At 32.5% G+C, this 72,089-nt stretch overlaps 2 protein-coding genes and 1 long non-coding RNA gene across 9 annotated transcripts; all 3 read right to left on the minus strand.

Annotated features, from left to right (window-relative positions):
• Positions 1 to 5,315: 5,315 nt before the first annotated feature.
• On the minus strand, positions 5,316 to 12,255 carry LOC148598882 (uncharacterized). The gene is made up of 3 exons (XR_015918579.1): positions 11,229 to 12,255; positions 8,821 to 10,773; positions 5,316 to 5,885 (listed from the first exon to the last, which is right to left on the minus strand). It is a non-coding gene; the product is annotated as an uncharacterized LOC148598882 (long non-coding RNA).
• A 4,503-nt stretch (positions 12,256 to 16,758) lies between these two features.
• LOC148598883 (uncharacterized) lies at positions 16,759 to 53,384 on the minus strand. 6 transcript variants are annotated; one of them, XM_088560951.1, is made up of 15 exons: positions 53,227 to 53,384; positions 40,713 to 40,947; positions 38,460 to 38,582; positions 37,873 to 37,992; positions 35,596 to 35,718; positions 33,970 to 34,092; positions 33,495 to 33,703; positions 33,078 to 33,123; positions 28,935 to 29,035; positions 28,774 to 28,812; positions 27,103 to 27,228; positions 25,401 to 25,515; positions 23,538 to 23,672; positions 22,205 to 22,330; positions 16,759 to 21,682 (listed from the first exon to the last, which is right to left on the minus strand). In XM_088560951.1, the coding sequence occupies exons 1-15, from the start codon at positions 53,257 to 53,259 to the stop codon at positions 21,525 to 21,527; spliced, it is 1,812 nt and encodes a 603-aa protein (XP_088417077.1). In that variant the 5' UTR covers positions 53,260 to 53,384; the 3' UTR covers positions 16,759 to 21,524. The 6 variants fall into 6 exon arrangements, with proteins under 6 accessions (XP_088417077.1, XP_088417079.1, XP_088417078.1 ...); XM_088560953.1 differs by lacking the exon at positions 28,774 to 28,812 and adding an exon at positions 46,669 to 46,688 and having other exon boundaries at positions 28,896 to 29,035; positions 53,227 to 53,373; XM_088560952.1 differs by lacking the exon at positions 28,774 to 28,812 and having other exon boundaries at positions 28,896 to 29,035; positions 35,596 to 35,715.
• A 4,460-nt stretch (positions 53,385 to 57,844) lies between these two features.
• On the minus strand, positions 57,845 to 64,175 carry LOC148598884 (cholecystokinin receptor type A-like). Of its 2 annotated transcripts, none has more exons than XM_088561475.1 (2): positions 64,154 to 64,175; positions 57,845 to 59,710 (listed from the first exon to the last, which is right to left on the minus strand). In XM_088561475.1, exon 2 carries the CDS (start codon positions 59,687 to 59,689, stop codon positions 58,436 to 58,438), a length of 1,254 nt encoding a protein of 417 aa, XP_088417601.1. In that variant the 5' UTR covers positions 59,690 to 59,710; positions 64,154 to 64,175; the 3' UTR covers positions 57,845 to 58,435. The 2 variants fall into 2 exon arrangements, with proteins under 2 accessions (XP_088417601.1, XP_088417599.1); XM_088561473.1 differs by lacking the exon at positions 64,154 to 64,175 and adding an exon at positions 62,751 to 63,001.
• Positions 64,176 to 72,089: the final 7,914 nt, after the last annotated feature.

The raw sequence follows: 72,089 nt of genomic DNA on the forward strand, positions 1-72,089 counted from the left end.
ATCGTTATTCTCTATATTGTCTAATAAATCTTCAATATTGTCTTCCTCTGCGTCATCGCTCTTATTTAGCGATTAAAATATTCATACAACTGTTCAACTGTGATATTTACATCATTCTGAGACCCCCCTTTATCTAATCGTTTCAGAATTTTCCAAAATTTCTTAGAATCTTTTTTCGACAAATCCCGTAAATCAGATTCTAGTTTAAGTTGAAAATCTCTGAAACTTTTATTTAGTTCAGCCTTATATGCCTTCCCTGAAAACTTCATATCATCCCGGTTTTCTTTATTTTTTATAAAGCTATACCTATTCTTTGCCCCGTGAAATACTTTTCGTTTTTCATTACATGCTGCATTGAACCAAACTTGACCCGAAGATTTTCTTTTTATAGCTGAACTTCTACGGAATGTAAATACTTTCTCAGCGGTACTTTTAAAAAGATCGCAAATTTTGTCAACAGCACTATTTATGCGTATTTTTGCGTCATCACCTTCACCTGGATTAATTTCCCCAGACAGCAATGACGATATTTGATCTAATTGTGTGACGTCACTGAATATTGACTCGATAAACTGGTCTGCCCTGTCTGGACACCACTGCACATGCGTGGGTGGATTACTACAATTATCATTGGAATGTGTAGTAAAAATGTTCGCCGAAGCATGAACACAAAAATACAAACCACAATGAACGTCTGAAAACAAGGGATTAAAATCAAGTATATTGAATTCTTTTTTCAAAGGGAATATTTTAGACGACAAAAGTAAATAATCAACTAAGGACACATTATTACATGTAGTTAAACCTTTCATATAATCATTTCCAGGTGATCTACTATTACCTATGTATAAATTGTTGCGTTTACAAAAATCTGTAAGTTTATACCCATAATTATTGGGCGCTGAGTTATCCCTTGAAGACCGCTTTAAAGGTACACTGTTTTCTAATACTTTCTGAAAATCATAGAGTTACAACATCAAGTTTTCGTCATCAAAATCTTCTAAATTTTCAAAAAGACTGTCATCAGGAATAACAACATCGTCCAATAATTTCGTTCTTGCATTCATATCACCAACAATTGTAGGTAAACAATTAAATCTATTACACATATCTATCATTTCTGTTTCAACCTCGTTAAATGCTTCATTACTTGTATATCTTGTATTTTCTGGTGGTAAATAAATACACCCAATAAGCAGACTTTTATCAAAATCAAATAATTTTTGGTCAATAATAAGCCACTGTACAAATTCAGAACTAGAATTTGGAAATTTGAAAAAATGTTCAAAATTTTTCTTGTAGCAAATAATTATACCACCAGATTTCTTATCACATTTCGATCTGTGTTTTGCGAAATAACTATACCCTTCAGGCATTTCAAGTACATCAAAATTATCAGTCTTAGATTCCAAAAATATCAGTACGTCATTCTTGATAATGAGTTCCTGAAATTCAGGTAACAGCAATTTAGACCTCAATCCACAAACATTTAAGCATACAAAGTTCAGGTTTTCAGTTAAATTTTTACTGCTTGACAAATCACTCCTGTTACGGAGTTTGGCCTAGCTATGCTTTTGCTGTTTACCTTGCTTTTCAGCAGACGACGGAGTAGTGGTGGCGCTAAGATTGCGTTTAGTGCGCATGGCTGATGTGTGTACAATTGCTTCAGTCTGTGACTGAGAGTTTGACATAAAAGAAGTCATTTGATTAATAATTTTGCCTACACCTTTACCACTAATGTGTACACCACTGGAATCATTAACATCATATAAAGACCTAGGTGTATTACCATTGTCAATGAAAACACTATATATATCAATTAAAGATACAGATTTGTCTCTTTTACTAAGCTTAGTAAGAAAACTGTTAACAGCTTTGGTTGTGTCATTAAGTTTTATAATGTCTTGACCTTTGCCTTTACGGGGAAGTACTGTACACAGGCCTACTCGAGTTTCAGGAAATTTTGTCTTAATACAGCCAAGGGCACGTGTCACACTTAAATTCACCTCATCTGGATCATTCCTGTTTCGGGTGATATCATTGGTGCCAAGTCACACTATGACATTCTCAACACAACAGTTGGTTTCTTCAACCAAAGGGGTCACATGTTCAAGCAATTCATCAATTTTCCCAAACGATGCACCTGATACTGAAGCGTTTAAAACGTCAGGACTGAAATCACCTAGTCGTTTACAATTTGAGGCACCCAAAAGCACAGTTTTACCATTTGATGTTTCGAATCTAGAATTAAGTTCGGCAATTGACTCATCATCGTCCTGTAGCGTCTGGGCCATGCTTCGCCTACCTTCACAATAATTTCGGCAGCATATTCCCCCATTTCTCGTCTTGTTTGATCATCCTGAGACTTTTCACAATCACGTTTAATGTGATCAGGCAACTTGCAATAATTGCAGACAACATCTTCGAAACAGTCTTTCGCTATATGACCTAGCTGATGACAATTATAGCACTCACGCTGTCTAATGGGTTTGTCTTTACACTTAAAAGAAGGGTGGTCAGTACCATTACAGAATTTACAAGCGGTTCTGTTATTGTCAGCAAAAAGCCTGACTTCATGCTTACCAAATAGCACTTTGTTAGGCAGAACAGGTACACAATTGAGGAGTTGTAAATATCTCGTACTATTTTCAATGTTAGTGTCTTTGATATAGCCTCGCTTAACAGAACCTTCAACAACCTGCCCATATCTAGTCATGTTAGTTGTAACGAATATGTCACTAAGTTCGTAGGGAATGTCTTTAATTGTAACATTCGTTAACTGGCTATCTACATTAACAAAACTGACTGACCTGTCTCGAATTTTAAGTCCGACGGACATTAGTATATCCTTTTGACTTTTCTCATTTAAATAAACAACACAATTTTTCTCTGTTAGCTGTATAGCCAACAAATCAGTTCTATGCAGATGTGACCCCTTATAACTCAAACCCGAAAGAGGTATCTGAAATCTGATTTAAGAAACAGAGGCAAGGATTTTCATCAGGAGTCCTATAAAAAAATATAACTTATCCAGAAAAAAAATCGATTTTTTTTTTTAGTGTGGCCCAATATCTTATCCCTTTCATTCAAGTGTTTCAAGATAAGCCTACCTTGAAAAAAAAAACCTTTTTTGAATAGAATGTTGAAGGAACACATTGACATATGAATCATCCAAATAAGATATTCAATAAATCTTTCTATCAATTCTAATGATGTAATAATAATAAACACTCAAAGCCCTTATTCAAAAAAATAAAAAATAAAAAATAAAAAAACAAAAACTATAGGACTCCCCAAAATATCCTTAGGAACAATGTGCTAATTTTTTTTGAGAAATGATATTCAACGGGTCGTAGTTTTCCTTTTCTCGTTTGTCTACCCCGGACTTGACTTTTTATGAGCAACTCGGCGGGTATTTCTAGAAAAGCAGAGGACGCTTACCCTACCGGTGCATCTGGTCCATGCTCCCAGTTTTTAGTGGAGTCCGAGTTGCTCATTTACTTTTGTTACTTTGTATGTATGATTTTAGTTACTTTATGTTCTTTGTTGTGAATGTCTGTTTTCCATGTCTGGTCTTTGTCCCTGGATTACATTCTTTTGATTACCCTAGAATCTTGGTTCCCTTGATTACTCTTTACTCAAACTATCATAAATAAACAAAACATAACGAACACCAACATATACAGGATGGTCCAAAGACCAAAAAAATATTTAGTTGCATAAAAATAGGGAATCGAATGGGACATTCAATGTTACCCTGTCATGTTGTATTTGCTATTCAATGATACATGCTAAACAACACCTACAAATCAACACATAGTAATGAGATATCTAGATGCCATAAATTAAAAAAAAGAGCTATAATTGTCTTCTATGGCATGTTATTGGTTGCAAAAATTTGATATTTTTTATTTAAATGCTATATTTTTTCATATAAATGCAATATTTTGTTATTCAAATGGTATAATTGGTCATTTGGTATATTCTTGCATTTTTTTTTGTTTAAATGGTATATTTTTCATTTAAATTCAATATTAATTATTCAATAGGTATAATTTGTCATTTAAATGCAATGTTTTTCATTCAATTGGTATATTGGCAGTTTTTTTATTTAAATGCAATAACTGCATTATGGGAAATCTTTTGATGACACAAGGTCAAGTTTGCAACAACGTTTGTTATTGGTCGATAGCATCCATAATCGTATATTAATTGTACAACCATGTGCCAGTGGAGGCTGCCATTATAGACGCTATCGACCAATCACAAACATTGTTGCAAATTTGTCCTTGTGACGTCAAAGGGTTTCCCATAATGCAATTATTGCATATAAATGAAAAAAATGCAAGTATACTATATGAATGAAAAATATTGCATTTGAATGACCAATTTTACCAACTGAATAAAACGTATTGCATTTGATTGACAAATTATACCATTTGAATAAAAAATATTGTATTTAAATAAAAATGTTAGCATTTAAATGAAAAATATCAAATTTTTGCAACCAAACCATGCCAGTCTTCTTTATTTCAGCATTGCAAGAAAGATTATGCCAATGAAATGAGAAAAAAGAAATAACTTCACCAATTCATATTATAATCCGAAACTTATTCACCAGAAAAAATAGCAGCATCTTGACTCTATATATAACAAAAAAAATTGAACTTTCACAAGTCACGCGGGAGACCGGGGTATGATTCCCCGCCGGGGAGGACATATTTTTACTCTACACTTTGACATACTCCCAAACAGAGTGGTGAAACTCTCTCGGACCCACGCGGGGTCTGGGAGTAGGCCAGAGCGTCAACACAGCAGCCCAGCCGCTAGTTGGTCATACTCTGAGTGAGTTCTTTGGTCATGTACCCAAAAGGCTGGGCTCCGCTACCTTCTACTACTAACCGGCATTACTAATAGAATCCCCGTAAGGAGCGGTCGTGCGAGATCCGTAAGGACAGTCAAGACTGTAAAAACTCCTTATCATCATCAACTTTCACAATTATTTAATACTGAAAGAGAGATAACTTCAATTCATTTAAAAAATGGGGATAAATCAACATAAAATGGCAGTAACCTTTTGTTTATTAAAACTCATCAAACTGAAATTCAAACTTGATCTGTACTGAATGATACTCAATATCCAAGCAATGTTTGAAAACAATCCTTTGACATCTTCATAAGGGGTCATCATCAGGAAACTATTGGGGGGAAGGCAGACAGACAAGCAACTCTTCGAAGAGCATAACATAATACCTGGCCACATCGTGTGGCAAGTTATAAAAAAAATAAATAAATACTTAAGGATCAACTGGAAATTAAATTCGATATTATTTGTGTTTTATTATTGTAAATGTAACATTTATGCATTTGTCCCTTTGACCTGTTCTAGAGTTATTATCAGGAAACCACTGTAGGTGGGCAGAAGGACACACATTTGTCATGAAAACAGAAGGTGTCACTTTTACACCACTTGTATGAGAGTATAAAAACTTTTTCTATAACTTTCTATTTATTCTCTTAAATATAGCTCTAGCCACAAGTAAGACTATAGTTATTTTCACTCCTGAAGCCATCAACGAAGCATATTGTCCTGTTTGAGAATACTGATCAGAGGGGGAGTGAAGCCCCATCCTGTCCATTGTTTTCTTGTCATTGATGTCCATGGCAACCAAATTTCTCCTGAAGTACGTCAATTAAATCTATAGTAATGGAACATGTACAGCCTTTCCTTCAGAACAATATCACAGTTGTTTAGATGGATTTTTTAATGCAAACAGTAACTGACAAAAATTCTCATAGTCCTCTGTTATTCAAATTTGACACAGTAATTAGTGACAATGGCATAAATCCATTACCTTTGAAATGGTTGAGTGCCAGCAGTATGCCTACAAAAAAAAAAGAAAATTTATAACATGAAATGAAGCCTGTTCTGACCATATCTGGTTCAGACTATAATAGTGTTTTCAGCTGACAGGATTTTTATCAACTGACCTAAAAAAAAAATGGAAGTTTTGAATACATTCTAAAAATAAACAACTGCTCCATAAGTGCATGATACACCTCGTCCAGTGATAAAAATAAATGGAGTCATGTATGTTATGTTACTTACAATACAGAGATTTTGTAACCTGTTAGACTTCTCATAAGTGAGATGTTTGATTAGCAATTCCGAGATTTTTGTTCTCAAATTAGTGTGATATATGAAGAAAATCCTGTATATAATATGTAAAAGTCCCATACATGTAAGTTGTAACTCTGAAACTAAAAATTAAATTTTCTCCAAGCAGTGTACAGACAATTAGACCAATTTAATTAATAATTTTATTATGTAATTTTGGTTTGAAGTTAATAAAACTATAGGTTCTGAGGTTACAGTGTGACATCTGAAAAAAAAATCCTATAAAAAAAATGAAAAAACTATGAAATTAAACCTTTTCCAAAAAAATATACATATGGTTAGACCATAATATAAAAAATTGCATAATTTATGGAACAAGAGTTTCTCAAATCATGGCACATGTTAATGGAGAAGGGGGATAGACAGATATTTTTATACAATAATATGACCAGTCTTTGACAGGCGTAAACATGTAATAAGACCTGAAACCATAAAATCCTGAATGAAAAAGGTGGAAATCTGTTTTAAAACAATAAAAAAATCAAGTCAAGTTGGGGGTTCTGTTAACTATATGTATTGCTTAAATGTCAACATATATTGTGTAAAACCTAGCAAAAGTACACTCTTACAAATGACAATATTTTAATTGTATGATAGGCCTTTAAATTTATCAATTCTTGTGACCTAAAGACAATCAATAAATTTACAGATAGGCCAAACCTGTCACAATACCTTCTCCAGAAACTTGGGATCAAACTTGCTGAAATCTACAAGACTACATATCAGTAACCTCTTTTAGTAGTATTTGATTATTATCCAGTTCAAGTCAATAACACACAGAATCATGACCGAAATGCTTCACTTGTGTTAGTCATGTGGAAATTGGGAGAAATTCATTATATGCAAATGAATACAAAATGATACAAATACAAAAAAAGCTATTAAATCCAGTACTCGCCTTTAGCCACTAGCCCAAAGCCCAGGGCTAGTAAAAATTGGTTTGGGCTAGTGAAATGATGTGTACATTTCTGTTTTTTGGGCTAATTGAATCCTATACAGTTCTCTATTTTTCGGGCTAGTCATTGAGAATTTGAAGGAAAGGACTGCAAATCATATCTGATGTAACAAATATCGATTAAAAATCATTAAGAATTAAGACAAAATACACATTTAACAAACTTGAAAGACAGTTTTAAACAAATATAACAATAATTCCATGGGTCAGCACTGAAGTACTTTTTTTCAACATGGGATATTTTACATTTTCGTCCAGGATTTTATTACAAATTTTTGAAACATCTGGTAAAGATGATGCACCAACTTTGACACCAGACATCATAACTTCTGTGACTTGTTCTGTCTGACCAACATAAAATTCATCCATTTTCAAGCACAGGGACTTGCTTCCACCATCAAATATGCAGCCTGACTAGTATATAACACAAATAGAAAACTGTCAAATTTATTTAATGCCATCACAGTTCACAAACCCATTAATTATTGTACATTTGTGGTTAATTTGGACAATATTTCATCACAATTCTATATGTTATTGATGCAAACCAGACGTGTGGAGGATTTGCCTGAAGAGGCTCCTTATCCACACATTTGTGGATGAGGACCATAGCCTACAACATGAATTATCAGGTGAGTTTTATATTCATTACAGACTATCTCTAGCCTGCTTCAAATATTAAATTTTCAACTTTATGTTATAGTGTTAATAGTCAACTATTAACAAGTGTGGACACAGTACCAATCAAAGGTAAGTTTTATATGAATAATTTCTTCAATGTGAAATACCACTGGTGCCCAAATATCATTACTGATGCAAACAGCCTATATTTCATCTTTGTAAATATGGTAACTTTTTTCTATAAATAGTTTTTAAAATTTGATAGTGAGAAATTTTTTTAAAAAGTTAACAAAACTGATAGCTGGCAGAAAATAAATAACATTGCTGAACAAAGGGAGATAATTTAGTTACCATACATGTGACAGTCTTAAGTTGAGTTAGACAACAATGCCAGAATTTATAATTACCAGTGACAGTACTAGTGTATACCTTAAAATCTGTACTACTTTAAATTCATGAAAGAAATGCCATATCATGTGTTTCGGTTGTTTGTAAAAGAAGCTCTTTAATGATGAAGTATAAATTATTTATTGAAAAGATATCAAACTACTATGATAAAATCCAAGCCCAAGGCCTCTAAAAATTGCAGGGTTGGCTATTCCCTTTTGGGGTTCAGTGGCAGAAGCAATATTCTGATTCAGTCCCCTCAGTGGCCACGTCATATCAGACACAGAATCCTAAAACTTAAACTAGTTAAACTTAAAGGGATTATGTTCTTGATCAATGCGTGTACAACAAGTTGCTAGACAATGGCAATATACTTTTTCGGTAACTTGTCCTCTCTAGCGACTTCATTTTGACCCATAATCCTATAACGTTCAGACCCGAAAATCAAGGAACAATTATTTTGTTTCCGAGACTGTCATACTGTGACACATTTTTATCAACAACATAAACTTTTTTTTTACAGATACACTTATAGTTATATTAAATGACTACATCACACTATTTGTGTTAAGCACATATATATATATATATATATATATATATATATATATATATATATATATATATATATATATATATATATATATATATATTCTTGTAGACCTGAACTACAACTTACCGAATGCAAACTTTTTCAGGAAGAACAACTTCACAATGCAGACGACTTTGAAAAAATATTTTTTTGAGAAAATATGAACCGGAAGTAAATTCGTCAGAATAAATTTAGACTCAAAAACCTATCTTTCCCGGAATAACCTTGTGTTAAGGCTAAAAACCACTAATTCCACTTTCCATAGGCTTCTATGCTAATTTCACAATATTCAATGGCTTCTCTGGACTTTACCTTAACTTTAACCTGCAGAGGACTATATATCAGCATGATTCTACATATGTCAGCTCACAATCCTCAGAATGGCATGTGGGGTTAGCAGACTTGCAGTGCAGTACTGGTCACCGGAAGTGAAGGGTCTATAAATAGCATGGGAAATCCCAGTGTTTTCACAAGATAGGGGTATATTTAAAAATCATTATGGAGATTAGGCTTCACATCACAAGAAGCAAAATGCACCTATAAAATGTACAGAAATGTTTTTCCTTTCAGAAACTGTTTCAATTTTTTAAATAAGATGAGAACTTTTTTCACAGCACTATGAGGAACAGGGGTAATTTCTGCGTAGGACTATTTTTGCGTACGTTCCAAATGCTCATTGGTTGAATTGGTGGTCTGTAACCTAAACAGTCACTTTTTGTCTTAGAAAAAATAAATAACTATACAGGTATCTTCCTACACACATACTGAATGCATTTGCAAAGTTTCAGTGAAATGTGACAAGCACTTTTTTAAATATTTGATTTTTAAATATAGGGTAACCAAGTTGTGCGAGCAAAAAAGTGACAATATTCTACCATACTTAAATGCATTAAATATTTGCAAAGAACTTTTTCTGACTTTTCAAATAAAAAATATCAATCACAACTTGTTTTTTAACAATATTAATGAAGAAATAGTTTTAAAAGTAATCATTTTCTGAGAAATTGGTCTATTTTTAAAAAATTATTTCTGACATGCCTCCCCCTTTTTCTTGATCACATGTCAAAAATCCTAAATCTTTAAATTTTCACAAAAGGTGATATATTTGGCTTTAAATTTGTAAATACAGTGTTTTCACATTAAAACATGACCAGTAAAGGGCACCTAAAGCAAAAAAAGTACTCAATAATGGATTTTCCATGTTGCCATAGGGGAATGCTGATATGGCCTTAACCGCAGTAATGAAAGTGAGTTTTTCCTCATTTCTAACCTAATTTTTGCTCAAATCTACACAAAACTTGATTTCAAGTGCTTATTACCACCATATTTAGGTAAATATAGCCCTCAAAGTTTAATATTTGATATTTTTACTAAATTTTCTACACTTTTTACAAGATAGGACATAAAAATCAGCCAAAAAGACCAATTTTCCATAATTTGGACCTATAACTTAAAAAAATGCATATTTTGAAGGATTTTTGTAGTGTATTCCTCTCATGGCAAAGTTAACAAGATCTTCAAGTAGTTTAAAGCTATTTCAAGAAACTTTTCATTTTGCCATGGCTTCAGCTTAAGGCTAAAAACCACTAATTCCACTTTCCATAGGCTTCTATGCTAATTTCACAATATTCAATGGCTTCTCTGGACTTTACCTTAACTTTAACCTGCAGAGGACTATATATCAGCATGATTCTACATATGTCAGCTCACAATCCTCAGAATGGCATGTGGGGTTAGCAGACTTGCAGTGCAGTACTGGTCACCGGAAGTGAAGGGTCTATAAATAGCATGGGAAATCCCAGTGTTTTCACAAGATAGGGGTATATTTAAAAATCATTATGGAGATTAGGCTTCACATCACAAGAAGCAAAATGCACCTATAAAATGTACAGAAATGTTTTTCCTTTCAGAAACTGTTTAAATTTTTTAAATAAGATGAGAACTTTTTTCACAGCACTATGAGGAACAGGGGTAATTTCTGCGTAGGACTATTTTTGCGTACGTTCCAAATGCTCATTGGTTGAATTGGTGGTCTGTAACCTTGAGGCTAAAAACCACTAATTCCACTTCCCATAGGCTTCTATGCTAATTTCACAATATTCAATGGCTTCTCTGGACTTTACCTTAACTTTAACCTGCAGATGACTATATATCAGCATGATTCTACATATGTCAGCTCACAATCCTCAGAATGGCATGTGGGGTTAGCAGACTTGCAGTGCAGTACTGGTCACCGGAAGTGTAGGGTCTATAAATAGCATGGGAAATCCCAGTGTTTTCACAAGATAGGGGTATATTTAAAAATCATTATGGAGATTAGGCTTCACATCACAAGAAGCAAAATGCACCTATAAAATGTACAGAAATGTTTTTCCTTTCAGAAACTGTTTCAATTTTTAAAATAAGATGAGAACTTTTTTCACAGCACTATGAGGAACAGGGGTAATTTCTGCGTACGTTCCAAATGCTCATTGGTTGAATTGGTGGTCTGTAACCTAAAGAGTCACTTTTTGTCTTAGAAAAAATAAATAACTATACAGGTATCTTCCTACACACATACTGAATGCATTTGCAAAGTTTCAGTGAAATGTGACAAGTACTTTTTTAAATATTTGATTTTTAAATATAGGGTAACCAAGTTGTGCGAGCAAAAAAGTGAAAATATTCTACCATACTGAAATGCATTAAATATTTGCAAAGAACTTTTTCTGACTTTTCAAATAAAAAATATCAATCACAACTTGTTTTTTAACAATATTAATGAAGAAATAGTTTTAAAAGTAATCATTTTCTGAGAAATTGGTCTATTTTTAAAAATTTATTTCTGACATGCCTCCCCCTTTTTCTTGATCACATGTCAAAAATCCTAAATCTTTAAATTTTCACAAAAGGTGATATATTTGGCTTTAAATTTGTAAATACAGTGTTTTCACATTAAAACATGACCAGTAAAGGGCACCTAAAGCAAAAAAAGTGCTCAATAATGGATTTTCCATGTTGCCATAGGGGAATGCTTATATGGCCTTAACCGCAGTAATGAAAGTGAGTTTTTCCTCATTTCTAACCTAATTTTTGCTCAAATCTACACAAAACTTGATTTCAAGTGCTTATTACTACCATATTTAGGTAAATATAGCCCTCAAAGTTTAATATTTGATATTTTTACTAAATTTTCTACACTTTTTACAAGATAGGACATAAAAATCAGCCAAAAAGACCAATTTTCCATAATTTGGACCTATAACTTAAAAAAATGCATATTTTGAAGGATTTTTGTAGTGTATTCCTCTCATGGCAAAGTTAACAAGATCTTCAAGTAGTTTAAAGCTATTTCAAGAAACTTTTCATTTTGCCATGGCTTCAGCTTAAGGCTAAAAACCACTAATTCCACTTCCCATAGGCTTCTATGCTAATTTCACAATATTCAATGGCTTCTCTGGACTTTACCTTAACTTTAACCTGCAGATGACTATATATCAGCATGATTCTACATATGTCAGCTCACAATCCTCAGAATGGCATGTGGGGTTAGCAGACTTGCAGTGCAGTACTGGTCACCGGAAGTGTAGGGTCTATAAATAGCATGGGAAATCCCAGTGTTTTCACAAGATAGGGGTATATTTAAAAATCATTATGGAGATTAGGCTTCACATCACAAGAAGCAAAATGCACCTATAAAATGTACAGAAATGTTTTTCCTTTCAGAAACTGTTTAAATTTTTAAAATAAGATGAGAACTTTTTTCACAGCACTATGAGGAACAGGGGTAATTTCTGCGTAGGACTATTTTTGCGTACGTTCCAAATGCTCATTGGTTGAATTGGTGGTCTGTAACCTTGAGGCTAAAAACCACTAATTCCACTTCCCATAGGACTTTACCTTAACTTTAACCTGCAGAGGACTATATATCAGCATGATTCTACATATGTCAGCTCACAATCCTCAGAATGGCATGTGGGGTTAGCAGACTTGCTGTGCAGTACTGGTCACCGGAAGTGAAGTGTCTATAAATAGCATGGGAAATCCCAGTGTTTTCACAAGATAGGGGTATATTTAAAAATCATTATGGAGATTAGGCTTCACATCACAAGAAGCAAAACGCACCTATAAAATGTACAGAAATGTTTTTCCTTTCAGAAACTGTTTAAAAATTTTTAAATAAGATGAGAACTTTTTTCACAGCACTATGAGGAACAGGGGTAATTTCTGCGTAGGACTATTTCTGCGTACGTTCCAAATGCTCATTGGTTGAATTGGTGGTCTGTAACCTAAAGAGTCACTTTTTGTCTTAGAAAAAATAAATAACTATACAGGTATCTTCCTACACACATACTGAATGCATTTGCAGTTTCAGTGAAATGTGACAAGCACTTTTTTAAATATTTGATTTTTAAATATAGGGTAACCAAGTTGCGCGAGCAAAAAAGTGACAATATTCTACCATACTTAAATGCAATAAATATTTGCAAAGAACTTTTTCTGACTTTTCAAATAAAAAAAATCAATCACAACTTGTTTTTTAACAATATTAATAAAGAGATAGTTTTAAAAGTAATCATTTTCTGAGAAATTGGTCTATTTTTAAAAATTTATTTCTGACATGCCTCCCCCTTTTTCTTGATCACATGTCAAAAATCCTAAATCTTTAAATTTTCACAAAAGGTGATATATTTGGCTTTAAATTTGTAAATACAGTGTTTTCACATTAAAACATGACCAGTAAAGGGCACCTAAAGCAAAAAAAGTACTCAATAATGGATTTTCCATGTTGCCATAGGGGAATGCTTATATGGCCTTAACCGCAGTAATGAAAGTGAGTGTTTCCTCATTTCTAACCTAATTTTTGCTCAAATCTACACAAAACTTGATTTCAAGTGCTTATTACCACCATATTTAGGTAAATATAGCCCTCAAAGTTTAATATTTGATATTTTTACTAAATTTTCTACATGTTTTACAATATAGGACATAAAAATCAGCCAAAAAGACCAATATTCCATAATTTGGACCTATAACTTAAAAAAATGCATATTTTGAAGGATTTTTGTAGTGTATTCCTCTCATGGCAAAGTTAACAAGATCTTCAAGTAGTTTAAAGCTATTTCAAGAAACTTTTCATTTTGCCATGGCTTCAGCTTAAGGCTAAAAACCACTAATTCCACTTCCCATAGGCGTCTATGCTAATTTCACTACATTCAATGGCTTCTCTGGACTTTACCTTAACTTTAACCTGCAGAGGACTATATATCAGCATGATTCTACATATGTCAGCTCACAATCCTCAGAATGGCATGTGGGGTTAGCAGATTTGCAGTGCAGTACTGGTCACCGGAAGTGAAGGGTCTATAAATAGCATGGGAAATCCCAGTGTTTTCACAAGATAGGGGTATATTTAAAAATCATTATGGAGATTAGGCTTCACATCACAAGAAGCAAAATGCACCTATAAAATGTACAGAAATGTTTTTCCTTTCAGAAACTGTTTAAATTTTTTAAATAAGATGAGAACTTTTTTCACAGCACTATGAGGAACAGGGGTAATTTCTGCGTAGGACTATTTTTGCGTACGTTCCAAATGCTCATTGGTTGAATTGGTGGTCTGTAACCTAAAGAGTCACTTTTTGTCTTAGAAAAAATAAATAACTATACAGGTATCTTCCTACACACATACTGAATGCATTTGCAAAGTTTCAGTGAAATGTGACAAGCACTTTTTTAAATATTTGATTATTAAATTAAGGGTAACCAAGTTGTGCGAGCAAAAAAGTGACAATATTCTACCATACTTAAATGCATTAAATATTTGCAAAGAACTTTTTGCCAAATTATGGAAAATTGGTCTTTTTGGCTGAATTTTATGTCCTATCTTGTGAAAAGTGTAGAAATTTAGTAAAAATATCAAATATTTAACTTTGAGGGCTATATTTACCTAAATATGGTGGTAATCAGCACTTGAAATCAAGTTTTGTGTAAATTTGAGCAAAAATTTGATTAGAAATGAGGAAAAACTCACCTTCATTACTGCGGTTAAGGACATATAAGCATTTCCCTATGGCAAAATGGAAAATCCATATTTGAGTACTTTTTTTGCTTTAGGTGCCCTTTGAGCATTATAGAAGACAGGGCTTATTTTTTTATAAAATTTTTGCTTAAAATAGCCTTCTGCTAGACTCTCCATTTGATAATTTTTTGCCAAATCCTTTATTTGGTAGCAGCATTTTCTGATCCGTCCTTTTTGATAGAGTGGATTTGAATGAAACTAATATTTAATTTTACTGAACTTTTGATTGCACTTTTTTAAAGCATGGTCAATAGGCATTCAGGCCGCTGCTATAGGACATAATGATTCTATCATTTACCCCTTTTATTCTCGACAAGCCTTATTTCAGTGATTTTTTAATTTATTTAATTATCTTATTTTGTCAGCTTTCCATATTAGAAAAAAAAGAATTGTATACAATCACCACCTAATAGACTCAAATCACACAAAACACTAAAAATTAATGCTGCGATTAAAACAGAATTAATATACATACATTTACATGTTTACTTGCATTATTTTAGTTTAGGGTTGAATGGTAATAGTCACAGACCCAAAATCCATATCATGGTAAAACTTTTTTTATAGATATTTACACACTTTTACTAAAAGTTATTGTTTGATCATCTGGGAAGTGCATTATGCCTCTGATTTGGCCGATTCCTTACATCTTAAATAAAGAATTTGATTTGAATGGTATATATGTATATATGACTTGTGATGAAGAGGTAAAATTACTTATTGCAACTTTGGATTTTCAATTAAACTTCAATTTATATACAATGTATATCAGATATTTGTAAGAAGACAGCAAGCCAATTAAACGTTTTAAAAAGAACTGAACTGAAAAAAAAATTGAATAAGCTTGGGAAGGTACAATATGTAACTTGTATAAGTGTTTGCATGCATGTCTTTCTATTGTGCTGTTTTATTTACGTAATAGTCAGTTAAAATTTCGGTTATCAGAGCTCATGTTTTTAATGATGATTACATATATATTCCGACTGTAAATAAAGATTAATTAAATCAAGATCTCTAGGTAAATCCATCTCCAACAAAATTAAATAAGAAATGGTCCTCATTGACTGATTTATCATATCACAAAAGTTTGAAGGAAATCGTCAAAACAAAATGGAGAATGATTCCATCCAGGCAACAATACACATGAGAACATGAAAGACTAGCATGCCCATAACTTAATAATCCCTTAACTCGTTACAATTTATCGAAATTCTGCGTGTATATCTTAAAAGTCGGCAATGGTTGCCTTAGTATCATGGGTTTCTCTTAGACGGCCTTTTAGCATACCACATAAGGTCCTTCATATTTAAGAGCTATTCTCTGTAAGAATCAAGGTGGGAAAAAACACAAGTCTTTCCATCAAATATTCCAGATGTTATTTGGATGCAGAAATGACGAAATAATCAGACAGCGTGAGAATTGTGTCTGGATATGACACACAAGTCTTTCCATGAAATCTTATTCAAAATGTTATCTGGAATGCAGAAATAACATTAATTTTTTTTAAATGAATTGTTTGAGGTTAAAATTTAATGAAATACATTGCAATTTCATCATTATGGGTTGATAACTGCCTTTTAACCTATCATTTTATTTAACTTTGAACCCCTTTTCTGCATCCTATAACACTTCCTTTCTGCATCCTATAACACTTCCAAGACAAACTGTTAATTCAACTTCAATGGACCATAAACTATTTGACCTCATTGTCAAAATCATGTATTTTATGGGCATGATTAATTTTTTTTTTTTATCAATTTTGCCTGATTCTTACAGATTCCAGCAAATAAATAAATAATAGTGAATTCATGATGTTTAAGAACTGATATGGAGAGGTGGCACTCTATTATCTGCACTCACCTTTCATGGATTTTTTTCATATGAGGAGAATCATAGTTGTTCACCTCCTCTTAGGTTGGACAAGCAATCTGTCCCTGCTTACTTAAAAAAAAAAAGAACAGAACAATATTTCTTAGGTTTATTTCAATAAATTACATGGTCCACAATATAAATTTCAGTTTAAAAGTTAAATGAAGGAATGTAGTGTAAATCTAAAACCAATAACATGTAAAAACAAGACAAATGATAGACATCTGATACAAGTATAAAATAAACATGTAAAAGTCACACCTAGATCACAACTAAATGATAGCCATCTGATACAAGTATAAAATAAACAAGTCACATCACAACTAAATATAACTAAATCAGGGGCATAGCTAGGCCTGTTTTAGTTGTACGCAAAATTGTGGCGAGGGGTCTGGGGGGGGGGGGGGTCGCTCAAGGCCCCCAGTGAGTCCAGCAAGGCAAAGTCCTGAGGGAAACTCCTGAATTTTAACGATTTTGGAGCCAGTTTTTCAGAGCCTATACTATGTTCATGGTATGCATATGTGATAAATAACCTTTATTTCATCTTTAAAATGTGTTTTTATTTTTGTTACTTTTTCCGAAATTATGCAACTGCGTATTTGCGTATAGGCAGATACGCCCCTGTAAATTATGGTGCTACCAATTGATTTTTTATGGAAAGCTAGTAGACATATCAAAATTGGGAACCTTTGTTTTGTTGTAGTTATAACTGACCTTGCTTATACAAAAAGATTGATGTATCTTTTTTTTTTTTTTTTCAATCATAAACTACAGCTTACCTAAATTTAAATTTGAGACTTGCTATCAGTTACATCATTAAAAGTACCAACTTGATTACAATATACATGTACTTCTAAATTATTGCAATTTTGACACCCTTTTGGGAGTCAACAGTGTCAATGAGTGTTACCCCCCATTTCTGGTCAAGTTTGACGATTTAATCTAAAATGAAATTTTAATTTTTGTAATGTAAAAAATGTCTCGCATCAGAAAGTTGGTTGTATGAAAAATTGAAAAAAAAATTCAATAATGGAAGTTCGGCTGTAATTTTGAGTTTGTCCCATTTTTTGCGATGATTTCTTTCTACAGGACATGTTTACAATTCACAACCAGAATAAGGTTATACTGCCGTAATAGTATATACAGAAAAACAGCAGTTTTAAAGTCCAGACTGAAAGCATCACAGTAAGTCTGATAGAGCCAGATGTTTGTTCTGTGGAGACATTTTAGTATCTCAACACTATCCCAAGATAAAAAAATGTCAGGCAGTGAAGAATAATGGAAAAACAATTCAGTTACCAATAAACCTCTAGTAAATAAACTTTTTGGTTTTTTTTTACCAAAAAAATACATCTAACCTTGAAACACTATTTCATACAAAACAATTGAGACACTGTCAAAAATGAAATTTTTGCGACATCCAGTCATAAAAATTAATTATTCCTTTCGACTGTTGCTTAGAGTTTTTCAGTTTGGTAATTGTGTTATAAACCTTCATCAAAGTGAAATGTTTGACCCAAGAAATTGGAAAAAATAACCCAACAAAACAGTCCACATTTATTGTATGAGAAATTTGTTCATATAATCATCAAAATCCCTTCAAAAATTAAATGCATCAAATTATAAAAATCAATGGTATTTAATAGATGTAATTCACAAGCAAATGAACCTATTATACATTTAGGCTTTTTAAAGGGAATCTCTTGTTAAAATACAATGGGCCCAATTTGATTTGATCTGTAATAACATATCCTAATTTCAAAACTTGAGTAAATTGCAAAGGAATTTTGAATGAAGAGATTACAGAAAATAAAGGGGTTCCATATTTTACAGGTTATTTGTATCCAAATAATGTAAAAACTTTTTAAAAAATAAAAAAAAACAATGCCTAGAACAATCTCCACTGCATGGGTCCACCGAAATTAGTAGTGACCATTTCAGATAACATGACACTAGTACATGTTTGTGAAAATATGTCAATATCTAACGCCCATTATTACAAGGCAAAGGGAGACAATTTGTGAACTGAGTCGCCCCCCTTATTGTAACAAGTGGTCCTCTAGTTTGTGACTATACTATTTGTGATACTTACTTAATAAAATTCTATAATTCTAGATAGATGTGACATTACACCTTTGTGAGCCATTTGTTAATTTTAAAAGTTATGAATTTTTAATGGTAATACTTGGTGTTTGAAAACTTTGTAACATTACCTTATCTTATATCTTAAAAATTGCACTTGTTATGTGCACATTAATGGAAAATAAAATGAAAAAGAAGTGTTTCATGAAGTTGGCAGAAAAGACATATCTTAGACATCATATAATGTTAAAAGACAGTTCAGACATTAATTTTATAATCATTTCATAAATTTATGACTACATTCTTTTTTGGTGGTACCTCATTCCATATGGCAAACATGTAGACAGAACACATAAAACGAGAATAACCATTCCTTATATGGGAGGGGGGAACAGTATATATCATCTTAACACCTCTTTAAAATAAAATAATTGTTCCTTAACATTTCAACACAAAAAAAAAATTGATAAATACTTAATTCCAAGAATATTTAGGTAATTTTGTATTAAAAATACTTTGCAATGCAAGTAAATAAGAACTTATACAAATCATCATACAAATTTACAAACATTTCTGTATGTTTTATTGCATTACTGCTTTGGACTATGAAAATTTTAACAATTTAAACCATGGCAAGCTCATTTTCATACTTTATCAGAGACAAATCTTTGGTAGAACATCGAGTCATGATAGCAATTGTAACAAAATAAGTATCAAAATAGTAAGTGGAAGTAAACATATTATCATCGATAAAAATATTGCCAAATATGTTAAGCACAACTAAAACACAAAATGCTACAGCTTAATTTAGTCACAAAGAAATTACTGTACACCAGGAAAGCTTTCCTTTTTTACCCTGTGGTTTTACTTTTGTTAATCTATATACTTTCTCACATCTTGAAATTCATTCTTGTCAGTAAATGACGAAATTATTTTAAAGACATAATTCTCAATGAGGTCACTGTCATATTTATGCTTCTTTGTATAAAGCAAAAGGTATTTATAGCACAAAATAGAATGCTTTGCAAGTTGCAGCTTCACACGACCACAGAGGTTCAACCTTGATCAGTTTGGGCAGGTATGGACAAGTTGAGATATTTGACACAGGATAAGAATTTAACCAGAATCAAAGTCTACAATTTTTTAGCCATTTTCATAATATTTTTGTGGTCATATAAAATATACTGGCTGCACTAGTAAGTAAAATAGACTCAAGATAAACATGAGATGTTAAAAAATAGAAAATGAGTATAGAAATACACATCATATAATAAAGTTTGAAAAAATGTGGTCTGATGTAATGATATGCTAAGGGGGACAACCATTTGACTCTGAGAGAGGGTGTCGGGCAGTTTTTGTTATTAAAATTTGTTGTAAATATCTTTGTGAGAACAAATTTGGAAATAAATATTCAAGCCTCCACAACCAAAGAAATAAAAAAATAATTTTCTAGCCATTAGATTCTAATGTAGAGTATAATAAAAATGAATAATCTAGCCATATAACATCTAAAAATGAATATCTCTATTCACAATTTATGAAAACAAATATTCTGTCCTGACCAATACTACAAGCCCCTTCTCAGATTCATAGTCTTTCCCTTACAAATGTATTCTTATAAACTGAAGTGCAATAAATATGTCATTGTTGCACATTGTTTTATAAACAAATTCACAATTAGCACTAAAACAAGTTTATGATTTCCAATTATTATAATTATGATTGTCGTCATTAAAAGAATATATTTCAAAATTAAAAAAAAAATATTGTTTTTTTTCTCTTATTTGTATATCTTATTTTGCAAAAATTAAACTAATATATTTTTGGATATTTTGCTCATGAATAAATGCTGGAGATGATAATTAAAATAAAATAAGAAGTTGAACACATGTGGAAATAGAAAATTTAAGCAGACTTAGAACACATTTATAAATAAAGATGAGTTGTGAAAAAGCTACAAAATTTGGAAATACATGTGTATCAGACCTAAGCCATCAGCCTAAAAAGCTGAGAAATGGAGAAATGTAAATCCATTGCCTCTACAACTGCTTACAATTGTTCTAGATCATAGTTAGATCTCAACTTAAAAAAAACATAGAATTGACAACTTTTAGAGGTGGATCAAGAAATTACAAAAAGGAGGATCAACTCGGTGTTTCCTTTTAACTTTATAATCAACTTTTCAAAACAAAAGATTGGGGTGCACTCATATTGGATCCACCTGTGATTTTGCTATATTGCTAAAGACATGAAATAACTTTTCATGAATTATTGCAAAAAACATTTAGTCACTAACATCCATTTTTGATAATGCAAAAATTAATACCTTCAAAACAAGTACATAAAAAACATGAAAGGCATCTTCAACACTCCAATATCATTAAGCAGATAAAAACTCATTTAAATTCTATAGCAGTTTGGCATTATAAAGTTGCAATCAACCACAGTAACTTGATATACTAAAACAAATGTGATGGAAAAGCTCATACATTTCAAATTCTAAAGGAACTTGTTGTTCCAAATGCCCATATAAAAACAATATTGCACATAAGGAGATTCCACATTTTGAACATAGGGAATTCACTTACAACGAATATTATCACAATACAATAGATGTACTTGTCACATCAAAGCTTTTACAATAACAATATATTGGTCTGACTCTCAGTACAGGGAATTTGATGTAAATCTCATCAGATATGAATTCTGACAGGAGTATCCTCAAAAGATCTGATTGGCCTTATGCCACAATCAATTTTCATCCTTGAGCTCTGATTGGTTACTCGTCACTGGAAGGTGGACTTCCTTCCCCTCTGAGCATACCCAGTGCTGTGTCAGCCAATTCATCTATGGTTGTTGGATAAGAAGACATATTCTGAACTTTGGCCAGAACTTGCTCAATATCATGCTCCCTGAAGGCTTTTAGGAAAAACTCATCTGCAATTATATGGCATATTTAATGAATCGATTGTGTTTTTTTTTTTTTTTTTTTTTTTCTCTATCATTTCAGGACAGGAACATTTGATCAATTAAGCATACAAAATACATCACCGTCTTAAAACATTCTAATAATACACCCTAGTGTAAGTTCTTATGGGCAGTAAAGTTCATTCTATTTAAAGGTGGCTTGTGCTAAGTGACAGATCCAGAGGGTTCTGTAGGGGGAGAAATTCCCTCTTTAAAAAAAAATGTTTGCCATTTTTGTAAAAATGAGCAAATAACAGCCTGGAAATATCCCTTCTCAAAATCGATTCACTTTGCTTTGAATTTACGATTATAAAAAAACTATTATGGAAGGACATCAATAAATAAAGAAATCTCATAGCAATGGAAGTGAATTTGAAACTTCTTTGATACATCATAAAAATTTGCAAATTACTTAAAATTAGAGAATAATGATTTACTTCTAGTTATCAATACACCGGAGGGAGTTAATGGTTTGGGGAATGAAACACCAACCTTTGAGTAACTGTACAAGTGTCCACAATGCCACATGTATGAAGTTAGGGTCTGGAGATTTTAGAAACATATCAATATACAGAAGAATGCCTTTTTTGTTCTCAGTCCTCAAATCCTCAGGAATTGCTAAAATTAGACAATTACTTATCTACATTTAACTTACCAATAATTGTATAATGTATCACATTTAAAACTGTGAAGATCTTATGTATCTCCTACCTCGTAATCAATTTACATGTATATACTGGGGAGTATCACTCAAGGCTGTATACTGTGAAAGTACTATTGTTCGTGGGGAATCAATTTTTGTGGTTTTCGTGGGTAGGTCAAACCACAAAATTTGATTCCCAATGAATAGCAGATACCCATTGGTGTGTATACTGGAAACTTTGCAACCATGAATTCTAGAATCCATGAACTTGTGTTTCTGCCCTGATCCATGAAAATTGGTATACAAGAATTAAAGTACTTTCACAGTATACTGTGGAGTATTAATTTTCCCATAGTTTTACTATGCTAGTGTTAAATGTTAAATAAAATTGTGATTATCAGTTGCATTTTAAATACTATTAAGAAGTGTCTTTTTTTAATATGTGTAAACTGAATGTCAGTCTATACTACTGATCCAAGTTCACACACATTTACAAATTTTGTTCCATTTCACCCTTTTCCCCAATTTTAAATCTATCCAAAAGTAAATGTGCATTTACATTCAAAAGCTATATTAACAGAGTATTTATCCTACATAACAATTATACTTAAATAAAACCAATATCAGCTTAAGAAAATATTTCCTTAACACAAGATCTTCATAAACCAGACACTTTTATCAATTTAAATTTTCCCACCAATTTTACTTGGTTAATATCACTGCCCTTCACTTCCTGTTTGTAAAACGGAAAAATTTCGATGACAGGATGGATAATTTGGCTTATAAGAGTTTTTAAATAAAAAAAATTTTCCAGACATATTACTGCAAGACATAAATTGCCTGAATGTAAATCTATTACTAAATATCTTTCAAAGCCAAAAAGGAGTCCCTCAAATCTTTAGTTGATATGAAGAAAAGATCTTAATTTTATTTGCATAAATAATAGAATATTATTGAGCTGATAAATTGCAAGAAACATATTTACTTGATACAAAAGAGTTATTGAATGATCTTTAAGGAACTACATTTGGACTATATTTTTGTGTAGTGTTCAAAAATAGTAGGGAAGTTCCAGTGATAGACTGGTGACATAAAGTATTTTGATCCTGAAGGATCAAAAACCCCCAAAAAATAAAATAAAATCTTCACTGACCATTACTGAAAATTTAAGTGATTACTTACAAACAAGAGAGAGTTGTCCCAGGATGCCAACACTGTTATATTGTACTTCAGAATGATTAGACAGCGAGGCCATTGTGACAAGCTTGGTAAAACATTTCCCATTGTGTAACTGTAATAACTTATACTTCACATCATCTACAACGGAAATCTCTAAAACTTAGGAATTCTAGGATTAACAGATTAAATGGGTCATAAACCATGCCATCAAGATGAAAAACATTGTTATGATGTGGTAACTTGCAAATAAATCATACCCCAGGTAAATAAAACAAAAAAGTCACAATTAAATAAAAAATAAATGTTTACCTAACAATTTAGTGCTTAGCAATAATTATAATTCAAGAGTGAGAAAGATGAATCGTATAATTCAACGGCAAGATTAGGTGTTATGGGCTAATTCCCTTATTGTAAAAAAAAATTTACATGTCTTTAATGTTATCTGCCTCAAGTAGTACGAAAATACAGATTTCACATACTTAAAATTTTTTATATATGTCAATGACTAACTTGTATCCAAGAAATAAAATCCCAAATTTAAATGACTGAATTGAAGATAGTATGTATTGCTTAAGAAATTTGATTCCTTGAGTTTTAAAATAATTTTTTTTTTTAATGTTCTGACAGAATTTAAGTCTTCCCAAATATTGAAAACTTAACTAAAAAACACATGTTGTTATAAATATATTATATAACTTTAAAAGTCATCAAATGTCAAAGAAGTTACATAGCTTTCTCACATGTAATTTTCAACATACATATATTTGGTACAAACATTTCGATGATACTCTAAGTACTTATAATTAAATTGTCCCTCTGACAACATTAAAATCATGTAAATATATGTACTATCATTGTAAAAGTTGTTCACTGAAAAGGTATTTGTATGTTTGCTATGTAGTTTCATTAACCATTGATCAACGTTTGATGCCCTATAGCAGATATTTTCTTGCATTTCAACATGAGAATGATTGACCAACCAAACAGACCCTGATTTATACTAGTCCGACATGCTATACTTTTTATTGTACTAGCTCGTCGAAACAACAGCCAACACACTTGGACATATCATTTTGAGCTAATAAGTCATCACTCTATCCCCTTACATACTTTTGTGGAGAAGCAGTTACTACCAAATTTAAAGCCTTTGATGTGACTCAGCCAAGGATTAACCCATGACCTCCAGCACCTGAGGCCAGTACATAACCCTGAGACCACCTATGTGATGTACCAAGAAATATTGTAGGTTATACATGTATATTGTACATTTTATAGAACAAACCTACAGAGATCCTTATTCCTATAATTCTTTTACCGTGGAAGCTCTTTTGTGGTAAGTAACCTTGTGATAAAATTTCAAAAAGATTGATGCACTTTTACTTAATTGTCTAGAAACCCTCTGTGGAGGACAATAATAACACCACCATTTAAGCACCAGTTTCATAAAATTCAGACACTATCTATGATAAAGGGTTTCATGGTGTACAAAAACCCACAGAACAAACATTTATGTATGCATTATTTTTATAAAAATAAATGTGAATAAATGTAATGATAGTCCTTCCTGTATTCAGACCTGTACTTTTTTACAAACCATACATTAAAATAAGTAAAATTAATCCTATTCAAGAATGATAACTTTGCAAAAGTGCAAACTTTATACAAAATCTATATAGTTTTTATTTCAAAAGTGCAACAACTGAATGACAAACTAAGACTGATTTGTGGTCTGAAACTGTTCCTGAAATAAAATAGATGATGAGTTTTACATATGTATAAATCGCCTCCTTTCTTGTTTGTATAAAAACTTATAGCTAAATATACGACTGTACATATTTTGGTGTTGACAGAATGTAAGAAACTTACCTTCATCAGTGAGAATAGCCAATGCAGCTGTGACCTCAGATAAGACAGGGATCTTGGTATCAATATCAAGCAAAACAAATGTTAATGCTTCTACACAGTCGTTGTCAATTATAACCTACAATACCAGATTGACATACAGATTCTCCATCAGTAATGAGTGGTTTCTTTTATTTCTACACTGGAGATGGTAAAAATAAGATTTTCAATATGTGGGCTTTGACAAGCTTGGTTAAGTCTTGGTTTTAGAATAGACAGTGAAGAAATAACTCAAACAAGAATAGGCTGATGGAGAATCTGTTTGTAGAAAAAAAGTTAAATAGCGGGAATTCTCTTGCAGAAATTTAATCACCGCCCAGTGGTTAATAAGTCATTTGCATTTTTAATTACTCCCTAAGAATGCAAGAAAATAGTTTTTTTCCATGTTTTTATTCATGTAACTGAGAAAACTCTTCCTCTATAACCAAGGTTCCAGTCTTTGTAATAATCTTGCCATGGATGAAACAACAGTTTAGCCATAACTTTACAAAATTTTATAACCTATCAAGAATATAGAAACAGAGAGACTCATGTTTATTAATCATTTTAGCACAGGCCATTAATGTTGATTTTTTACCTCCAGTGAAAGGAAGAAGTAAAATAACCCCATAAAAGTTCAAGTCATCATAAAATAATGATTAACTTGAGTATCAATGATTCTAATTCTGATAGTTATAGTATTTTTTCATATTATTCATACTCTAAGGTACCCTAAATTAGAATATTTTGACAGTTTTCAGTCAAATTGTGCATGTTTAATTTGGTGTATTCGGGTGTAATCTTCAGGGTGGAATCAAACTAGCCTTTATTATCATAAAAAGAATCTAACACTACCAGTATCATATTATGACAAAGGGTCAATTTAATTGCTCGACAGACATATATACAGAATATTGTTCTCGTTCACACCTACTAAAACAAAGATAAATATTGGCCGCCTATAAATTTCAAAATCATTATATTTTGGTGTGTTTAATTTTGGCACTTTTAAGAGAGGAGGAAAATAAACCAAAATAAAACTATGACCAAAATTCCCCTATTTACGTTAACCTATTTATGTAATGAACCAACATATGCAAACTGCAAGTGTCACTTAGTGCCATTCAAATTAATAGAGATTGTGATCAGTAGCCACATAAGTTAAATTTCCATGTTTATGTTGAAAAGGAAACAAAAAGTTGAAAGAGAAGAGACATCTTATTTTATTTTAAACATTTTTAAATCAATTGTTTTTTCTGTATCAGATTAAAATGCAATATTAATTCAGCAGAATAGTACATTGGAGCAATGTGACCTTTGACTATACATGTAACTGAATCAATAAATTTGATAAAAGTAAATTTAGACAAATCTCTAACACATAATACAGCCTTAGACATGTTAGAAATGTCATAGCACATTTCATTTTCTTTTTTTCAGAAGCAAGGCCAGGGGTGCAACAGGTGCAATTGCATCCCCCTTTTGAAAAAAAACACCTTGATTTACATCTTAGTCTGTAATTAAAGAGAAATCATACCAGACAACCAAGTAAAATTGCTTTTCAGTGATCAGTTTGCACCCCTCATCCCTGCCATTCAGAAAACCTGGCTACAAAGTCTTCAACCTAATGACCTCTGCTGCATAAAAAAGGGACATACTATACCATATAGTTATTTTAAATGTATACCCTGTGGTGATCCCCAACAGCTAAGTTCCTGATTGTTCCTGCAGCATGCCTCTGGGATTCTGAATTTGAGCTATCACATAACACTGGCCTCAAGTCAGGGACAATTCTCTCCTGTATCAGTGGTACCTACCAAAAACATAGAATATAAAAAAAATGTACACAAATTTTCATCCTGGTGGGGTTGTTGCTGGTTTTTTTTTTAGGATTTTGAGGGCTTCAGTCACTTTTGCGGTCGACGTGAATTGGCACTGAAATGCATTACATATCAAATGTATGATTTGGGATGTATAATGAATAACTTTGTTGTCTCTTTGGCATATACACCATACCTATTCTTGTTATAATAAAAACTAATATAAAGTGAAGGATCTAATGCATTGTGGGTGAAAAAAGATTCTCAGAAATAAACATGAAAATGATAACAAAGTGCCACAGGAGTTGATCCCATGTATTATACAGCCTGACTAGTATGTAACATGGATAAGATTTGTGTTATAGACTAGTCTGGCTGCATAATTGATATTCAAAGCAAGGCCCTGTGACAGGTCTAAGAATTATAAATATAAACACCTGTGCTAGCACATGATAGGCCTGACTCATCATTTATTATATGTTTTAAGAACTCTGAAACAAAAAATATATAACAAATGTTACATGAAAAGAAGCTATCTTTTGTAATGACATTGTAATCTGATGAACTGTTTACAGACAGGCGGATACCATCTGTTTAGGTATAGAAATGATAACTAATTTCACTATTTTCATGCAGGGTAACAGTGTCATGTAAATAGTTCTAAGACCTTTTTCCCTAAGGAAAATTGTCATTTATTCTTCAATTTCTATTGTTTTATGTTAGATTTGAAACACACGATTTATTGTCCGGAGTATAATATAAGTGCATGAGAAATCCACATACTTTGTTTGTCAGATAATAATGCAGGATATTAAAAGGGGTCAATTTATGTCTCTTAAATACTTGCATTGGTAGGATAATGACGGATTCATATTTGCATATTAACCTCCAGAATGCCATACTTATTCTTTTGGTATACATTAATTACAAATTGGACACTTATAAAATGTCTTTTCAAAGAATCATTCACATTCTTTTTTTGATATCAGTCCTTGGTTTCTAAAGTAATGAGTAATGATTGTTTTTTTGTAAATCATTCTTTATGCTGATGTGACCACTGATTTACCATTTATGACGCAATAGCATGCCCATGCTATTTAATCACCACTGATATTTTCACATGACAATGGAAGAGGGAGGTTAGAGAGCTGTAAAACCTAGATTTGACCCATCAATTGAAATACCTGTACCAAGTCAAGACCATTGTGGTACCAGCTACACCAGTAATGTAATATCTATTTTGCAAGATTTATTTTAGACTTGACTTGATTATGGATCAGATTAGTGTCTGGTAATTTTGTTGTTATCCTTCAATGTCTTAAAATTACCCCCTTTTCAAGAAGTACATTGGTCCATTGGTTACCAGTTGTCTATGTCTCAAGGTACATTATATGCCTGTGATCATAGGTGTTTAAATGTTGCTTGACTCCACTTTAAGACAAATGCACTCATGTTAAAATACAAATACATTACTGTAATGTATTACCACTAATATATGAGTAACTCTCTTTTGTGGCATCATGTTAATAAATTCCTACCTCATTTGACATGTGTATAGAGAGATTCCTGAGACAAGCCTGAACAGATCCTGGAGACTTACCGTGTTAGACTTGTGTATAGAGATTCCTGAGACAAGCCAGAACAGATCCTGGGGACTTACCTCGTTTGACCTGTGTATAGAGAGATTCCTGAGACAAGCCACAGCAGCTCCCAGAGTATTTCTATGTGAGGCTTTAGACTTGATTATGTTGTGTAGAAGAGGCAGGGCACCATACTGTACAATTAAAACCTGATTCTCATCTGAAAATAGAAGATTTATGATTTACATGTAAATGAACACAAATGAACAACTGGTGAATTACTGTCAATTTAGTATTTTTCATGGTGAACTAATTTACTTTTTATACAATTGACAAATAATCCAAAAAAATAGAACCTTAATTTTTTTTATACACTATGAATAACTATTAATGATTTTTTAAAACAATTCCCAAACTAATACCTGTAAATATGTTCAGTACATAAGCAACAGTGAAAAATACATTTTCAGCATTTTAATGAATCAAGGGAACCAGGCTTGAAATAGTAATCAAAAGATTATAAGTTCATTGATGATGATGACAGGGTAAACAGACAAACAAAAAAACAAAAGAACATGAAATACCCAAAAAACACATACAAGAAAACAAAAGTAAATAACAAGGACTCAGTTAAAAACTGGGAGCTTGAACCAAGTGTGCAGGTGGGGTAACATACTCTGCTTTTCTAGAAGTACCCACCAAGTTGCTCATAAAATGTCACATCCGCGATAGACCAATAAATTAAACAAATCTAATTTACTTAATTTGGTTTAGTTATGACTATAATTATCAGGGTTTTGTCCTATGTTCAACCTCCCATACACATACTTCCTTTTCCAGAGTTAAAGATTGAGAATCAGATACTAGTACATTATGTACATGTAGTTGCCTGATCTAAGATCTGTACAAGCCTGTTACCACATGTGATCACAAGTTATCATGAAAATACTATGGCATTTAAATTTTGCTGAAGTCAACCATAAAAACTTAGAGTTTTTATACAAGAATGACGAATTTAGGTCATGTCAAGTCATAACTTTCTTAATTGACATTCTATCAGCCCATTGATTTTAATATCAGTTTTTAATTTGATATTAATTGACTTATTATATGTATACCGGCACTTCAATTTATAACTGATAAAAACTTCAGGAGTAATCATAGTACATTTATTATAACTATTTACTGCATTCTAAGGAAATATCAGGTGCATTGATACATATCTAATGCTTATATGAATGATTAAAAAATAGTCAATTATTTCAAAATACATTAATACACTCCATTAAGCAATAAAGGTTCTTAGCAGCTTATTTTCCATCCATCAACCAAGACAAAATTATCACCTATATAGACCATTAAGATTATATAAGCAGATAATACAACAATCATTTATATAAGATTTGCACCTTTAGATAACGATATAAAACAGCTGTTCCAGGTAAAACTTTACAGCTGATTAGACAGAACTACTATAATCCTTTATAGACAGTTTGTATAACTGATGAGTAAGACTCCACTGTATGTACTTTATAGGCAATGCTTTATAGTGAGAGAAATGTCACTGATAACAGTGACCAGGTGTTAATCATAACAAAGCCAAACAGAATGGATCATGTCATGTAACAGGGGCTGATTATGAGTCAGGATTACTAAGATTTATATAAAATCAAAGGCTGGTCAAGGATTTCAGGCTGTGAAACAGAAATAAAAACCAAATGTATAATGAGCCAAGATCATTTTGTGGTTAAATTTGTGCAATATGTGTGTGCAAAATCAAGATTCCATGCAAAAAAAAAATAAAACTACATGTAACTTTTAGATTCCAGGGGTCAAAATGCTGTTTCTAACCCACCCAAAAATGAATCAATGCCTGAACATGCAGATATATATTTTTAATCGGATGACCATATATATACGTATCAATTCTCAAATTAACAGATTCTGTCAATTCTTAAGTTATTTATTTTCAGATTGTTTCATTTAAATCTTAAAAATATTGGATACTTGCTTCTTTAAGATAAGGTTTTTATTTGACATTTTTTCTTGCAATTATTCTTCAAATAGAAAATGGCAGAGATTAATACATAACATTGAATTACTTTTGTTTTTTAGTTTTTAATTCATAAATATTACACACATTTAAATTTCTTTTCCTGATAGACCCTCAGAATACCTTTTACCAAAACTATCATACAGTATTAACGTGACCAAATCACTGCGTAGAATGAAACATATTTCAATTGACCTTGGAATATTGATTTGTTTAAATAATTTCCTACATGTAAATGCTACTTTTAAAAACAGTCTCAATATTGCACAAATAAATGAGTCACCAATTATATATCTATAAATCTGGACCACATCTGTGTTACAGTCAATAGTGTTTCCTTCCTCTCAAACAAAGCCTGTCTTAAGATTTGGATTGTTTTTGTCTTTTTTGTCAAGTGTATCCCATTAATGTTAAAGATAAATGAATCACAAACATTGATTTCCTAGAAATTAAATATAATGACATTTCCTTTCAGTAATAGACAAGCACAAATGTAAAAATAGACTTGGTAACTGTAGCCCTGTTAAAGGTCAATTATACAATGCATCAGCCAGAAATACAAGTCACAGAAGCAATGCATCGGCCAGAGATATAAACCACACAAGCAGTGCATCAGCCAGAAATATAAGTCACAGAAGCAATGCATGAGCCAGAAATATAGGCCAAAGAAGCAATGCATCAGCCAGAAATATAGGTCAGAGAAGCAATGCATCAGACAGAAATATAGGCCAGAGAAGAAATGCATCAACTAGAACTATAAATCACAGATGCAATGCATCAGGCAGATATAGAAGTCACTAAGAAGTAATGCATTAGCTAGAAACATGAAGTTGCACACATTGCCATGCCATGCATAGCCCCATTCATAGAAGTTAATATTGGAGAGCAACCAAAATTGCTTACAACATATGATTGTTGTGACAAAATTTTGGAAGGACGGACATACGGACAAGATTAATCCAAACTACCAAACATTTGTTAAATGTAGAAATAACATAAACCATACAAAAACATTTAATGATTTGGATCAATATAAGAGAAAACACAAAAAAACTTTTCTTTTTATACTAAATGATAATTGTACATAAAATATAGAAGTTGACTTGTTAGGCTTTATCTTAAAGAACATTTACAATTTGAATCTGGTCTATCTTTATTTGAAGAAACTTATTACAAGAAATTATTTTAGGTAAGAAAAGTTGGAATTGACAGGTTGAAAACAAGCTAAGTTCATTGCAAGAATTATAGGTCATGGAGTACTATTTTTTATGGTTTTCTTGATTCAGTTCAACCACAAAATCACCACTGAAATGTAAAATCTCAAATGATAACCATAATGGTCGAATGGTATCCAAGGACTTAAAAATTTCACAAAACAACTAATTTGACAAACCATGAAAATTTATACTTGAATATTGACAAATAAAAAATTGACAATTTGCGGAAATTCTCATAATCTTTTTTTTTTTAAACTGCCTCTTCAGTTCATTAGACTTCATCAAAATACCTATGTAGTTTTTGAGAACTTGGGCTTACACAATTTTAATATGCCAACACATTTAAATGACATTATCTCACCTTACAGGCTGCCTCTTTAATGTAACTTATAGCTATCAAATTAAGTCTAATCAAAATCAACAGAGAAAGTCAGAACAAGATGTGTTTACCAAAAGTAAACATGTGAACCTTTTAAGGATTGTTTTACCTATAGGCATCAAAAAATTATTATTTTCCATCATGCATGTCTACATGTAATGCCTAACCTCCTTATAAAGTTTCGTATAATCAATCAAGCTGTTTAGAAGTGTGCTAACATTATGTGGGTAAGAGAATCAGAATAACAGATGATCAGACAAACAGAATGACCCCAATCCACCTCAACCACGTGTAATACTGTGAATGTACTATTTTTCATGGGGTACCAATTTTTGTGGTTTTCATGGGTAGGTCAAACCACGAAATTTGGTTCCCATTGAATAGCAGATTCCCACTGATGGGTATACTGAAAACTTAAAAACCATGAATTCAAAAATCCACAAACTTGTGCTTCTTCCCTGATCCAAGAAAATTGGTATCCATTAATTAAAGTACTTTCACAGTAGATTGCGTACAATGGTAATTACAAGGTGACCTTTGGGGTCTTCAAGCATTTTATACAGGTACTTCATATTGCATATAAACATTAAGTCACATAAGTAGACAAACTTACCATCAGAAGCTAAATTCCTGAGTGCATAACATGCTTGACACTTTACCTACAAATGAAATAGAATTACTTAAACTCTGTAAAATCAAAAAAGGCTTCCGCCTCTTCAAAAGATCTGAATGTAGATTAAATCTTCAATGCACAATTATTTTACTTTTACTGAGCATTTTTTTAAATCTAAATTTAATAATAGTTAGTGGTGAAATACTAATTCACAAATAGGCCAAAGGAGAATCTGTTTCTCCCATGTATCTATACAACTTGAAAAATGTTAAAATGGTGAGAATCTTCTCGAAATATTTAATAACTCACTCAGAATTTTAAGCACATTAAGAATATGACAAAAATATTTCTGGATTCAGGAATAAAAAAGAGTGGATAAGACAATCATTACAGCACTTTAAACCTATATAATCCTACCCTTTCTTTCTTTGTATTGAGAAGTTTAACAAGTTGTTTTATCACATCAAAGTGTCCAATGGCTGTCATCATAGCCCTATGTTTATCATTCACTGCTAGATTACTGAGTGATGCTGCTATGTAATACTGAATGTCGGTATCTCCTGAGTGTAGGATATCAACTAAAACTGGAATAGCACCTTTAGTTACCAATTCATTTCTGTTTGATTCTGAAAATAAAAACAAATTCTTCATTTCATTCCTGTATATATAACTTCCATCAAATATTGAGGGTTTTATGAGATTCCTTTTGTTTCAAAACTGTAATTTCAATGTTACTTTGAAATCGAATAAAGTGGGTATTAATTTTTGAATTTGAAGGATATTGAATTATTGTACTCAATGTTCAAATAATAAAATGTAGGTAATTCAAGTTTTCAGGCCCATTTTTCTATCCAGGTAGTTTCCATCAAAACATATCACATATAAGACCTACGTTGATGGGTAAGGTTAAGTACAGCGCCAGCGGCATTTCGTTGGACTCTGAGATCGGAAGATTTCATCAGGTTCAGCAATGGTCTGATTCCATGGTTAGAAACAATCAATTGCTTGTTTGAATCTACAAAGAAGGTATTGTAGTTTAAACAAATGAAAATCTGTCAATGTAACACATTCCTGTTTTTGTTTCAGTCCTTACATGAAGGTATTTTACCCTGTATATATCTACTGCACCAAACAAAACAATGTGAAAAACCATAATGGAACAGGTTATCCTTTCAAAAATCACATTTATTGTGCACATGAGAAAATAAATGTTTTACTGTCAGTTTCAAAACAAAAAATTTATTAGTACCATATGTCTTTTTTTTCACGTGCGGAAAATTTTGCATTTTATTCAAAAATTGGTAGAGGATTTTTTGTGTTATAATAATTGTGACAACAAGATAAGACAAACATTAATAACCATTTTTTATCTTCATAAATATTTCACAATATAATTTTCACATTCCAACTTTGACTGGGAATTTAGAGAAAATTAAATCACTGCAAAAATAACCACTGATACATTAAGTTTTTGCATTGTGATCCAGCTGACTGGCATTTGTCCATCATTCTCCATGTCTACTCCATTGACCTCAACATTGTTTTAAATACATGCATATATTGTGTAGTAACTGTTTAGAAATAACAGGAAAATTTCTGATGAACTGATAACATAAGGTAATCTTGATCCTGGAGGATCATAAAAGAATCTGCATTTACGGCCCAAAATATGAAGAAAAGGTTGCTTGGGTCAAACAGCCATTCAAATGATTACCATTTGTTTTGTTAGTTATTTTGACACTTTGTTTTCACACCTGAAACAACCATTCACTGATAATCAAAAAACATACCCTATTCAAATACCTAATTCAGTTGTAACTAACTCAGAGCTGTGTATAATTATGTGTAAACAACACTTGTATATTTTTGTAATTTTTGAAAATTATAAAGATCTGTAATTTCCAAGTTTTTACATGTATGAATAAATAGTGCTATCACAGGAACGTTATGCATGGTTATGCAATATGTAATGAACCTATGGTAAGTACACAGAAGAAAAAATTGTTTCAATGCAAGATTTCATTAACATACTGCCTTGATTCAAATTTTCAGTTATTTTTGTCGCTTTGCACAGCAATTACATGTTTACTGGTGTATAACTGGCAAGTGTACAATATATGTAAAGGTATACACATATCATGATTGTTTTTTGTTTTGGAAAATGACAATGGTGGATACTCCAAGAATTCTTATTTTATTACAGCAAATCATAATGATCCATTAGATTGTTATACCAACCTGTAGTAGCCAAGGCAGTAATACCAACCTGTAGTAGCCAAAGCAGTAATACCAACCTGTAGTAGCCAAGGCAGTAATACCAACCTGTAGTAGCCAAGGCAGTAATACCAACCTGTAGTAGCCAAAGCAGTAATACCAACCTGTAGTAGCCAAGGCAGTAATACCAACCTGTAGTAGCCAAGGCAGTAATACCAACCTGTAGTAGCCAAGGCAGTAATACCAACCTGTAGTAGCCAAGGCAGTAATACCAACCTGTAGTAGCCAAAGCAGTAATACCAACCTGTAGTAGCCAAGGCAGTAATACAACCACATGTGTTACACTGCACTTCAATATTCTTAGAATGTAACAGTTGAACCAGAGGGGGGATAACTCCACAGGTCACCAACACTTCTTTATTTTCTGCTAAAATTATAGAAGCAGTAAAAATTGTTTACTTAAGTACGAGTCCACATAAAATTTTCCATATTAAAGTGATTCATGGTGAAGAAAAACCCACCAAACAAACAATGCTTTTTCAATCTGCATATGCTATATTTTTTACAAAACAGTTGTCCTTTCCTTATTTAGATCTGTACTTTTGAGAAAATCATACATTTATCTCCCACCAAAACCAACCAATTCATACAAAATCAAGATTGAGAACTGTTGCAAAGTGCTAATTTCATGTAAAATCTATATAAATTTTATCTTAAAAACGCAACACACATATGAAGAACTATGACTTGTTATGTGGTCTGTAACTGATTCTGAATAAGAAATAAAAGTGAATTCGGTGGGTTTTTGACATGCATGAATCACCTCCTGTCTGATTTTTATAAAGACTGCTACTTAATACATGTACTTACAATGCAATAGCAGCTAATGGTTTTTTTAAAAGAAGACGCATGATTATTAAGACAAGGACAAGTAAAAACTTCATCTGATATTTCACTTCCATGACATATATACTGTGAAAGTACTTATATTCATGAAGTATCAATTTTCTTGTATTTCATTGTCGCTTTAAACTACAGAATTAAAATCCCAACAAAATACGAATTTCTGCTTATTTGTATTGTGGGAAATGTCAAAACACAAATTAAAAATCCACAAACCAATGATTTGTCTACAATCCACAAAAACTGACTTCCTCCAATAAAAGTACTTTTACAGTTATATTTTTTTATATACCAAGACCTGTAGCTTTGTCAGTCAGTGGAGCAAAACAAAATATTGACTTGAACTGTAACCCATCAAGCTACCATAAAATACAAAAGATAAGATTTATATCGTTATATGTTTGGAATAAATACAAAAAAAAAAAAGCTTAATATCAATGAAAAATATTCAAAGTTTGTGGTAGTGGACAATTTTTTTTATCTTGAAACCAAGAATAGTACATCTTCTGTTATGCCTTTCCCATTGGTGTTAACAAAAATTAAAGGAAGGAAATTCATATGATCTATATGAAACTAGCCTTGAATATTAAAAAAAAGCAACCAAGCTTTTGTTTATAAGTAGAACAGCAACTTCATGGAAATATAAATTCATCCCCTTCTTGTTATGCAGAACAGAGGATGTCTCACTTAGCCTTGTATCAAGGAAGTTCAATACTTGATCAAGAATTGCCATTTCCTGAATTTAAAGTCAGATGGTTTTTAACAAAACTTTCCTTAATAAGAAGTTTTGATTGATTTTTTATATCCCTGCTCAATGAATCGAGTATAAACTGTCTGTCTATCTGTAAAATTTAGACTTCCATATAATAAACTATTTTCTATTTATGAGTAAATCAATATTGACTTCATTCATTTGCTAATCACTTGTAAAAAAATCTAAAACGGGGTTTTCCACAAACAAATAAGGAATTTATATAAGTGGGTTTTAATATTTTTGGTTTGTCAATTTTTTTAATTTCTTTTTATCTGCAAGATGATTTTATCACAGCATTAAGGTTTTCAATAAAAAATTTTAATTTTTGTCTAAAGTTAATTTGCAGTTGGACTAAACTTTAAAAACAATGCACATCAGTACATGAGAAAACAACAGTTTTTTGTAGTATCCACCTAAATTGGTCAAGATTAATAAGACATTCTAAGTCATTATATATCTTTTACACCTTTTTAAATAAAATCTCCAGAAAAAAAAAATACTATAAATTCCTATTGAAATGGGCAAAAGGAAAACCATTTAAAACAAAAAGTCTGAACTTTAGCTAAAAAAGCAAAGCTCTACGAAATAATTATTACTTATTTAAATATGAGATAAATGATCACTGTTATTATTTAAAGTGAATTATTTCAGGGGGAGAGTGGCACAAAATACAAACAATAGATGGCATAATATTAACGTTTTCAAGGATAAGAAAAAAAAATTTGGAATTGTATGCAATTTGAATCTTGTTTTATAAACTTCATTTCCTAAATTTCTCCATGAACACAAAAATAATTAATTTAACAATATCAAATGACAGAAAATAAGATGGATTAGTGCTGGAGGTTTCAAAATTTCTTGTTTAAGGATTCTTGGTTTTCCTGTAAGTAAAACATCTAAACTTCATTTAAAATTGGTTCTTACCTGGACCTAACATTGAGAAATTACTGACAGCCAAAGTGGCTGCTTTCTGTACATGTAGATCACGTGATCTGAGTAGTTCCACTAGGGGACGTGCAATAGGAATTGTGAGTGGGGAAGACACTGAAAGAAATGAAAAAAAAAATGTTATTTTATACATATAAAATTAGAATATTCCTTGACTATAATATTTTGCTTAATTGCGCCAAAATGAATTATCCAGTTCATTTTTTTCACGAAGATACTCTGAAAGTTTGATGAAAGTGCATTGATAATGATTTTTGGTCTGAAATACATTTCATGGAATTTCAACAAACCTAGCATACTGTTTGTGTATTCTTCTAATATTGCAGATTTCTTAATAACTTGCATGTAAGTCTTGAAAAGTATGGATAAACAGTGTAATTGTAATATGTGAACTCCAATAACTCTACAACTCAAGTGTATCATTCTTTTACCATGTTCTGGTCATTTATATCAGTATATAATCCTTTTATCTAACTTGGGTAAAATAATAACACGTGTCCTATTTGTAGTAAAACACAAACATGAGTCTCCATGAAATAGTTCTAAGTTAATCAATGCCTTACTTCTCTCACTGACTTCTGTAAAACAGAGGGCAGCGGATCTCTGTAACTCTTCATTGTCAGAGTAGGTCAGTATACACATAGCTCTAATGTGTTCCTCTGTCAGTACAGGGTCACCACTGGCTTCTGAAAAAAAGAATAAATCAATGTTAACATACAATTAACATTCACAATTCCTGTTTTCTAACTCAGGTCATGTTCTTGGATTTAGATGTATTTAATAAATTATCCCAATGGTGATGATTCTGTATTGTTTTGACTAATATTAAATGTTTGTACTAGAAAATATAAAGTAGAGGCCCACACCTTCTTTTTATCAAGTAACAGTTATCATAGACATCAACAAGAGGTGATTCATGTATGTACAAAACCCACAAAATTTACTTTGATTTCTGATTCAGAAACACTGTTACACACCACATAACCAGACTTTGTTTGTCTTATGGTTGTTGTAGTTTTTAGATAAAAATTATATCAGTTGTATATTAGAAATAGGCTTAAGAGTTAACCCTCTAGATTTGATTGATTTACAGCGTAAGTGAAAGGTGAATATATGGTTTTCTCTAAAATACAGTTCTGTACTACAGTTAATGCAAAATTATGGTGAATGTAGAAGACAAGATCACCTTTAGTTCGATGAAGTTTTTTGCACCTTGTGTCCTCTTATCATTGACAATGCCTGTATTTATATGTATTGGTACTAACAAACATCCAGGAAACATGTGTGATATGTGCAATTGCTTATCATGTATAACTCACATCAAATATTTTCAAAATATGTTACATAATCTCACAGCTACTTATATAAAAGTATACAAGAATATTGGTACTCAATAAAGTTCAGGTCTACTACATACATGTACCTGATGGAATATATTTTTATGGTTGATGCAGACAATGATTTCAAGATTACTAACAATTGTTTGATTTTTTAATTTCTTATAAGCAGTTACATCACATCAAACATAAATCTGATTTCCTGAACAGGGTCTCAAATTAAAGGTGGTCGCAACTACACTTTTGTATATGACCCCCATTTCTAACCTAGGACCCTTAAAATTTCAATTAATTGTGTCCTAAATCTTCAACCGTTAAATTAACACTATATTGTGGACCATTGATTTTAATGAAAAAGACCATTTAAGTACCACTCTGTGTAAGAATCAGGCAATGGGTGGCATGTTATTTTCCCCAATTTAGTCATTTTTGCCTAAAATATATTCAGTACATCTAGAAAACAACCACAAAGCTATTTAAGTGTATCCTGAAGCATCTGTGAAAATATTGTGGACCACTGATTTTCCTGAAAAGGACCATTTAAGTACCATTCTGTGTAAGAATCAGGCAATGGGTGGCATATTATTTTCCCCAATTTAGTCATTTTTGCCTAAAATATATTCAGTATATCTAGAAAATAACCAAAAAGCTATTTAAGTGTATCCTGAAGCATCTGTGAAATAGATATTTTTTACTGCTTACATAGGGAAAGAGTGCGGGACAATTTTCCCACCATTTTTCCATAGTGCATTTCAACTAAATTTGACTAACAATATCTTAAAAGGCAAATTTTACAAACAGTTTGATGATTATTTCTGGTATAATTAATTGGTTAAAGCAATAAAATCTCTGCATTTGTTTCCTTCATGTGTCAAGCCTTATATACATTTTGCCTGATTCTTATACGGAGATAGTACTTAAGTTGGAATCTTGGAAAAGTCCAGGACCTTTATTTTTGAAAGTTAATTTTAGCCAATGTTGAAAAAAAATTGTCAGTGCCTCAGTCTTGGATGACACAGTTTGGACAAGAGAGATATCTTATGACAACTTGAACAACTACATTTTAGATTTTGCTGAAAATTGTTCTTACATGTATTTCATAGTACTAAACAACTGTGCAAAGTTTCAAAACAATTTATTCATCCAATTGTGTGGCTTGGTATAAAATCTTTACAGTAAGGGTTTTGTAATGGTCTGTCAGGTGATGGCAAACAAATGGACTTATAATTTTGGCCATGATAGATTTTGGGCTAACAGCTTTTTGTGAAAATCACAGATGTACTTTAAGATAATCTAACTTATAATCAGTAAAATACTTAACTTCAGGAAAAAGGAATTTAAAACCTGTCAATTTTCTTAGTTTACCTAAGGAAGTTTATTATATGTATGTGACTCCTTTTAACCAACGGAAGATCAACTCTATTTCCTGAACATCATCATTGTATCATTATGTGCTGTAATAAGAATGCTTAGATTTACCCATTTCCATGTAATGTAGTAAGTTCTGAACAGCTTTTTTCTCACTATCCAGTAATATCATCTCATAGCCATTCCCATTCATAGATTTGGTATCTGTCGGTCCATGATAACACCCACACGATAGACAACATAGACAGTACTCCAACAGCTTCTTCAGCATATCAAGAATCTCTTGTAAAACACAAGGTTTTGATTTCTCAATCTTAATATCAAACTGGTCCATAGCTCGTGAGGCCTGAAAAAAAAAGATTAGGAGGTAAATTTCAACCTTTGCACTATGATGTAAAAACTGCATGGTCACTAATATTGCTGCAAAGTCATGCAAAAGAATAATTAAAAGTTTTAACCCCTGCATTTTGCTTTCAAATTGGACCAAAATGTATTGGAAGCCTAAAAAAGGTTTGACCTTGCATTTTGAAGTCAAACTGCATGGTCCATGTCCTAGTAAGTAGAAAGTTACTGCATGGTCCATGTCCTAGTAAGTGAAAAGTTACTGCATGGTCCATATCCTAGTAAGTAAAAAGTTGTTATCTTGTTATCATGATCTGTTTATGGTGTTATTTGCAGTTATGGGTACCTGTCTAAAAATTTAAAATTTATCTTTATGCAACAATAATAACTTTGATGTCATAATCTGTACATGTATTTAAAGGCTTGGACAGAAAAATTAGTTCTTTGGTACTACTAAAACTTTATTTTATTTCATAGTTACTGAATGTCAAAAATTATTTAATGAGTACGAATAATTTGCTGTAAATTCGGAAATTATTGTGATGTTTTAAATTCTACAAAAACTCTAATTACAGAATTTTTAACATTAAAAGATCCAAGGAGGGTTAATTCTGAGGGTTGCAAGCTCACAATTTGTTGGAAAATTGTGTAAATTGAGAAAAAGAAGAGCCAGGAAATCATCTTCAATCCCAAATTTCTATACATTTCTGGATCTGGCCCTCTTTAACATTACCAATGCAAAAGAATATAAACAAAAGTTGTCAAACAGGAAATAGATAAACCCAATATTATGATATAACATGCCTATAATAAAACTTCAACTAAAATATCAAGTGGCTGTGATATGCAGTTACTCAAAAACACAAACACAAGTTTGGATAGAACCATGCATGGATGAACACCATGAAAAGTAGATCCTATTCATCCAAGTATTTTATAGTTAAGTACATGTGTTTATACAATGTATGAAATAATTACACCATATATTACCAGTAAAAGATTTAAAGAACTTACAACTGGAAATTAATTGGTAGTTCCTATTACAATAGTATATTCATTCATAATACACACATATGCAGCTGTATACACTGTGCTCATATGACAGAACAAACTCTTCATTTAGCAAATAGAACAAAAAGTTTTTAAATGACCGAATTATTCAAAGGTTGACATTCATACATGTACATCAAAACAAGTATATTGTAATGTATATACTAAGTAATATTGCTATAAATATACAAAAATCTAGGTTATATACTGTGCAGTCATTAATTTTCATATGCAGACATCATGATATCATTTTTTATATGGAGTGAACAATTCATGATACATTCACACATGATAAGCACTTTTTCAGTGATTTATATTACTAGTATGTATAAATTCCATGCCAAATAGTTTTTCAATGGACACGAATGAAGTAAATTTATTAGAAGGGGCAATGCTAATACTGGATTTAACAATTTCTACCAAATATGGTATGAGCTGTGTTTAATTTGAGTAGCCACAAAAAAACACAAACAAAAAAAAAGTAATACCCATATACATTCAATGTTCTACATTTATTATTGTGTATGATAATTAAGGAAAAGTGTGCTGGACAAAATGACACCCCACAAAACACAACAAAACATTTTGACATGAATTTTTCACATACAGTCAAACCCAAAAAATTATCTTGTGACACTAGGCTAGACCTATAATTCTATTCAGCCCCCTGAAATACTGGATTCATCCTTGGAAGAAAGGGAAGGTAGAAATTATTGATAATAGACTTCTATAGAATCTGTTAATTTTCTAACTACCAGTACCTGTAATTAGGGTATGAATTAATTGAAAAACACTTTCAACAAGTTCTGTGGATGGCATGGGTTCATAGACTACGCACTGTATAATTTACACCTGTCAAACTATAGCAGGCAATTATAAAAAAATATAATAAGGAGATTTTCCAGACAAATACTTAGATACATGTAGCAATAACTCTTCATTATTTGACTACAAAAAAAAAAAAAAAAAAAAAAAAAACATTTCAAATAAGATCACATATTTTTGATGTCAGAAATCAGCAAATGATCATCTGGCATTTGAATAGTCTTTTTGTCAATGATTTTTTTCTTCATTCCTGGAGTTTGTATTTACAGGTGACATTATACAGTAAAACCTGTCTAAAGTGAACATGTTTGGTTGTTTGGTGAATATTCCACAAGTTTAAAAGAACAATTTATGTACATACTAGAATTCCTTTTTAAATTTAATTTTGTAATAGATTTTTTTTACATGTGTTAAAAAAATCAATTGACAAATATCTATATACTTTAGTAACATGTATACATGTATGTACTTGCTATCAAAAAATAGTACAGGTATATAAATTTACTTACATGTAAACATATATCAAGTAATATTCCAATATAATAATTTTGAAGTTCTGTATAGAAAACTTATAAATTATCATCCAAAAAATTCACTACATGTATGTGCCCTCTAACACTTTTTAATTGTACATAAATACTACTTTTTCACACATTAATGCCCTAAAGAATGTTGAAGCCACATAAAAAGATCCTTCCACAATGATTAGACAAGAATAAAACCATTTAAAACAACAAAGAAAAATTGACATCTCCTGACAATCACCTTTACTATCAATTGATTATTATCATTTATGTAAGATTAAAACAGCTGGCCAGAGGTCAAGGGTCAAAAGTAGATTAGCACAGTAAGACAGATCAATCTCACCTGGGAAATATTGCTTATTTTTTTATTGGATTTGTCATGTTTACAAGTCAACAAAATCATAACTTCATATTTAACAAGTATATTGACATTGTATATAATGAGTATGAATACATGTATGTTGAATTTGTCAAAGAGTCACAGTCACAGTCGCCAGGATGAAAAATGTCAGCTCAAGGCCACCCATGGGTCTTCAATGAATGACAAAGGAACCCTCTGTATAATATATTTACCTTAAATTATGAAACCAAATAATCTTTTGAGAATAGATATATAAAGAGGGCCAATTTTTGACAGTAACAATCTCTATAACTATACATGTATGAGAATAATAACATGTACAATTAAGATTCTCGCCTGAATATAGCTGAAATATCGCTGCTTGGGCGTTAAACCCCAACAAACAAACAAACAAACAAACAATTAAGATTTTCTCCAGGTTCTTAGGAGGAATTGTACCAAAAGTCCTTACTGTTCTTTAGCATGTATAAACAAAATATGCAAGAATCACAAATTTTAGGGGGGGGGGGTGGCATTGGGTGTTTTCAGGAGGATTCCCTTTAAAAAGGCTCCAGAAAAAACACAGAGAATATGTACATAAATTATGCATATAGCCCATAATTTTTCTAATCAAGGAGTTCTAAAATTCAGACAATGCCAATTGTAAAGTGATTCATGGTGTAGTAAAACCCACCAAACAAACAATGCTTTTTCAGTCTACACATGCTACATTTTCACATGACTATTTCTGTATTCAGGTTTGCACTTTTGAGAAAATCATATATCTTCCACTTAAGGAGGTAGACCTAGGGTAAGGGACATAACTCTTGAAATCAGTAATGTTTGTATCATATTCAATTTCACAAAAGCCTCTCAAGCTTTTGTTTGAAGCAGAATAAAATCAATCCAATTTAATTAGATGCTTCCATAAAGTGGATGTAAAATGCTGCATACAAATGTTCCAATGATTTTTAAGAGTTGTCTCCCTTACCTTAGGTCTACCTCCTTAAATCAACCAAATCAATCATAATCAAGAATGATAACTCTTGCCAATTCCATGTACAATCTATATAATTTTTATCAAAAACAAAATCAGAAACAAAATTGAATTTGGTGGTTTTTTGACATGCATGAATCACCTCCTGTCTGATTTTTATAAAGACAGCTACTTAAATCTCAAAGCAAACTTAAACTTTCTCCTCGCCTACACACCAGTCATAATGCTTTAGGAATTATAAGTCTCTACTTCTACTTCAACGTGCAGTAATCACTAAAACTTAAACATACTTAAGGCTACAAAGTAGAAGGGGTAATAGTGAAACTATATTTTTACCAAAAGGGTTTATTAATTTGTCATGTTAATTACATGTACATGTGGAAATAACATTAATGATAAATGTACAGTTCAAATATAGAAAATATAACACATGACAATTAAATCATGTACACATCTCATTTGCAAAAAAAAATAAAAAAGTATTTTACATTTATAAAAAAATGAAAATGCACTTTACTTGAATTACAATTTGTATGTACAATGTATATGGGCATTCGGGCTATACGTAATTATTTTAAAATGGTCTTCTATAATTTCAATTCAATGAGTTACCTCCCCTTCAAAATTTTCTGTTTCTTGCTCCACCGCAGACTTAATGAAATCCATCTTTTCTAAGCTACACCAAAGACTACTGCCTGCTGACATACATGTACCTGAATTTATACCTACAGTTGTATTCCAAGCTGTGAACAAATAGGTCATTGATTATTCTATAGTTTTTTTTATTTTTTAAGGTTTAATAATTCTGACATCAATTTCATACATGTAAGTACATGTATATATAAAATGAAAATTATTTTCCTTTATTCTTTATTTTGGGTTGTATTGTTCTGCTAGTTCTCTAAAAACTTGAGAATAACAGTCCACAGACACTATCTATGCCATAGAGATGATTCATGGTGTATAAAAGCCCATTATAACAACCAAATAACAAACTAGGACTGGTTTTGTGGTCTGTAACTGTTCCTGAATTACTAGTAGAAATAAAAGTGCATTTGATGGGATTTTGAAATGCAAAAATCACCTCCTGTCTGATTTTCATAAAGACCATACTTAGTACTAATTGTCTTGCAATCTGATATTTTCCTGTATCAATCAATTGCAACCAGATAAAATAGACATAAACATTTGGAATATATTTCTTTTACAGACAATATATATACATGTACATAGTCAATATGGTAAAATTCATATCAAAATATTTTAACAGCATTTACAAACAGTAATGCCTTACTAAGTTATTTATTTGTAATGTAAATATTTTTCTTAATTAACCATTTCTTTAACAATCACCAGTCCACTTATACAATATCTTAAATGTATACTTCTTGTAAATGTATAAGAGGTCATTAACCATTTAAAATTATATGCAAAATAAATTACCTTAGGATAGAGGAGAAGACACTATTTTAATGATAGCAAGATAACAATGATCTTCCAACATATCTGTACACTGACCTCAGTAATATTACACACTAAATTAGTTTTTATGGCTCAATGACATTTAAAAAAATATATTAGTAAAATGCAAGACAAAGAGACTGTGAAGAGGACATTTACTTTTAACATAGAACACATATGAAGCAAACCTTTATGTATACAGATGTATTCTACCCATAAATTTAAATCTGAACTCATGGATTGACTAGTACATTAACACTGATAATGGTCTATGGCAGATCTTTTTTTAATATATTTGTATTTCAGGATAAGATATTATTTTGCCAATAAAACAGATCCTGCTTTATAGTACTTAGACAAATTGAGCATTATGTTTGGTCTGCTAGCATGTACAATAGCACACAAGAATTAGACTTGTCACAACACTCCCATTATTGTATATGTCATGCATGTGAAATAGATCAACAAACAGTACACATGCATGCAACTAAAACGTGCAAGAACAACCCAATGGAAGAGGTTACTGACCTTGCTACTCAGTTTCTAATCTAGACATAGATTTTAGTAAGTTAATTACATGTTTGTTTGAAAAATAAGAATACAGACATTTTCCTCTATGAAATCTACATGTATTACACAAACTTCTTCCTCCCTGCCAATGACAAATGGGAGAAATGAGCACTAGGAGGAGTTTTCACTGATTTCTCCCTGATACATGTAGGCTAATACTTATCTACATTACTATTTCTGAACCAACAAGATTTCACTTTATATACATGTACACCACTTGCTAAGCAGAAAAGCTACAAATTTTAATGTCTTAGGGAACAAACAAACACATGGCAGACCCCCCTACATGTAAATAATCCAAGTCTATATCTTTTTGTGATTGTAAAATAAGGGCATTAACACTTACAAAAATGACTGTACAAGTAAATATAGTTTGACCTTGGATTTAATTAAATAAAATCAATTAACAGGTATACTCTTTACTTAAAGAATGAGCTTCATCATTGGCATTCTGGTTATATTTAAGTATAAACTGAAGACACTGACCTAGTGAATAAGCAGCTGGCTAAACTATTAGTTATGACAAACGTGTTCTCCCCAGGCCATTATAGCGCTGTACTTTGCAGCGCTACGATTTATTAGCACTGTGCTATCAGTAATTAATTTTAGTTAGAATGCACTATGGGCACTGTGCTATAATTTTGGAGGAAGGCCGTAAGAGCTGTGCTATGCCAGTAAGCACTGTGCTATTTAAAACTTATGGGGAGAACACTGAACAAATAATAATACTGTCTAACTCCGGGTAATTATAGGACTGACACTATTAGATTATTTAATATTTTTCAATGAAAGGGACTTTCTCATGCTTATCTCTTTGAGCGGCTTTGCCACAAGACGGATGAGTATGAGAAAGTCCCGCGAGTTGAAAAAATATTTAATAATCTGTTTATTGCTGTTTTGCTGAATTGTAAGATATTAGTTTTCTTTTATTTTCAGTTTTCTTGACCTACATATGTAAGTTTCATAAGCGTCACAAAATTTCCTTTCGTGACAATTTTTCAGCGACGTGCCACGTGACGTAACGAATGTTGTGCAGCTGTGATACACATTTTTTTTTAAAAATCGGTTAACTATGACAGTCGCATTTAAAATTTGTGGAATAATTTTGGGATTTATTCATTCTAATCGGGTAAGTTACTGTATTTAAGCATTTTCCATTGTAGACTAGAAAATATTGCCACTAATTAGCCATTATTTCATATGCAGTAAACAAACAGACATTTGTGGTACTTGGGTTATCAAATATTCCTACGCTGTTGCTTGTAAGTCATGCGAGGACATAGAAACTAGCAATAATTTTCATTCTCACTCGACTGGCATGAGATTGAAAAGTATTGTATGCAAGATCAAAAGATTTTTTAACAAAATAGCAATAAAAATAGATATACTACACAAGTCCTTAATTGTAAAATTAGGATGATGCAATTAAAACTTGTACACTGTAAATAAGACTTAAAACCAAATTTACATTCAGAACATTACACATGTATATGTATAACTGTAACTTTAGGTCTAAATATTTTGTCTTATGAGCTTAAGTACAATAACCCACTTGTGCCAAGGAGAATGCATCTGCAATGTTAGAAACTGAATTTACATAGACAGCACTGTACATTTTAAATCAACCTGAGCCAATTTCATCATAGACTTCTCAATATTCATGACATACATGCATGTACCAAGATACACTCTTGATGCATGTATAAAGCAGGTTTTTAGCTCTAGTCTGTCACTTTCATATGCAAAAAAAAAATAGAGTTTTACTCCAGAAACAGGTATTTTATTTCTAACAAGGACTTTATGTAACTATTCTCGTATAGTCCCTGATTTTATAACATGTTCACCTTCGTCCTTTAATGGCTTTATGCCATAAATTATGGACTAATTTATCTTACAATATAATTTGATTATTTTTTTTTTTTTATTATTTTTAACAAACTTGATTCTTTTTTCTAGTGATAAAAATTTCTAGCAAACTACATTTTGTACCTTGGACCATTAATTGTGTCCCCGTTTAATTATTTTGATATCTGAGTTGTATTTCCTTAATTAGATTTTGGGAATCCCCATTCTATTTGTTTACCGATTTTCCCGCCGCCAAAAGTCAAATGGCAAAAGTGTAAACAAATGTCATCCATTTTCTTTTATCAATTCTTTCATTTCGAAGTGTTCAGACACTTCCTAATGGGATAATCATTGTTAATTGGATTTAATTTATTCTGTTATTAGGTAAGTCTGTTTCTGAATGTATCACAGGGCTGTGAGGCTCGTACAATGTATGTAGCCACGTGCACATGGCCATAATTGTGTTTACCTTTGACCAAATGATGAGAGTTTTGATTGGCTCAATAAAATATTTACATTTGATTGACACCTCTCCTGAGATATTGTCAGTCACGGCGCCTGGTCTAACTACCTTTAATTGCCTTCAGTCGTAAATTGGTCATGGTCAATTAACTCTGACCAGGTGTCAACACAATTGTGTAATTAGAGAAAATATCTGTTTCTGATAAACTTCCTGTCAATTTTAATATACAAAACCTAGGCACCAAGATAATCGCCAACTGATTATTTTTGTCGCCAGATAAAATAAAAAATCGCAAATTGCGACATTGGCGATGCCCAGCGCTACCCCTGGAGTATAATCCAATGTTTGCTTACAAAGTAAAATCATAGAATTCTTTCATTATACATCGAATGCTAAAATGAGCAATTTTCTGCCAACCCACATATATTGTGTACATGTACAAGTTTTCATCCACATATTTATTTTTTAACTTACAGATATTACAATAAGAGGTTCCCAGGAGCCTGAATTGCTCACCTGGTTAAATTTTGCCTCTCAAGGGCAATAAATTTACAAAATGTAACAAGGAGTTGTCCAACAATTTTGACTCAAGAAGATTTTGATTGTACTTATCATAGGAATCATTGAAAGCTTCTTTCTATCTATCAAATATGTAGTTTTTATAAGATATTGTGTAAACCCCCCCCCAAAAAAAAAAAAAAAAAAAACAAAAAAAAAACAACAAAAAAAAAAACAACTTTTTTTTCACCTTCCAAGGGCAATAACTCTTACAAGGAGTCATATGACAACTTTGATCCCTTTGAAACTTTTCTATGCCTTCAAATGTACCATTTACCATTTTTTATCCCCATGTCAGTTCTATGCAGGATAACCCAAGGAACAATCATACCAAGTTGGGTTCCAATTGGTCAAGTACAATCAGAAGTGAAGATTTGTGAAAGAAATAACATTAGAAATAGCAAATAAAAGTAAAAAAAGGGCAATCACTCTAACATTAACTGCCATAACAAAGAGTAAATTGGCTAAACAACAACCATTGCAGAAGCTACTGGCAACTAAACGAAGAACAAGTGCCAATGGAATATAAACAATACAAAAAGCTTGTGAAAGGCTCTTTTCAAATTTCCCCCATAATGAAATTGGTGAAAAAACTTAGCATGGATATATGAAGTTATAATGCCAAATATTGTAAAACTTGTTCAGTGCTGCACACTTCTACCAGTCAATAGTGCTACATGTGAAAGAGGATTCTCTACCCAAAAATCGAATCAAGTCAAGGTTGAGAAACAATTTAAACAATAGTTCAGTGAATGACTTGATGAGAATTTCTGAGGATGGTCCTTCAATGAAAAACTTTGACTTAGCCAAGACCTTGAAATTCTGGAAGGATGAAAAATAGAGAAGGCTATATGAACCTTAAGTTATTGAACTAATCAATTGTGGTGCATGTGTAAATAATGAGTTTTTAGACATTAGATTGACTAGATGTGAAATTTAATAATAATTTAATGTCTTTTAATTGAAAAAAAAAATCAAATACATTAGTTAATGGTCTTATACCTTTTTGTCTTTTTGCATAGTCTTAGAAAGATGAAGTAGTTCAAAAAAGGAATGTCATTATATGATAACATCATGCAAAATTTAATAACTAATGAAACTTGTGCACACTGAGAAGTCTCCTCGGGATTTGAAACTTCTTATTTTTCTCTGAGGGAGAAGTGAAGTCTCCCTGAATTTTGGGTCTAGGATGGTCCCTAAACAATATACACATGCAGCAGTATACTGTATATTGTTTTCGTACACTTTAGTTGAACTTATATATATATATATATATCTTTATTCTCATTAACCATAACATAGGTACAGAGATATATAAAAAAACAAAATAAAATGTACAATTATACAATAATTATCAAATGAGCAGAAACATAGGAGGTACACAGATATCAACAATTTACCCAGGAGATTCTAACTTTTTATTAATAATATTAATAAATTTGCATAGCTTAACTAGCTCTGGTGGATGGCTGCTATTCATTAATTCATTGAGTTTAAGAATATTGGGGCGTAGATAAAATTTTTGTTTAATATGCATCTTTTGTTCATTATTAAGAGCTGAACAAACCAGAAGATAATGAAATTCATCCCCGATATCTTGATTTTGACATAATGTACAAGTTCGATTTTCTCTTGGAATATTAAGCCATCTACCAGATTCAATAGGTAGTTTATGGTTCATAGTATGAAATCTGCAAAGAGTTATAGCATTTTTGTCATTAAGAATGTTGAAATAATTTTCAAACTAAATTTTCTTTGTAAATCTTATAATTAAGAGCTTTTGGAGATTCATGTACCTTGGATAGCCAGTTCTGTTTAAAACTGTCTACAAGTGTTTGTTTTATAGAGGAATATAACCATGCCGTGCTAACGAATGATTGTTCGATCCACACATGCGATTTTCCGCTATCATCTAGTATCGACTTAACATATTGAAGCCATGGAGTATTAGCAAAATTCTTGTGCGCCAAGCGATAAAGAATACAAGGTATCTTACCATCGCTACCACTAATGAGCTTTGCCCAATAGTTGATAATTCGCAGTTTAATACATATATCAAGATGATAGCGTCTGAGTTCCCCGTATATCATGAAATCTGGAGTCGATTTTTTAACGTTCATAATTAATTTATAGAATTTAATATGCACCCTTTTGATTACAGAGTTATTGCCCGCGCCCCAAACTTCACAACCATATAGTAGTATTGGCTGTATAATCTTATCAAATAAATCTATTTGACATTCTATGGACAGGTTGTGTATCCTTCCATTCCGTATGAGATCATACATCGTGTGCGTTGCCTTATCTGCGTTATATTTTTTCTTTTTCGCAAATCCTCCTATCCTAGAAAAGACAACTCCAAGCTACATGAATTCATTTACAATATCTAATTCCTTTCCATTGTATTTCAAACTAATGTTATCAAGGGGTCTTCCCTTAGAAAATATAACAATTTGACTTTTATCCACATTAACCTTTAGTTTCCATCGAGTACAATATTCATGTAAAGAATTCAATTGGTTTTGAAGATCAATTGCAGTTTTGGACAATAGAACAGTATCATCTGCATATAATATAAGAAAAAGCTTAACATATTTATCAAGTTCTGTTTCTTTATCACCTGAGAGACTTTGTAAACCACAGATGTTATTCTCAGACAAAAAATTTTCTAAATCGTTCACATAAAGAGAGAACAATATAGGGGAAAGGTTTTCCCCTTGTCTGACTCCAGTATTACATGGGAAAAAATCAGAGTATTCTACACCATTAAATATTCTCGACTATATTATTATACATATTTTTAATAACATTATACATCTTGCCATCAATCGATGATTCTAATAATTTTGACCATAAACCTGGGCGCCAAACTATGTCGAAAGCTTTAGCAAAATCTATAAGTGCACAGAAAAGTTTCTTCTTTTTTTGTTTTAATAGTTCAAAAAGCAAATGTAATGAAAAAATGCTGTCAATAGTAGAATAACCGTCGGAAACCAAACTGATTCTCATTTAAGAGAGAAAAATCTTCTAAGAAAGATGTCAACCTATTATTCAATACCGATGTGAAAAGTTTACCCATGCAACTAAGAATAGTGATGGGCCTATAATTTTTGGGGTCAGATTTAACTCCTTTATTTTTATAGAATTGAAGAAGGTTTCCCAGCTTTTCGGAAGCTTTTTCATTTTACCCAGCAGTAGATAGAAATTGTACTATACATTTGTACATCATAAAAACCGTATAGCTGAAAACCACTGCAATGCTCCTGCATATACATTTTTTTTGTAACTTGGTGCAGGCATTGTAATGGTAGGATAAATCAGTTTTTAAAAAAGGCTAAACCTTCACCTTCATTTATTATTTATTATTTCTGGCGTATTACAACTCAAACAGGTACAGCATCCAATTGCCACTAGTCAAAATTGGTGAAAATGTCAACATATTATGCACTAGTACTTGAAAATTTGTTTGAATGAATCCTAGTTTTTTTCAATAAAACCGTTATTAATAAACGAGACCAAGCAAAGAAAAACATTATAATACTGGACTTTGAAGCCGTTATTTTTACGGCTTTGGCTGGAAAAAAATCGAAAATTATGACTCAGCCGCTCCAACTGCAAGAAGATCGATCACATTAAAACAAAAAACTTACATCGTAACCTTTCTTTCGTGGCGTTGACTCCATTTTTCAACAAAGAAAGTGAGATCTTATAACACCTGCTATCCTAGACTGTAACGGGGATGAAAGTAAACCATATCTTTAATCGTAACAGCTGATCAACCACAACAAAGACAAACCATTCATGCAGAAAAAAATAATGACTTCCGGTATTTGAATGGAATATGTCGCACCACACTAAACTCGTCCCATGAATTGTACTAGTATCGAGTCGTTTCGCTCCGATTACATGTTCGCCCCGGGTCGTTTCGCCCCGGTAAGCGAGTCGTTTCGCCTCGATTATATTTTACTGTTTTCATTAATAAAATATCACATTATTTATAAAATTATTTATAAATCATCATATCATTTACAAATATATATACTTCAATTCTAATGTTTTTATTATCATCCACGTTCTTTTGTTATTTTGACATCGTAATAGCAAATTGATTAATTAGTTTTATTATAAATTGTTATTATTTTAATTGGCTTTTCAATTTGAAATAACAATTAGGATATTGTTTAACAATAAACTACCTGACTTCAATCAACATGTTATAACAACAAAATAACAGATATATCAGGTAATCCAATTAATGACAAGTGTTTCATCCGAAGACCTGGAGCGTGACATCAACACCAAGTACATCAGCTTGCAGCAGCATCTGGAAGAAGCGTGGTTGGCGTACGAACAGCATAACATGACAACAGCACACTTCCTGAAGACTGTAAGCCACGTGTACGGTCTTAACTACCAGTAACTTATGTAGTGATCGTGAACATTACGGTCTATTGTGTACTGATAATAAACAGTTAATATGGGGTAAGCATTGCCTAAATCAGCGAGCTCCGTGAGCTTTACCGTACATGTACCGTATGTGCGAGACTCGTAAAAATTATAAAGGAATCACAAAGAGAGGGGTCGACCCGGATGAAAATTTATGCTTCGCAAGTGCAATATTTTCATTTATATTTAAGCAGCAAGCAAAATCAATATTTCTATTTGAAAATCTGTCTTGTTAACTAATGGAGGAGTTGTTTTTCAATAAATGAATAACTTTAACACCCCCCCCCCAAAAAAAAAAAAAAAAAAAAAAATTCCAACCCCATACCCCCTTACAGCACTTCGCAATACTTCACAAGTTTTATCCCTTAAGGGCATCTCTAGCAACATCCATTTCAGTTTCAATCTGTGCAGATACCGGAACAGTTCTCCACGGATGGTGGGAATATTTTATATGTGACGTAAACAAACTTCAGACGACAGCTGCAAATTCCAAACAAGAAAATGATTGCCTTTCCTATTTTAGAAAAGCTATGCTGCAATTTTGATTATATCTGGCGCGTAGCTGCCGTTAGGCAAAAAAACTTTTGCCTGCACTTACTTTTGCCAATATTTTTTTGGTTTTTTTTAGATAAAATACATCCAGGAGAGGCATAGATGATGCTCTAAAACGCGGAGCTTGTGGGGGGGGGGCGGCTTCGTCCCCCTGGACCTGCTGGGGGTTTAAGCGGCCCCAGACCCCCTGCCGTAATTTTGCCTACACTTCAATTTGGCCTCAGCTACGCGCCTGTATATAATCGGAGTTATATTTTATCCGAGTTGGGTTAGGTTCTTGACAACAACAACAGCGGAACAGCGGCGATACACGTACGTACAACGTACATCCACGTGTTTCCCGAAGTTTTTATAAATATTGTATTCACTTCTTTAAATAAGTATAACAAATTATAACAAAAAATGTGACTCTCTTTACTAAACTGCCATGCCATTCTTTACATAAAATTGCATTCATCATAGGCATATGAATTGGTACATTGTGTGTATTTGTACAGAGACACTAGATTTTTATGATTTTTACTCACTGGAGATTGATTCCTCATACTCTGTATGAAAATTTATAACCGGGGCGAAACGATCCAGGGCGAACGGGAATTGGGACGAAACGACTCAGATAGCGAACGGGGTTCGGGGCGAAACGACCCGGATTCGTATCGACCCCTGGTGGGTCAGCTAAAAGGAACAATTTGGCATTTTTGCAAAATTTCCGATTGACGCTGAAACATTCTTTCACGGAATTTCTAAGAAAGGCACTGGTGCGTGTTATTACTAAATTTCGAATTATATACGTACATAGACCAGTATTTAAACCAAAAGGTGAAGAAAGTACATTGTCACCGCAATTTTTGCAAAGCTAATAGTTCATAGATATTACGTGTATTTGACTAAATGCAATTATTAATTTGAAAGTGCCGCTGTAACTCATCTAGGACATGTCAAAATGAATCACCATAATATTTATAGTTATTTTTATTATTTCAATCATAAAAAAAATAATGAATGCATGTGTAAGTTACTGCATGAATTTTACTTCTGTAGATTTCTAAACTGAACCCCATATTACAGACACGAACAAAATATTAAACAAGCTATTTCGTCTAGTTGTTATTTTATTTTGAAAGTTTTTCATAATTTATATATTAAGCTTAATCCAGTATATATTAATTAGTTGTTGTGGATTTGCACGAATCTATAAATTATCACAGTATTTGAAATTTAGTTTCTTGGAGAGCAAAATCAAGGAACGTGGATAGGAAAGCTAAGAATAATAATAATTAAAAAAAAAACACAACGCTTGGACAGCGAACAGAAAAAGAAATATAGATACACACAACAAAGAATATAAATAAATAAATAACACATAGCTAAAACCTGGGGGCATGATCAGGGTATTCCGATGGGTATTCTCCCCCTTTCTAGAAACACCCATGCCGAGTTGCTCATAAAATGTTGCCGGTAAATGAAAGAGGAATGGAAAAAACTATCGAGCTCCGCATACATCGACATTCGTTTATTTTCTCTCTTACTAAACGCTGCAATCGCAACTTCTCAGCCAATCAGAGCTCCCAGCTATCAAATGTTATTTTTTCCGTAGAAAAACAAATTCAGACAACTCTTTTTTTAAACTTTGCCATAGACAGGCAAACATAAATAAGTCAATATTGCCATTACTTTTTAAAGGGTTTTAATTCTGGTCGCTGATGGCAAAAAAAATGCACTCGTGCAAAAGATACTTCTCAATCAACAGAAGATCCAGCCCTCTCCCCTAACTGAGAAGATATTGTCTGTGTCAGGGGCGGATCCAGGGTTTGAGTTTAGTGGGGGGGGGGGGGGGAGGGGTCGTTAATTGAATTAAATGCCGTGCGAAGCAAATAAAAAAAATATGGGATGAAACTTGTGGGGAAATTTTTTTTCTTACCTATTTAGGGTGGGGGAGGGGGCGTACGCCCGGCACGCCATACCTTGGATCCGCGCCTGTGTGCCAATTGACTTTCTTGAAAATTGAAAATGAGTGAAACATATTGCAACTACAAATAGATACAAATACGTAGTACTTGGCCATGATTGTTCATAATTAGTAAAGAAATATTCCAATGCAATGCTCCTACATGTACATTTTTTTTGTAACTTGGTGCAGGCATTGTCGAAAGAAATAGTAGAATTAATCAGTTTTTAAAGGAGGCCAAACCTCCACCTTCATTATTTTGATTAATTTGTTCTTTGTTGTGTTTGTCTGTTTTACATGTCTAGTCTTTGTTGTGTGTGTTTGTCTGTTTTACCTGTCTAGTCTTTATCATTAGTATATATTTTTTGACTTCCGCTCGAACCTTGATACCCGTGATTACTCTAATATTCCCGAATCTTTTCAGAACTGAACGAATATGCGGGATAAATTATGATACTGGTAACATTTTTAAATGAATAATATGGAAAGGCAAGAAATACTACGACCGGAATACACAGAATAAAGTCTGTTTGTTGTTTGTTTACTGCTCAAGACAACAGTGACTATGAAATTACAGGAACGTTGGCTGTGTCATCGTTTTTTTTTGTATGATTAACGAAGTCATTTTTCTATAAATGTGTTTATGTTTAATATATTGACCAATAATATAATGTATAAAACGCGTTAATTGTCAGTATGATTTCCGAACTGGAAATGTGTATAAAGCAGACACATTCTTTACAAGAGTCATTGATGTATGTGTGAACCTGTGTCAAATGCCTGTGTATACCGAACACAATTAATACATTAAGTACGTATATGGTTGTCCGCTTTAGACAGGTTTCATTGTATATTATGATTGTACTTTTGAATTTGATGCCACCAAGGACTTTCAATGGCTAAAGTGTTACATAGACAAATTTAAATTTAAAAAAGTATATATATATACATACACACTGAACAGTTAAGCGGACGAATTATCTCATAACCGTAATAAATACGAATGTAACCAGCACTGAGCGGGAGTTAAGGATCTGTCACAAAAACAAAATGTTACTCACATTTAGAGTTTGGTTGAGTTAAGAAGAAAAAAAAATAGATAAATACATAAACAAATAAACAAAAATAAAATTAAAAATCCTACTTGATGTAAAATTGTAAATATACAATTTCGTCTTCATACAGGTCATATTTTCCTCATATTAAGCAAAGCTGGATCTCCCGATCTCCCGAGGAGTGTATCAAGGAATGACTTGCAGTTAAGATTAAAATTTGAACATACTAGAATCTATGGGACGTGAAATTCTAAAAAAATAATAAAATAGAGAAGGCACTTTTATTCATTAACATACAAATATAACTAAATAATATACAAGAGGTACATTTGTTCATTCGAGGTTTAAACATTCACCTAAGTTTCTCTTTGTATATAAGCGCAGTTAATATGAAAAAAAAATAAGATAAAGATTTGTATATAGAGCTTACACTTTAAGATTCAAGATAGCTATTGGAAGTATTTGCCAAACGTTTGCATGAAATTAACATGATTTTCCAAAGTTTGAGGGGGAATAGGGTTCCAACCTCCGAAACCACCTCCACGATCTGTCATTTCTAATGCTAAAACAGAGGTAGCCACTTGATTGTGTATACATATACGTAACAAATGTTACTTTACTGGCCAAATATAACACCGGCACATTTGTTTGTTCTTTTGATTGTCCGTCCATCAAGTATCATGTTTGAAGTCACGGTCATAACGTTTTTTTTAAATGACATGCAGTCTGCCACAGTGTTTCAACTTTGGTCCAAGAATGTAATAATTGCTCTCATCAAAACATGTTGTTGTATAGACAAAGTAACAAAAGTAATAAAACAACAATTAAAAAACAACGTCTTCCCGTTGTCCTTCCAAATCATTTTCTTACAACAAATCGTTTAATCTGCTTAAAAAATTCGCTACATTCCTTCCTGAATTGAACACTTAGAAAGCAGTAGATTACTGGATTCAGTGAAGAACTAAGCATATAAAATCGTAGGAATAAATTATAAGCGGCTTTCCCACCACTACTAAGACTGCCATAATGATTCTTATCAACCCCGCGGAGGATAGCGATAACGCAGTATGGAACAAATGAACCCATGAATAAGATCGTTACCATAAACAACATTAACGTCGTCTTGTGCATTTGTGACTTCCTAGACTCTATGCTGGCAACAGAAAGCGATCGTTGTCGGAATGTCCCCCTTTTCATAGACAGAGTACTGATTTGCCTTGTTGGCGCCTTTTTAGCATTTCCTGAGTTTGCATTCATTTTTATTTCTTCGTCACAGTCTCTTTGATTTGCTGAACCGTTGAGTGGAGTCGAGAATTCACTTTCCTTTTTCAGCATGTAATCGTCTGTAGACAAAGTTGATGTGCTTGCCTTTCGAATCTTTTTTGAGGACGATGGATCGATATCCGAGCTCCGCTGTACTACTTCATATCCAATCTTTGAATACGCAAAAATTAGGGCAATGTCAATAATGATGTTACCTACCAAAAGTACAAACGTAAACATTAATGGATAGTCGGTGAGTAAGTATTTATCTTCATAAAGACAAGTTTTCCCGAGGAGACAAAATTTTGGGGTTGTAGGCGAGGGTAATTGAACTGTCATACTGCCATAGAGAAGCAGAGATGGCCAGGCAAACACAATTGAAAACACTATTGCCACAATTACAATGATCTTTGCTTGTGTTGGCTGAAGTTGGCTTTTCAGTGGTTTACATATTCGGTTGTATCTATCATAGGCTATTCCCGACAAAACGAAAGACGAGCCGTTGTTCATCATGAACGTTATGTATCGAAACACTTTGCATACGTAACCTTTGTCAAACTGTAGAATGTTCTTTAAAGCCACCATTTCCATCGGCATCGTAACAAAGCAGTTAATCATATCAAATCCAGCAAGTGCGAGGATAAATATCCGGGCAGTCGTTTTCCGCCATTTTGCAAAATAGATGTAAAATACTAGAGCATTTCCAGGGCCCCCTATGAGAAACATCATTATCGTAAATACAAAACTTGGAAGATATATACTTCTAAAAGCTGTTTCGTTTGCAATATCGAGTAAAGTCTCGTTTGTAAATTTTATTGCACATTTCTGTAAGTTTGTACTATTCTCCATCTATGATCCTGAACCTCTAATCTGAAATGATTAGAAATCAGACTTTTAAATTGAATTTATACATGACGACTCATTAAAGTCGTTCAGGAATAATAATTAATGTGAGAGGATATTCCGAAAAATCCTACAAATTACAACCGTCTTTCCTGCACAAAGACATAAATTACTTTTGGATGAAAGTTACGATTACATTATATTGAATATAAAAAAATCTTACTTAAGCTAGTTTTTCTTTAGCCAATCTAATCTTGTTGACATTTATAAAGACATTAAGGCGTGCCATTACAAGAGGAGTTGTGAGTAGAACAAAGCCAGAAAGTTAATGCATTATACTTTGTTAGAAATAAAACTTGAAAAACACATTTTAACTAAGCCAAAATTCGTTCATTGTGTCGTTATATTACTTTTAGTTGATTTTGAAGAATTGTCATCGTTCAGTTATCGTTGGTTTTATTACTTTGTTGTCGGGACCTGCCTGAAGCTTACTTAAGGAGGTAGACCTAGGGTAAGGGACGTAACTCTTACAAATCATTGGAACATTTGTGTAAAGGGTTTGACATCAATCTCATGTAAGCATCAAAGGAACATGGGTTGATTTCATTTTATTTCAAATGAAAGCTTGATAAGCTTTTGTAAAATTGAATATGATGCAAACATATCACTGATTTTAAGAGTTATGTCCCTTACCCCAGGTCTACATTCTTAAAGGTGTACAATTCTTGTGGTGACCTCTGAAAGTATTTACCATTTTGTATTTAGGTTCTATGCTGGTGCATTTGTTACGTTTCACCATATCTATTCTTTTTCTATTCCAACTTCCACAGGGAAGATCTCCCTTATAATGTTTAGTCTGTTTAGAGGAAAATCTTTACTCAACAAGTTTTGTTTATTATGTCAAATGAATTACCAGCTGATTAAACAACAGTACACCTCTTTGACCATTTTATTACTAATTAAAATTGTTTCATTGCACAATGCGAGAAAATGTGTCGGCTATCTTTTTTTTTTTAGAGATAAAACTTGTTCCTTATTCTGTGGAATTTCAGAAAGAAGCGTTCAATATTGATGATGTGATATTAAAGATATTGACTTTCAAAAGTTTCCGTGGGTCAAAGTGGAAGGACGACTCGTCATTAGAGTCTACGTAAGTATCATCTAATGTATGGTCGTTGAAAGGCCACAAACTATATTTTTGCAGTATTTAGCCAACATGAAACTATAACATACATTATAGATAGAAAGAAACTTACAGTTCATGAATTGATCCGAATAAAAGACTCCCATTAAGAGTTTTGCACTTGAAAGTTTAAAAAAATAGCAGTTTTGTAGTTTTTGGCTCATACATTGAATGGACCACAACATATGTACTGAATATTCTTCTATTCCTGATATTGTAAGGCGATGTAATGAGTTCCAGGCCTCTAGTTTATATCGATATTTAATTACTTTTGTTTGTGGGTCTTTCGGATCTTACTTAAAGGTGTGTTTACATTTATTGAAGACATTTTGGTGAACTCTGGAAGTATTTACTTTTTTGTATTTAGGCTATACGCTGGAGCATGTATCGTTTCACCATATTCGTTTTTTTCAAATGGTTAAAAAAGTTAATCAAATTTAAAAAAAAAAGTATAGAATGTATACATTACTTATACTCTGTCTCCGATCAAACTAATACTAGAACTACTGAAAAAATGGTGGCACCAAAATCACTGGATAGAAATGTTTGCTCCAAATAAATTGTTTTTTTTTTTTTTTTTTTTTTTTTTTGGGGGGGGGGGGGTAGACAAAGTCGGAAATGATTATATTCGCTTTAATTATTGACTGTTAATTTTAGAATTAGTGGGTGGGGAGGAAACAACTTTTTGTTTGATGCAATGCTAATTTTGTTCTGTGTTGTTAAACATTTCGATTATTAAAAATTGTGAATTTTCACTGAATTATACTTTGCCACCAGTACCCTTGACCTGTGCATACTAAGGAAAAAACACAGGAAAATATGTTCTTTTTTAATTGCCGTTTCCATCCCTGCAAAATGCAAGCGCATACAATGCAAGCATACATGGTTGAAGTTATGTAGGCGTACTGTCAATAGCATAACTTTCTAATAGCGAGTACTTAATAAGAACAGGAAGCACTTTGATAACGATAAAGTAATCAATTATATTACTCTCTTCAAGGTTCATAAATACTTTTTCGGCAAATATGGCATAAATTAACCACAATTTTTGTTTTGTTATATATTATTGTGGTGCAGTTCGCAGGTTGGTTACCTGATAGCTACATATAACTAATCTGCATAAGACACAAGGATTTCATTACTGGTCTTACTAGAAATTACACAGAGGCGGTCATCCAACGAACTCATAATTTTAATCTTTTTGAATTGGACAAAGTTCCTATTTGTTATATAAAGCATCGTACTTGGTGTTTGGACAGTCCAAAAAGCTGCTTCGCCTGCTCCGGACACAAGGATATAGCAATTTGATCCTTGAAGCCCTTCGCAACTCAAAAATGGCAATGTTCATTTGAGTTATTTTAATAACTGAATACAAATAGCTATCCTCCTCTAGGATATATCACCCTCGACGTCACAATATATCACACTCTCGTATTCAGTATAATATAACACATACCGCCTGTAGTAGAGGGTCTTACTAGGGTGTTTCTAGGAAAGCAAAGGACACTTCCACTACCGGTGCACCTCGTCCATGCTCCCAGTTTTTATTGGAGTCCGAGTTGCTCATTTACTTTTGTTATTTTATATGCATTATTTTCGTTATTTTATCTTCTTTGTTGTGTGTGTCTGTTTAACATGTCTGGTCATTGTCCCTGTATTACATTCTTTTGATTTCCGCTATAATCTTGGTTCCCTTGATTACTCTTACATTGTTGGTAACAAAAACACTCTGGTCTTGATGAATAACAACTGTGTTTATAATCTTATAGTAGCGTCTATGTAGTATAGACGACGAGGTGGTATATAATGAACCTTGGACGTTATTATAGAATATTCTTATGTTGATATCAAGTTGATTTGAAGAATATCATAATTGAAACTTACTTGTATTGTATACGTTCTCAAAGTTCACAAAACGATAAAGTATATTCCTACTTATTCAAATACTAAAATGGGTATAATATTTCCGAACACTAAATCTCCAAGCCAGCTCACAGATGTTCTCCAAAATGAACATATAGTCTAAATATTATATTTAAAATGTTTGGGAAGGGTCAATCTATATTCTTCCTTGTACAAGTATCAAGAACTTCATATATATTTCTCTGACACTTATATTTTCCTCGCCGTTTTCCGCCGTAATCTTCAACAAAACCGATTTATATACATGTATTAAGTAGCACTCCAGCTAAAAGTTATGCAAATTGTGATTCATGACTGAAAAGCCTACATATTTTTGTTTAAATAGTGTTTGAATTGCCATAAAAACAAAAATTAATATTCGTTTTTTTCATATAATCCGTGATCTCAGGAGATCAAAATTATTTAGAATGCACGGTAGGTTTCAAAATTAAAGGAGATAACTCTGAAAAAGACACTGAAATGCAATAGAATCTATTGGGTTTTCAATGTTGATTATTTCCTAAGAGCAGTCAGATTAGAATGAATAATTACACCTTTCATAATATACATGTAGATCTATTAAACAACTGAATTACAAAAATAACCAAAGACTTAAGTCTTCAAAGTCGCTATTCGTCAAATATTTACTCTCACTCATTTTGGCTTACTTGTTACAAATGCAATATGCTCTAAAATCGGGTGATTTCCGCTAAAATCTGGATATTATTGCGTACTCTTTCGTAAACGTTATGACCCGAATGTTTTCAATCATCCGGAACAAGATTAAACAAATGGCAATGGCTATATAACTATATAGATATAGGTGTCCCGATCATACATATGACCTTATATAATCAATTGTAACGAACGCCTGTGTTTGAAAATGAAACAGGGTAATATTACATACATTCAATGCTAATCGATCATTTTATCTTTTAAAAAGGTACGTTGGGTCGCTTTTGATATTGACCAAGGAACCAGTTAAGGAACCAGATTAAGCAGCTGGCAATGAATATTCATAAATATTGGGGCTTGCTAATGTATATGACCTATATAGTCTTGTAACGAGCCCCTGTGCTTGAATCGGAAACTGGGTGATGTTCAATGCTAAACGATAATTTCATGTAGACTTCCCGTTCTCGTACAAGCAAGAAACACACGTAGATCACTCGTGCATGATAATTAAGAGGTACAATTTTATCTCGTATGAAGCTAGAACTATGACGCTATGGCGGTAAATACGACAAGGATCTGCAGGATAATGTGGCGTATAACTACATATTTATGCAAATCATATGCGAATATTCAGTACTGAAATTATTGACTTAAAAATGTGTAGCCCTTTTTAGGGTGTATCACATTTTCAAATTTTGCATGATTCTTACAAAGACAGCTACTTAAGATCTTATTTCCTTCCCCGCTTCTTTCGACGTAAGGTCTGCGCATGTAGGGTTGAGAAATCAAGCCTTCAGTCTGTTCTATATACACATCACTTACCACTGAAATTGTCCATTCATTTTCAAAGCGAACGGAGAACTGAATACATGTAGCAGGCTGAAGTCACAATGTTGTCACCATCTGGTACAAATAAAAAAGTAAACTAATTTCACTCACAGAACAATCCTTTTAATGTTTAAAGGAATGAGTAAATAAAATACAAGTTGTTACAAAACACAGTACCCAACCGATATTACTTTAAAATGTAATATTAATAAGTTGATAACCGAACTTACAATAGGATTGTAAAAAAAGAAGCTACTGCAATGCAAAATGTTATTCGAGGCATGTATTTCGTCAAAATAATTGTGAACAATCAATACAAGGCGATGGATTGTAAGACGACATAGAACATTGCAAATTAAAAAATAAGAAAAAAGAAACAACATAAAACGTTTAATTGTGCATCTAAGGTCTACCATAGTAATGTAAAACATTGAAATAAATAGTCTATACACACCATCAGTCTGGTATTTGTCTCCTGCACAGACATATAGCTGCTTCCTGAGTATCACTAGCTTATAGGTTATAGAGGATGTTAAAACGTTCACATAAAATACACACACAATTCTCGAAGCTGATTCAGCTGTACTGTGCCATAATTTGCTTTAAAAAGGCGGAGTTTAATGAAGCAGAAGTTTAATAGCTTTAATTTCAAATAGCGGACTTACTCTCTGCACCGGAGATTGGTTTGTTTCGGAATTTATTATTGATCCTGAACTTACAAAGTTCATTATAAACAGTGTCTGGACGGATCAAAAAGTCTATTGAAAACCCAGCACACACAAGAAGTTTACACTTTTAATAGCAAATTTACTTTTCGAATATTAGTATCAATTTATTGTCATAGCCATTTCCTCATTATTTTCTTACAAATGTAATGTAGTTAGAAATTCAACTGGATTATACTTTGTAATGCCTATCCAATGGCTTTTGAGGAAAAAGACAAGGAAAAACTGACGTTGACGATCGTAGAGACGTTTCACACAAACACGAAAGTTTCGAATGTTGAAACGGATAAGAAAAACAGAAAAAAGAACGCCTAATGAAGTCAAAACAAACTTGAGTACATTCCCTTACAGCCATGTCATACTACAACGTTTTAGCTAACATATGACTAGGTTCAAACCAATATCAATTACTTTGACACGCAATGTAGAAAATAAAGTAATTCCCTTTATAACGTGAGACTTACGACCTATACATAGTATGGAAAACTAATCCACAACTTATCGGTAGCGTTTTAAATGTGCAAAAGCGTATCATAGCGTTTCACTAGCGTATATGACGTATGTAGACCAACGAAAACAGCCCAAAGTCGTCCTCATCTCCATCTGATGGAAGACGCTCTTGTGCAGGATTTTTTTAATATTTCTTCAGTTGAATCTGTGACAGCAACTGTAATATCAGAGGCAAAACCTGAGGATCTTTCACATCAAAACATGAACGAAGAATGGGCGCTAAGGAGAAGATGTCCATGCTTGTGTCTCCACAGGAGAATGTATATGGGTATAAAAATTACAGATGTGTGAAGGAGAGATAGGAAACACACTCAGGAAAGACCGGGCATAGATCATGGACAAGACAGTGGACTATTTAAATTCAAATAAATGTGGGACAATAAAACCGCCGGCAGTCAGTAAACATGTGGAAACGAGGCACCTGGGTGTACGGAACGTTCAATTCTCTGTTTTTCGAAAAGTCAAAATCGAACTAGAAATTGATATTTAATTGTCCAATAGTATTACTAGCTGAATATATTAATATTCTTTTTGTCTCTCTATATATATATATCTTGCCATGGTCCTGTAACAGCTGATGAGTAAATAAAATGTTTGGTGAGATTTTGTCTTTCCCGTCTTTGACACTTTAGCTCGGAGTCATCTGTGCATCAAATGCTAATCCTGCACATCCGATATTAGCCCAAATAAATTTGTATTCAGCATCTAGAAGTACCATTAGGAAGCAGGTTAAAATACCCAACCACATATTACTCAATGATAGCGTTATAATTTATCTGACCAATTGGAAAATGGTGGTGTAGGGCCTCTACATGCAAATTTCATAGATGAACACTTGTTACCAGGGGCGAGGAGACACAAAGTGGGAGCAAACTTCAAGCTATGTTTGAGAAACTTTCATAACCATGGGTGGTTCTTCTTTCTTGTGTAACAGTTCATCTGTTACTTCTGGTAGCAATTGAAAATGGTTGATGAATGATGCAAAATCCGTATTACCTAGCTCCACTAGAAGTTTCTTATTCATTCCAAATTACCGCCGTTTTGCAATCAATGTCTTTTTGTTACCTTGTGCGTGTTATTTCCGCTAGAGTCTTGGTTCCCTTGATTACTCCTTCTGATGGTCGTGGATCGCAAAGCTTAGGAAAAATCTAGTGAGTCGGTCTGATGCTGAGGGGAAGCAGACTTTGGAAATCATGCTACATTCCTCTAGAAACAACTGTTGTGTTCTGTGTGACTGAACAATTTTGTCATGTACCCAACTGAATCATCAAAACTCTGGTTGATATAATGTTACTCGTTAGCAACAGTGCATAAAATACGTTTCGTGGATGTTCAGCTCGCATTATTAACTTTAAGAACGTGTTCAGTACATGCACCAGTCCGTGCAACTATTGTTGATCCGTCGAACCCGATTCGTTAAAGCGATTATCGCTTCCCTTTTCATCACGTGACTGCTCATCGGTAAATATATTTTTCGGATTCCTTTGTTTCGCGGTAATCCATTTTTACTCATATTTACTAAATGGTATAATTTAGACATCAGTTAAGTTACATTTGCTTTTTACATCGTTTTTTTAGATACAAAATGTGGATTTGCTATCTTAAATACAAGATTAATTTGATGTAGCATTATTTTGGATTTGTTCCAATGAAAATTCTGAAATTTATGTGAACCGATCATCCGTCAATTTACGTAACAAAATCGCGATCAGATCAGTAACCGGTTATCGGATATCGATTCGTAAGCAATCGATCAATCAGCGGTCATCGATCCGTCAAGTAGTTGTGGATCGATTCGGAGACTCACTGTACATATCCGGACATTTTTTTAAACGAGGTTGGTTTATTATAAATGTAAGACAGATATTGTACATTTGTTTCAATGTCGATCAACGTTCATCCAAATTCAATTTAATGTACAAGAAACGACTAGAAGTTTAATTGTTTATTGCTTGATATTTGGTGTATGACTGTCTTATTGGCAATCATACCACATCTCAAAAATTTATATTTAACACAAAAGCGCGTGAAAATAACGTTCCTATGACGTTAGATTAGCTCTGTTTCGCACTTGTACGGAATTTCGATTCGGTTCATAACCAAAGAGTCATCAACATGATGACAGCATCTGATTCCATTTTTCTATAATTAGCATAAATTGATTTGAGAATTGTGGTAAAAATTTTAGGGGCTGATGCTAAGCCAAAAGGAAGTACACGTAACGAAAATTTCCTTTCCAGGGAAAACGCAGATACTTTCTAAAAGCAGGATTAATTTCCACATGATAATAAGTATCTTTCAAATCTAACGTACACAAAACAAAATCATTTTCACCACCCAAATCCAAGGTACAACGAAGATGTTCTTGTTTAAAGTGGTGATACATTACAAACTCATATACAGATTTCAAATTAATGACTTGTCTAAAAAAACATCCTTTTTTAGAACAGCAAATATATTTGAAATGAAGGAGTTGCTGACATCTGGAACCTCTTCATTAGCACCTTTCAAAATTGAAGTACAAACTTTTTGGCCAATACTGTTAGCTTTTTATTGTGGAAAAAGAATGTTTTTGGAATTTGTAACTGAAAGAGTTCCTCATAAAATTTAATTTAAAGTTTCTCACATAATCCACTTATCAGAGGTAAAAAAAAAACAACAGAAAGGTCATAATCAAGAATCCGCATATAAATCGTGAATTCTGACTTAATAAGGTCGTCTGACGAATGACTTTCTTTGGACATTTTTAGGCACAAAAAATTCAATCAGTGGTCATAACTGGCGATTTGTTTGGAATGAGAACAGTAGTCCCCTCTGACACCTAGACAGGGCGTCTGTAGATCAAAACTCCTTGACCATGTTGTGGCACGTACCGATTATCAGGTTTTTGTATATTTCTACGTGCACTAAAACCAGAAGATATTCATTAACACCCACATTTCTTTTTGTGTTCTAAGGCAATCATCTCCAAATAAGGAAAGTTGCCAGAGATGAAAGAAAAATTAACAATACGGAATGAAAAGTCATCGCATTTGTCATATAGTTTGGTCAGTAGTTTTCTTTTACCATCAATCTCTAAATGAAGGTTAAGATATGAGTCGGACTTCACAGTGTCTAAAGTTTCCTTTATCTCAAGACCTTTGGGGTAGATGCAAGGAAAAAAATCCCAAATCCCCCAAACTAGGATTGTCTAATGATAATACGTCTTATGTTCTTAATTGCAAAATCAAACGAACATAGACTATTTATAAATTAAACACAAACACAGTGTTTGGATATTGGCTCGCCTTACAGTGCAGTAAAACTTTATTTATTAAATTAAAAAAATAAGGTATAGTCCATGAAACTGTCTGCCTAGGCTGCATAAAAATAATAAAACAAACAATATACAAAAGAAAACATTTTGTTAAATATCAACCTAAAACAATACTGACATTGTTTAAGTAAAAAAACTCTGTATGAAAGGCAACCGTCGAATACTTAATGCTACTTTCTAGAGTTGACCGTTACAACTATTCCCGCTAAAATATCATTTAACATCCATGCCTTAAACCACAAGGCTCATTTACATACATGTATACATTTAAATACTATAATAAACAAACACGTGTTTATTGTAACATTTATAAATGTGTATATATGTAGTGTGCCCGTATTAGATTTTATGTGTTGTTTTTATTAAATTTGATTTAATAAATATTTATTTGCATTTGAAATGTACAATTCCATTTCAGATTATTAACTAAACTTTGAATTTGCAGCCTCTATATGTACAAACATGTACATGTATATTATCATGTATATGTGTTGTTTTCTTGACAACTAATTGTTTTATCATATTTCAGAATGATTATGATTATTTTATATGATTTGTAAATTAATCATTCTTATCTTTATTTCAGCTAAATAATTACTTTATATACCCGTGCAGGTCCGGATGTTAAAAGAATAGGCCTGCAGCAGCGCTAAGCTTGTCGTAAAAGGCGACTAAATAGTGTTCAGAACCCTAGCCGGGGGCTAGGGCGCTCTGCCCACAGAGCAACTGGGATGTGTGCCCCAGGTGGTGGAATGGGGTACCTCTGGCGTGTTACATGCTGGGGTTGTCAGGCTATAATACGGAAAACCTGACCGCAAACCATAGTGGTGCACCGTGTTGGGAAAGATGCCACGTTCCTCGCACGTTAAAGAACCCTACTGTGGTATTCTCCCGGAGTAGGAACCATAGGGCTCCGCCACAGGAGGCTGAATTGCCCGACCCTATCCACCTCTCCCTATTTCCAGTGGCAATCAAAATTTGTCGACCCCATTGTCCTTGTGTCCCATCCCTTTCTCATTTCATCAATTCATGTTCATTTTATCATCAATTTCATGTTCATTGTCTGAATATAGCTGAAATATTGCTGCTCGGACGTTAAACCCCAACAAACAAACAAACAAACTAATTACTTTATTATTTTATATCACATAGACAATTAATACTACATTTAATTGCAGGTAAACTTGGTCGTTGTTGACTGAGTTAGTGAGGTGTTTTTATCCTTGTTTTTCACTTTGTATGTTTAGTGTTATTCTAATTAGAACACTTTAACCTGTCTTCTGTTTATCCTTATTTGGGAATACTTTTTGGCTATTTGTATAAACCTCAAGGTTATAACCATATATAGACATGGTAAGTTTTTCTAATTTAAATATTAAGACATTTTGAGTAGTCTTATGTTTAATGTCTAGTTCTATATGGTTTTTGTATTTGCTTTATAAACTGTGCATTTTTAAAACTTGTATTACAAGTGTTTGTTGTAACTGAAATGATTTCATATTTCATTTTCAAAGTTATTAATTTGATGCAATTTATACCTAATGTCTATGTATTATGACAATATATGAATACATGCTTCTATTTATATTTTTGTTTCTTTGTAGTTGGTGTTTACATTTAGCATTCAATAAATAATTAAAGAATCCTAGAAACGACTTCCGTATTTGTGTCTTACGAAAGCCTGATACAGTAGTGGAAACTGAGATTAAAATATATAGCTAAACGACGCTTCTTCTTTTGGATCAAATCAGCAATAACTTCAGCCTCATTAGAGTGAAGGAATAGGCCAGCAAATAGAGGAGAACGACATGTCCGATATGGAATGCGGACCTTTGGTTGAAAAACGCGTTCACCACACTGGACAAATATGTTGTCGAAAAAATTATAGCATTTTGGTATATTTGTAAGATGGCTTTGAATAGTTTTTTTGCTTTTTATGAGCAACTCAGTGGGTGTTTCTAGAAAAGCAGAGGACGCTTACTCTACCGGTGCACCTGGTCCATGCTCCCAAATTTTAGCGGAGTCCGATTGCTCATTTGCTGTGTTTACTTCGTATGTATTATTTTATTCACTTTATGTTCTTTGTTGTGTATGTCTGCTTTCCATGTCTGGTCTTTGTCCCTGGATTACATTCTTTTGATTACCGCTATAACCTTGGTTCCCTTGATATATATTTGGAAGATGATTTGGAATTATTTCTTGCAAAGTATGATGCATCTCTACCAAGATCTACATATTTACCCACTCCGACAGTGAATCAACGTCTTCTTGTTCTCTTTCTATCCATTTCTATCCATGCATAGTCGTCCACGCCATTCATAAGAACTTTTTTAAGTTATATAATTATAATTCCAATTTATAAAGAAAGGACCTTAAGGAGAGATTTGTTTTCGATGATGTTTAAATCTCCCGCGATGACTACATTTGAATTGATACTTTTTGCAAGAGCGGTCAGGTGGTTTAATGGTGTATTTTGCCAAGAATACCAACTTTCATAGAGAGAATTAAATGATCGTTTGATAAAACTGTTGATAAAGTATCGGGGATATGATGGTACTAATTTCCGAACGATGACCGCACATTTGTTCGTTTAATCGTTCTTTTGTTTCACTGACATATACTAGACCGTATAAGTTGCATTCTGATCCGTCGATTTGCAACTTAAGTCATCATGACGTCTTGTGTGAAAGGTATTGTTCTGAAGGGTACTAGTGAAGAAAGGGTCGGTCATTAGAATGTTGCTTGTATTAGAGTTCAAAGTGAGGGCAGCATTGATACCTCTTGCTGAACCATTACCTCTTCTCCTCATTATCTAATTTTGGAAAATTACAATCATCCTCATATAGAACTTCTTTTGAATTAGAGGGATCTGAAATACATGGCACGGAAACCTAAAGATTAAAAGGATCATTTGTAGTAAAAAGGACTAAGGAAGATGACCGGCCAAACGTCTGATCAAAGGCATTCCTAGGGTCTACTCCCATAGGACTAGCATCTACCTCTTCTTGCTGAAACTGATCATTGTCATCTTGATAATTAGTATCAAACTCATTATAGTCAGGGACTGGGCTCAACTAAATGAGGAAAATAAATTTCAGGTTGAGACCCACTAGGATAGAATGACCTACAGAAAAGGTAATCAATGCCTAGGTCTTCTGGTAGCTAAACTGAAGAAACTTTTAATCTGCAGTAGCAGATTTTTTAGCAGTTTTGCAGAACTAGTACTCTGTACCACGTCTAAAAATACATTTTTATCCTTATAAAACA

Source organism: Perna viridis, chromosome 14, assembly GCF_037379345.1.
Source record: "Perna viridis isolate PV_CMFRI_1.1 ecotype Kerala chromosome 14, ASM3737934v1, whole genome shotgun sequence".
In the NCBI taxonomy this organism is placed as follows: Eukaryota; Metazoa; Mollusca; class Bivalvia; order Mytilida; family Mytilidae; genus Perna; species Perna viridis.

Coding starts and splice junctions, on each gene's coding strand:
- LOC148598883 (XM_088560951.1), bottom strand. CDS start 53,259: ATGGAGTCAACGCCACGAAAGAAAGGTTACGAT. Junction 33,704..33,969: donor ACTTAACCTTACCCATCAAC/GTAGGTCTTATA, acceptor TTTTATTTTCAG/AATCAAACAGAAATGAATTG. Junction 23,673..25,400: donor GGCTATTCTCACTGATGAAG/GTAAGTTTCTTA, acceptor TTTCCGTTGTAG/ATGATGTGAAGTATAAGTTA.
- LOC148598884 (XM_088561475.1), bottom strand. CDS start 59,689: ATGGAGAATAGTACAAACTTACAGAAATGTGCAATAAAATTTACAAAC.